Below are 72089 nucleotides of genomic sequence, written 5' to 3'. Positions count from 1 at the left end.
ACACACCAACTGCTCCTGAAATGTATGGCTTCCACAGTCTGTCTCCAGTGTCTTCTTCTCTATGTTTGTGCCAAAAAGGGGTTGGCAGTTGTGATGACGTTGGCGCTTACAGGCTACAGTGAACACATCACTGGATCTATCTGTGTACCAGCCCAGTGGCCAGGAGTACATGTTGGCATTGTATGCTTCTGCAAACCACGGACACGCTGATTGTCTACGTTTTTTGCATTTGGTGAGCAGAGCAAGTGACGTAGTTATTGAGAATTCAGATTGAGAATGACATGGTATGATAACGAATACAACCAGCACTAAGGACGGGTAGGAGAGCTGGTGGATGGGTCAAACAGGACTTTCACCCTGCAGACCGCTCTTCTTGTCCCGCGTGGAACCAAAATTAAACTTTACGCTTGTTACATAACGATGTTACGGTAGTTATGGTTGTTACGTTATTATTTGAACACAAACCATGATCTTTTTTCTAACCTTAACCAAGTTGCTTTGCTGCCTAAAGCTAACTAATCGTGTCCCAACATTAAGCATGTGGCAATGTGCGTCCACATGGAACGCAGCCTTGGGTTTGCGGAACATGTTTTCTGGCCACTGGCTTGTACATGACGCACAGAGATAAAACGTAGAGATCGATAGATTCGTCTTGTCATCTGACTGGGTAAGACTGCAATTATATTTAATTTATTGTGGTCTGTGTATAAAAAGAAAACCTTTTGAATGTTTATTATGCAAACCTAAAGGCACAGTGTAATACACGCCTTCACTTGTATGCAAATAGTTTATTTCTTTTGTTGTTATCTTCCTAGAGAATCTGAACCTGTGCATGCCTTTAACACTTTCTGTCAGTTTGAAACTTGTTGGGTTTAAAACGACTGTAAATAACTGTTTTGTAAGCGGTTGGTTGTCATACACTTGAGCTTCCTGCCAGGTTGGAGAACTAATAAAGGGCTTCCAGTGTTTACATCAGCTGCTCCTGCTGTCCTGCTTTATTTCAAAGTACGGGGGCTGAGTTGTGCCAGTAGAGGACAGTAGAGACACACCAGCGTCCTCACGCCTCACACCTCTACACATATAGAGTACACACCGCTTCACGACCAATCACAAGATCACACTCAAACTAATATGTAGGCTCTTTGTATATATATATATATATATATATATATATATTCTAGTAATAGTAACAAAAGCACATTTTACAGAACAGAGTAAAAGATCTGCTGAGCGTTTGCGTTGTAAAGTTTTGAACTATTGAAAGTATACAGGTAGAAAGTAGTGAAATCATGACGAGAATGATTTCCTGAAGAACAATATGTGTGTGAGGAAAACTCATCGAGTCACTGTATTGAGTTCAGGATGAAATGGGAGTACTACTAAAAGAGTAAGAATAGAAAAAGGTTACTAGACAAGAATTTAGGATGAATACAAAATAGGAAACGGCTAACTTGAGCCAAAAGTCTTTAATTAAATGAGATTTCTAGATATTATCAGGATCAGCCATTCTAACATGATGTACTGTTCCATCGAGCTTATAGGGGGTTGAAAAAGCCTTGTCCCCTGAAGATCAGGGTTCAGTTTGAGGATTGCAGAAACTGACTAATACAGTTTTATTTTTCAATTGTTTTACACAATAAAATTACACATAAAGAACACTTACTTATTTCTAAACACATTTTCTGCTTTGCACCTAATTTGCAATTTAGCATGGCACTTCTTGCAACACGCCACTCACGGTTCTTTACATCAGACACAGGAATCTGACACAAAGTCAACTGTTTGTCATTTTAAAACACTGCCATTCAAAATGCCACAGCCATGGACCTATTGGCCAAGACACATGCCGCCTGGCCAAACGCCTTATCGCTCAGGTTTTGACTTATCAATCAAGACGAATGCACTATAAAAAAAAAACCGGTACGAACCTGTTTACAACAGTGGAAGCCAACAAAGCAGCGAGAGGCCTGTTTGGAAAAAACATTTATTAGAAATTGAAAGTAACTGTAATTCATGCTTTATATTTTGTCTCCACAAATGTTTTTGCTGCGTTCAATTAGTAAATTATATTTAGAATATATTGTGTTCAATTTTCAGTGCAAAATGCAGCCTTTGGAAATGCATGGATGTATTGACTTATCTTATAATGTGAAGAGAAATTTTCATTCTCATGCAGCATGAGCACCTTTCAAAACAAAGGTATAAAGTGCTTCCTATGGTTGAAACAGGAATAAAAAGAAATGTCAGGACTGCAACTAAATATAATCAGACCATTACAGAAATATAATGTGTTTGCATTTTAAAAAAGCATTTTTAAAAAGGTACATTTTGTGAAGTGATTTAAAAGATGTTACTGATACTGCAAGTGTCAGTTCTTTGGGCAGGGAGGTCCGGAGCTGAGGGGTCCTGTCTGTCTGATCCTTTTCTTTACTTTATCAAGATGATCTGTCCACCCCATTACATATTCAATATGTCTCTTTACTACACTGTTGTGCAGTGTTATGTTATATATAGTGTTTAGTGTCATGTTTTATATAGTCTTGTGATATATATTATATATTGTGTATATTGTATATATGTTTTGTGTTATGTTATATAGTGCTGTGTTATGTTATGTTATATATAGGGTTGTGTTATGTTAATTATAGGGTTGTGTTGTGTCATGTTATATATAGTGCTGTGTTATGTTATGTTATATATAGGGTTGTGTTGTGTCATGTTATATATAGTGTTGTGTTATGTTAATTATAGGGTTGTGTTATATATAGGGTTGCATTATGTTATGTTAATTATAGGGTTGTGTTATGTTAATTATAGGGTTGTGTTATATATAGGGTTGCATTATGTTATGTTATATATAGGGTTGTGTTGTGGTATACTTGTGTTATTGTAAATTTATTCTGCAACGTGTGAGTTTGTTGATCGATAGCCGATGCTCCATAAACGCGGTTAATAATAATAATACAATTTATTTAACGCGTTGTCTGTGTTGTTGTTGTCGCATTGAATGAACACGTGCAATGCAATTCAGCGAACCAAAACATCAGCTTGTTCCATTACCCAACTTTAACAATGACAATTGAGTAAAGGAAGTCGAGAGTCGGAAACAAAGACAGCTTCCTTCAAAATAAAAGTTGCACGTTTTCAAACGTGTTTGCTCCAGCAATCAATTTAAGGAGAGCTAAATTAAAGAAATAAACAAATATGATAAATAATGAACAGAACATATAATTGAAATAAAGTCATATTTCTGCCACTTTCCCACAATTGAACAACGAACAAGTGAATAAACTGCCAATGGGCACAAACACTGAATTATTTGTATGTAATGATTTATTCAGTGGTGGGCCGTGCATTTTACACCTGGGCCTGAAGCTCAACACCTACAACTACACTACGAGCGCAGATACATGAATACCCGCATGACGGGATGCGGCGGCATTAACGAACTGTCACGAATTCCCCTTCATATTAGTTTGTTTTCATCCTGTCTGCTTGTTTTATTAACTCTCCTGTCATTTCAGATCCTACCATTCACACCCGATCACCTCTCATTCCCCTCACCTGGTCCTCCACACCCATCTCACCTGCAGCCCATCCCCTCATTAGCCCTCACTATTTAGGTCCCCTCACCTGCCAGATTGTCTTGTGCGTTATTAAGTTCTCCAGCGTAACTTTATATATTGTTCCTGATCTGCCCCTTATTGGATTTGTTCGCCTGTTTGACTGACCTCCCGGTTTTGACCCTGCCTGAACTCAAGTAAAAGAAACTTATATCTTGTCTCCGAGTTGTGCTTTTGGGTTCAAGTATCTGTAATCCTTACACGAACAATGCATAGAGTCACAATCAATTCAGCTAAAACACGCATTCCGCCACACACTCAAGAGCACGGGCCATTCAAATATCATTCATATCAGAGGGAACAATATTAACCATATCATGAAAACGACACCATAGACAAACTAACAGAGTAGTAACTCTCCTGTCACTCCCTCCAGGAAACACACGACTCCATAGTTCTTGTTACTGACGGATTTATTCGTCTGTCAACACCGAGAGGGAAAATGAGTCCACTTGAACACATGAATCTTTAAAGTAGATCACTTAAAAACTTAACTTTAACACTTTAACTTTAACACTTTGCGTGGAGTATATAGACCTCGCGTCTTCTTGTTGCTGTGCACCGGCATCTATTTATCTGGCCAATCTTCTGGTGTACGTCCGTTACCTTTTCGAAGGCACGATGCAGGAAGATTTTTTGTCTTTTTTATCTTGTAAACAAACGCCACGCGCGAGCAAACTGTTCTCTCATTGGTCCGATTTTTATGCAGCTATAAATAGGCTCTGTTGCTTTTTTCTTTTTTAAGGTGTGGGGGATTGGGTAGATTGATGTAGAAGGGGGTGCGTGGCCTAAAAAGTTTGGGAACCGCTGTCCTGGAGGATGGAGAGATGGAGCAGAGGGGGCTGGATGTCCTGGAGGATGGAGATCCAAACATGTGGAATGACAGGAGAGCCAGGAGTGTGTACACACATCTGATGCCTGCACTCTCCGTCCTGAAAGAGGGATCCCTCCCTCATCCTTCATTTGTTTTTCTTCTTCTGTGGTGTTAACGTCCAAAATAAATTCTAACTCTATCCCCGGCCAATACAGAAACAGAATGTCTCGTGAGTCTTGTTCACATTATGACTTTAGACCCACAGGACCATCTGTCCAGTCAGTGTTTTCTCTCTGAGTGTTATCTCAGACATCACCCGTTGTTTGCATACTGCAAAATGCGACCAGACGCAGTACATCCTGGTATTTGTGGCAAACTGTATTTGATATACTATGTATTAGGACATACTAGATGTTTTTCTGGCATATTAATATAATGGAGGTATGGTTATTGGAACACACATACATAAACCTTCACTAAACCACTGAACTGATCAGTGTTTAGGAAAAAAATTCAACGCAAATGAGCTTTTATGTTGGTGGTTTGGGAGTTGACCAACAAATCCACTAAAAGAGGAGATGATGGTTTCCACAACCAAGTATGTATTAGAATAAGCGGAGACGGGTTGTGGAATGTTTACAACTCATATCTGTACTGATGGTAATAGAGCACTGAAAGATAAAATAAAAATAACTAGTATAAATCAAATAAAAAACATATTGTATATAAGAGAACAGTGGCAGCTGGTGGAACATTTTCTTCGCATGTACTGCTTCCCTTTCCTGCTAGTCTGCTGTCTGATTGTGAGGTCAGGCTGATCTGGGATCAGCTCTTTGGCCTGAAGTTTGTCCGCCAAAGTTCTCGGCCAAATCCCAATGTCCCCCGTAAGCCCTCAAACCCTGAACCCTCAAGGACTTACTGACGTCACCTGGTAAGTAAGTGAGTGAGAGACTGTGAGGGCTTGAGATGGTGTAAATATGAACGGGACAGCACTTTGCTGCAACATATCACGTTACCATGAAAACGACAATACATATGATGTATAATAGTGGGTATTTATTTTATACTTTGTACTCCCTGATTTGAACGTCTTCCAGGCTCTTTCCTCACTAGATGAGAGGTGATTTCATATAATCTATTTACTTGTTTTTGTCAAAACAGCTTCAATGACAAAATCAAATATTTGATGAATAAATAAATAGATATCTTCTGATTTCATGTTTATTTTTTGTTCCATCTTTAACCCTTAACTTTAACCTGAGTACATTTATTATGACAGGCTGAACACACTGTCCTCTTTGTTTTCCTTTTTTTTTACGTCTCATGCGTCCACTGGTTACCCCGTGTTTAACGTCACATTGCAATGATTTGAGGGTAATTCCCTTAGGCTAAGTCAGCGTACCATGCTGACTTACGGAAAGGGTTCATAAAGGGCTCAAAATGTCTGCGAGAGAGCCTCAAACACTTGATGATTTGACAGTGGGACAGCCCTAAACCCTCACGGACCTCGCGGGAGCGCGCCTCAAAGTCCGTGAGTCCGTAAGGGGGGACATTGGGATTTGGCCCTCCTCTCAAACGGGTCTTGGAGGAGTAGGGCTCGCGCTGGCGCTCGCGCTCGCCTGTCGAGACTTCTCCTGACGAGAACGCGCAGCTTTGGGCCAAACGACTTTGGCCCCGAACTGAATCTATTTGAGAACGCTGATTGACTAAATTGTATGTCACTCATTTATGTCTTTAATCAGCATTTTGGCTAAACTGTTTCATAGACCCGCCTCTTTTGGCACCAAGCTGCGCGTTCTGAAACGTGCACACAGGCAGAGAGGACGAGCAGGAAAAGCGTATATTTTGCGCAGATATCATATTTTACACATATTACTGGGCACATTCCATCGTTCAAAAACACAAATATTGACAATTTGTATTATTTATTATTATTATTATTATTTGTGTGTGTGGCTCAAGGTGGGGCCAGGCCCCATGGCCCTCTATTGGCCAGCCGCCACTGGTAAGATACAATTATTAATATGTCTCTCTTTCTGTCTTGGCCACGCACTCACGCACACGTGCGTCAATAAATGCCATGGCAACAGACGCGACCGAGGTTACTTAAGGCCTCAGAACTTTGTGATCCTCACTCTGCACTTGGACCTGAGCGGAACACTTCTTGAGCGAACAACTCTTGAGCTGAACACCTCTTGGACATCCGTGGAGAGCTGACTCTTTGAGTTTTTAACTTCTTGAGAAAAGCTACTTGATACGAAACTTGTTGGAGAACTGAACTACTGGACAGAAGCGCCTGGAAAAGACCTTCAGCCGTCGGACGAGCGATGGGGGGCCTGCGGATGCCGGAGGGCTGGGCGTGGTTCGACGGGGACCAAGCAGGTAAGATACATTTTAGATTTATTTGAGCATTTTTCAGTTTGATATATCCCCTTACATCTTTAAAAGTGTTCTCAGTTTAGAAATCAGTGAAACTTTTTGAGTTTAAAGGTGAACAGTTGACACCATATTATCAGGCCTGTTGGAAAAACACAGATTTGGTGGAAACAGACACAATTAGTCGATCGTCGTGTAAAATGATTATTTAAAAACACTGTTATATTGGTTTGAATGCATCAAATCTTCCTATTTTAACATTAAAATGTCTATTTCTGAATATAGAACGTTTTCATAAAATGCTAAATAAATGCTGAAATTGGGCACCATGGTAACGTACGTCAAGACGTAACTTCGTAATCAAACGTCAAGACGTAACTACGTAATCAAACACGCTGCGACCCTGAGTGGGTTTATTTTCACTGTTGAAACATGAGTTATTGTAGAAAATACATCTGCTCCTTTTACTTCATCATATTACATCAACTATTTCTTTAACATTTAACATTGAGATGCGCTTTGCTCGTTGCTGTGGTATTTTATTTTGGAGGGACAAGAGAGCGATCTGTTAAGTAACTGTACGGGACTGCATCTGCGCGTGCTGCGTCCAGCACGACACCATCTGCACTATGTTTGATATTATTGTTAAAATATTAAAAGGCACAGCCTCTTGTGTGTTGGTGACACTTGTAGTGCAGTCATAGTTAGTTTATAGATGTCGTTTTTCTAATTTAATCTTTGATTATTGCTCAATGTAATCCAGAAATATTTCATGTTATGAGAAATCCTTACAGTTTTAATTTTTCCCTCTCAGCGCTTGTGAACGCTGTCGTGGAACCCCCTGCACCAGAACCGATCATCGGGATCTTCATGCTCTTCCCCATCGACGAGGGAGTGGAAGGTGAGTTTCAGGATGGTGATGATCAGCTCTTCCCTGCAGGTCAGTGGCCTTGGCACATTGCTGACGAGGAGGAGGGAGGCGTCAGGTATGTAGGAGAGGAAGAGGAAGAGGAAGAAGAAGAAGACGACCAAGAGGACGCAACACCCTCCACTTCAGGCCTCGGTCCCTCCACAAAGAAGAGGCGGAGAGATGACGACAGACAGTCTCCACCCTCCACTTCAGGCCTCGGTCCCTCCACAAAGAAGAGGCGGATAGATGACGACAGACAGTCTCCACCCTCCACTTCAGGCCTCGGTCCCTCCACAAAGAAGAGGCGGAGAGATGACGACAGACTGTCTCCACCCTCCACTTCAGGCCTCGGTCCCTCCACAAAGAAGAGGCGGAGAGATCACGACAGACAGTCTCCACCCTCCACTTCAGGCCTCGGCTCCTCATACACAAGATACCGGCAGTCGGCTGAAGACAGCAACTCGGATTGAGACCGACAGCCTGTTTGCTGCAGGATTGTAAAACCTTTGTGTCTGGTAGGACTGATAAAGCACCAGACAGCCTTCCCTTGCGTCTGGCGGGGTTGGCGATAGGTAGCATCCTGCAGCAGGGCTTTTAAATATCTCTTTTATGGATTTTCCTTTTGAGTAATAGTTGATGCTAGATGCAGAAACTACAGGTAAATTAACAGTGAATGCCTGTTATTCTGTTGTGTATTTTTATTTATAAAGTCTAGATGTCTTTACCAGACAAAGGTAAGTCAACACCTTAATAACAACATTAACACAGTTAATTAACAGTTATTCAAAGATTGTTCATTTTACTCACTCTCTTTTTTTTATAGTTAGGTGAAGGTGGCTGAACCAGACAGAGGTATGGTAAAAATTACTAACGTTGAGAAAAAGTCTTTTACTCAGGTATCGATGGCTGTAACACAGGACGCAACATCCAGGATCTCCTAGACAACAGAGAGGATGTGTTCACTCTGGACCAGAGGACCAGATCAGAAGGATGGAGGACCACAGGACCAGATGAGAAGGATGGAGGACCACAGGACCAGATGAGAAGGACGGAGGACTACAGGACCACCACAGGACCAGATGAGAAGGACGGAGGACTACAGGACCACCACAGGACCAGATGAGAAGGATGGAGGACTACAGGACCACCACAGGACCAGATGAGAAGGATGGAGGACCACAGGACCAGATAGAGAGCGGCGGTCTCCTTTCTTTCAGTGGGCTGAGTAAGTAATCCCTCACTAAGACTACAGAAGTATCAGTAATAAGATTCCATCATTGGAGGCCAGATTCAACACAACAATGTAAAGGTCGTATAGTTGAGTTTAAAGTATTCATCTCTTGTGTTTGTGTCTCACAGAGCAGGACTCCTCCGTGCTTTTGTCCCACTCCTGGAGCGGCTGAGAGTGGACGTCTTCCAAACCATCATCCCAGGAAGACCCAGACCCACCACAGACCACTGAACCACTCTCAGCACACCAGTGAGTCCGAGACCCAGTGAGTACAGTGACGTCCTCCCTGCCCCTCCACCCCGTCACCACCCGCTCCACCCACCAGCCGAGAGGACGAGGAGCGTCCCGTCCCCACCGGCACAGAGGACGTAGTTTGTCTCCGTCTGCTTCTTCTGTGCTGGTGGGTTGGGAAGCTCCTCACACACACAGGAAGCCGTCAGCAGCTCTTTGCATCTGCTCAGAAGTTAAGAAGGAGACAGACGCACAATACAAATAAATGTGTGACAAACTTTCTAAATGTCTTTGTATTGGAAACAATATAATATTTCTGGTGTAATTCAAAAATCTGACAATGTATGACAATTAATATACAATAAATATCATGCAAGTGATAATTTAATATCTTTTTGATTTTCATTTGACTCAAAGGCATTACTGTTTGTGCTGTTAAGTATTGATAATCATAATATTACATGTTGATATAAATAAAATGGTGAAAGCTTTAGATTACGGCCGGCAACGTGCGGCATTATTCTTCCCAATTTAATTCAAACTAAACCATAAATAATTGAAATCTTAATGATAACGTAAAACGTAATGATACATACTTGTAGCTGCAAGGGAACAAGATGTGACGTTAATGAATAAGGGGGAAACAATGTGGGAACTTAATGAATTATTATCATTATTATCACTTTTTATAACACTGCTGTAGTTTATTTCAAAATGATCAAATATAATTGACCAACACTGGTGAGCCACAGATGATAACAAAATAAGGAACTATATAGAAAATAACTTCAAGGTACATTTGTGTTTTTGCAACAAACAGAGATAGAGGGGAAAGAGTACTGTCAGGTCCATACTGTTGGCCTCAATAGATCATTGAAACATTTGAGTCATTGCACAATATAAAACATGATGATATGACACGGTCATCTTGTCATATCACAGTTACTGATAGGTCTGTCATTCAAATTTGTAGGCAGCCAAAAGAACACATTCCCCATTACTCAAATTCTGAGAGAGTTCAGTGACAAAATTGATAACCTCCACGTGAATCGTTGTGCTGTCCTCGATGGAGCAGTTAGGTTGTTCAGACGGCTCTCATGACCCAGATAAAAAGATGTCCATAAAAGTTTCCGATGACTTATATTTATCAAAAATAGCGTCTTTCACAAATTTTAATCAAACATCAAATACCAACATAACATGAAACAAATACGATAAAAATATATCTCTAAACCAAGTGTGTAATTTATCCTTTAACTGAAAATTAAATTACTGTAACGTAATCCAAAATACCCATCGTCAAGAAAACAGAATTTAACAACAAAATCACAAATAAAAAGACTAAAACAACTACAAAGAGACACAAAACCACAGAGAGATACGCAACGACTATATAGAGACATAATATATCAACAAAAAGAGGATAAACAACTATAAAGTCTGTGCGTCTTGCTCCTATGAAAGACATGTTAAATCATCAAAATGTAGCATTAAGGTTAGCCTCTTGCCGTGAGCAGCGTGTCCGGTTTAGTGGTCACTCTCTGTGGCGGATGAAATGCTTACTGCACAGCTCGGGTGCAGTTACTGAAGCTTTGCTTTCGTCCATTTGTTCCTCCAAACTTTTCACACTTTTCTCAGAAATTACACATTTCGGTGGGATATTCTTTCTCTGGTAAAAATGTCAGAAAGTCAGATCTTGGTCATAGTTTTTAACCATTGTGTGACTACTTCCCGCTTTGAAGAGCCGCTTGGGTTTCACTGATACACTTGACTTGTTGTGCCCAAATGTTGGCCAGAAACTCGCTTTAAGGACTTCTCAACATTTCCTTAATGAGACAAGATAAGTAAGAACACGCTCTGAACAACAACAAGGCTTTTAACGACGTATTAGACCAATACATTTTTTGAGGATCTAAAACTGGGCCAACAAGCTGGGTGAATGTAATTATAACTACTATTTCCTCGTGTGATTTGTGAAAATTGAACAGCACTGCAGAGCGGAAGGACATTTTGAAATATGAGATTTTTCATTTCTTAAAAGTAATGCAACATTCAACATCATTCTTTGGTACTTTGAAAAATACATTATCTTTCATCTTATCATGATATCGTCCTTTTCACAATCCTGATGGCTGATTGGCTCTCTAAGTACCTACTCGCCACAAGGAGGGAAAACAACCTTGACCAGGTGCCATCACACCTTCACCTGGCAGTAAATAATGTAACGCACAGAAAGAGTCCAAGGTCTGACTTTGCTGAAATGAATGGTGACAGAGGTATCTGTATTTATGAGAGGAAAATAACTAACAGGTCCTGCCAAACCTCAAACCTAAAGAATCTCTTAATAGCACACAATGACTCAACGCACAAGAGCTGTGCTGTTTGTCTGCAAGTACATAAGTGTGTTATTGATGAAACTGTATGGAAATATCTGAAATGAATATCAGGCTATGACAGTTTTAACAGGGTCCTGAATTCAATCTAATCAAATGGACAACTTCATTTTCTCTTTGATACTTTAAGAAAAATGATTAAATGATAAAATAGCTATAACTTTGTGATTCTGTTTAGGCCAGCAGAGGCCTTGCAGGCCCTGACGGCCCACCACTGGATTTATTATATTATCAATGTATTTATTTAAATAAAAGCTTCTTAAACTATTTGGGTGAATGTTTCAGGCTATATAGTGTTGTGAGTTGTGATGACTCTGACTGTAAAAAGAGTGGATTTACCCTGAACTTTGACTTTAATGTTGTTGTCATGACAGTAACGCCACTAAGCTATCCCATGTAAAATCCTTTGTTTATTTACTGTTTGCAATTTTAATAATTTTTACATTACAAGTATGTAGGAAACGTGTGAATTGTGAACACATTCAAATAATAGCACTGAGGAGCACTCCACGTAGATTCTCTCTGCTCTCTGCAAAATTGAAGCCTGCGAGGAGACAACCATGCTTTGAAGCGGAGGAGCTTCCCCTCGTGCACGACTTCTACCACTGCTCTTCTCTGGATCAGCCCGAAACACACTACACACAATTTTATGACATTTTCTCATCATACTATACCATAACCTTTCTTCAACACAATATACTATGACTTTAATTACCTTTTTCGACATAATTAAAATTCCTTTTTTATGCTATTACTTTTTTATCACTCTTTTCTACACACTATACTATGATGTTTTTCGCCATATTATACTATTACTTTTTTAGGACTTTTCGGACTTTTTTTGAAATACTCTACCATCTCTTTTTATGCATCATTTTTATGGCATACTACATTATGACTTTTTTTTATAACCTATGTTGGACATAGAATAAAGAAAACTGAAGGACTCACCAAATAAAAAACCCACAAAATAAGACATTTATTCAGTACGCACCAGTCAGTCAGTACAAACGTCTTCATTCCTCAGTAGCTCAAGTCCTGTTTGAACAGTAATCACAATCAGGAAAACTACTACTTCTTTGAAAGTCAAAACATTTTCAAGACTGCTCGTTTCAGCATCTTTACAGGCAGAACGCTGGAACTGCATCTCAATCAACGCCTGGTGAGTAAAAACCTTCAGTCATTTAGTGTGTGTCATACAAAACCTACCTCTACAGTGTAAAAACAAAAACATTTAAACAATATCAACAAAAACAAACATATATATACATGTTCCAATTTCATCAAAATTTGTAAGTGAACCTGCTAGATTGTCACACTGTGCTACCGTATAAATTAATAAAAAATCACATATTGATTTAAAATCTATTACTAACGCACGTATGTTAATGTTGACACTAATTGAATCATTTATTGCAAGCAGCAGGGCTAAAGTTCAGCAGAAAATCTGAAAGAATTGAGACATTCGATCTTTAATGTTGGATTATGGGATGCCAATTAGTGATGACAAAATGTAAACGAAACAAAGTTTTCTGCAGGGGGCACCATACTGCGTTTATGAATGAATCCTTCAATATTATCTGTGTCCTCTCTATGCAAGCTAAGATTCTTGGTAAACATGACTTGGTTCTTTTTTGTTTCATCTTGCGCTGCTAATGTCTTTAATAATCGTATCGTATCTGTAGCTTCAACAATTAAGAGAGAAGATCTTAGTGGTAAAATGTTTTTGGTAAAATCCAGCCAGTTCTTTTTTTGGCTTTTCAGTGGCCTGAAAAAAAAAATGGAGGAAACGTGAGTGATGCTGTGATTGGTTGACTTTGCTGGGAGCAAGTAATTTACATATAGCGTATTTACATCTAAGATATTACAAGAAGACGGATACCAATATCTGACATCAAAAGGGTCACTCAAATAAAAAGAACTATCTCATGACACGTACAGCATGTTTTTCAAATGGTTCAAATTGAGCTCATACTTTAAACGTAAGTCTGGTGATAGTCAATATTTCGTTGTTAACAAATATTTAAAGTCCAAATCCAACGCAATAAGTATTTTGTGTGTATCCAACGCCTGATATTCCTCTCTACCATAGAGCTCCGATATTTTCACTAACATATCAATGAGCACACTGTTGCTATGTTTGTCCGTTACAATGAACATGCACACTCTAGTTTATCTTGATGCTATCCCACAAACACCGTCCTGCTGCCATTAGAGCACCAATCGTGTATTAATCCACCACTGGAAAAGTCCCCAAACAAATGCACTATTTCTTCCTGTTTGCATGTAAAGTACAGTGCCCAGCTGCTTTAGGAAATTACTGAAATATTAATAAAGTATTCATTTGTGACTCGTTTTTTTTAAGATTTACGTCTTCAGTAGCAACCAATCGTGTTGGGGCTGAGAGCCGCAGACAGGCAAGGAGAGTTGGAAAGTATTAAGTGATGGACTAACACAGCGTTGGTTTTGATCTTAACATGGGGTTTGATGACAATATTAGAATGTAGAATTTTACCAAGAATGTTTTATTTATAGCATAATATCCTGAAAACTGTAAGTCTGTTCTGCAGTGAATATCGCATGTCTCTAGCTTAGATACGTAACACTTGGGTCTAAACTACAATACTGTTATCTTCTGAAATTAGGTCAAAATTCAGTGACATAGTCCTATTTACTACAAATCATAACTCGTCCTGTATACTTTACATCACAGCTAACCATTTTGCCGTTATACATTTCAATGTATGTTCTACTTCTCTAAACAGCCGGTGGTTTCCTTCCCCTATATGAAGAGGATTTGGCAGGTTTGTCCACAGTGTCATCAAGTCTCCATTACTTGTTTCAGAACGGGTTATTATTGTGAGGTAATGCAATTCACACTTAAAAAATCGTTATGCAACAGCAACATAAACACAGGAACAAAAACCTTTTAAAAAACTGTGGCTGAAAAAATGCGGATCATTTTGAAAATGATCAGCAAATATGTAAAGAATAACTACAGAAGCCCTGAGAGGCAAGTGAGACAACGTTGATCCATTTTATAAGTAGATCAGGAAAACGTTTATGACTTGACAGGTGAGAAAAATAATGTTTTGGCAGGATAATCGTTCTAAGATCCTTACGTCTGTAATAAAAGGTCGGGGAAAAGTGTTGGCAGGCGAAGAAAATAGTCAGGGTCATAAGTTGCTGTTGTAATATGCATTTTGGCCACAGGAAGCTGACGTGCACCACTACCCAATACTCTAAAAGGATTTCAAGCTTTCTTGTTTTCTTCAATTTTAACTTGCATTACTTTGCTAACACACAGTATATGTACCTTGTGTTTAGCGTGCATGGACATTATTTTTTCCCTCAGGCAAAACTTTTTTCCACCTTTTGAGAAAACTATTTGAATCACACTTAGGAACACTTTCGTCCTTACTTGTCTCTCAGGGCTTCTGTAGTTAAGGAGATCAAAGTTGCACTGGAGTTGTCTGTTGAGTCATTTCGCTGTACTCAGATCAGTGACAGTACCTGATATCCTGAGTCATCTTTCACTTCAACAACACATACAGTACACCCCCAATGTCCTGTGTGGTGATATGCTGTGCTGTCACATGATCATAGTGAATAAAAAATAAATGGACCTCTAGACTGGAACAAATGCGTGGCAGCATTATGCAGTGTTAGATTACACACTGGCACTAAAGATGAAACTATACAAAGTGAAAGGAACTCCAATGGGTGGGCACGTGTTCCTTTGTTCTGCGCTCGAGTGCAGACAACTGCTTTTGCTATATTAACGTGTGTATTTTATCTGCATGTATAAACAAAAGTGCCTTTTGTCTGTGTACTTGAATGTAATTTCCATGCAGCGACGTGTCCTCATGATGTGTGTATGTGCCTGCATGCGTTTCCCGTTTAAATGATGTATGTCAAATTTTCCACTCTGCACTTTCAGCACTCATGCTGTGTGTATGTGTGCGTGTGTGTGTGTGTGTTTGCGTGAGAACATGTGTGTGTTTCCTCTGTGTCCTCAGGTCCTCCTCTGATGGGTGTTCCCCACATACGTGTTCTCTATGCACAGCACTATGTAGTGGTTAGAGCAGGAGCGGGTGTGCTGTCCTAACAGACGTCCCGTCTGCAGCAGCGCAGCCTGGCCCGTCACCGCCATGTCAGCCGTCCTCCACGCCTCGCAGTAGTTAGTGGTCAGACGGATGCCCACCGTATTGGAGCCGTGCCATACCAGCTTCTCTGGCCTGGGGGTTAGAGGGAGAGAGGCATAGTGAGTGGAGGTTACATGGGAGTTCTTCTGTAAAGGCCTAAAACTGACACCAGAAGCCGACCCATATACCCATGTTATTAAAACCCCACTGAACCTCGCTGGTACGACCACATTTGAGATCGAAACCCAAGATCCGAAGCTACGTTATTCTGTATTTGAGTCGTGCGTTACTGACTGTTAGCTTGTCAGGCTAATGCAAAACATTAGCAACACCCTCTCTTTCCCTTTTCCTCAATCATGGGGCATCGTCTGCCTACTTACAACACATGACACGCATGGAGGCGGATGATTGGTACAGTCAGAGAGAGAAAGAGAGCATCATCTTACAAAATCACTACTAATGTAGTAGTTACTCAATAAAACAAAGGTTACAAATCCATTAATTAATCTAATTGCCAATTGCTGAAAATGACCAAACCTCAACCCGTCTGTCGGGACCTGTCGGGCTCAGATTGGACAGCAGAACTATTGTAAGTGTTTCATTTATATGTGTCTGATGTGTTTTTAGACTTGTGATAGACAATTGTTTTTACCCCGTCTGTCAACAAATGCATGCTGGGACGGGCTCCAGCCCCTGCAAGCCTGACCGGGAAAAGGTGAAGAATGTTTGCAGGTGCTGGTAAAAAGATTTATATCACCTACACACAGTCTCGCTGCAGTTTGTTATGTTATACAGTTTGCACGTCATCCCCCATGTCCCCCCCATTTCCTGTCCAATCTCCGTTGGCTCCTATCTGATGAAGGCAAATGCCCCAAAATATTTAAACTATTGTCAATATCATGACTGTGCATTTCAATGACAGCCGCTGTCCATTTGAACATGAGATCTATGGTGCGCTTGCAGAGAAATATTTCTTTTGTTTTCGGGGTCTCATGAAACCATCATTATGGATGATTGGCATACTCTCACATACTCTCACTCACCATGCTGAGTCAGACATCACATTGCGTCCGTCAAAGGAGTAGATGGGTGTGGATGGGTTGAATGTGCCTCCATTCCCAGAGAAGATGGACATCCAGCTACTGAACAAAACTTCACCCTGAGAGGAGAGGAGGAACAGGCATGGATAGTAAACAGTCAACACATCATCTGTGTTGATTGTTGAGTGTCACTTTAAACCTTAAGAACACAGTGGGTGACACGCCTTAAAGGTATAGTTCGGACTGACGGTCAGCACGCTCCCAGTGGGGGCTGAGCGATGAACCGCTGTGGACGAGGGGCAGCAGAAAAATATATTGTATCCACCTTAAAAAAAAGATTTTCACTGCTTTACCTTGCTGAGAAAACGCTTTCCGATGGGGAGCTGAAGCTGTTATCTGTGCTCTCTTCAAAGCCACAATACTCACAATAGAACATGGGAGTTGCTGGTCTACCACTGCCTCGATCGGTTAGTTTGATTGTATTGTACAAACAAACTAACCGATCATTTGTATCATTGTTCAAAACAACACAAAAGAAACGTGTTCAGCTCCCCGTTGAAAAGGTCTGTCTGACAGCAAGGTAAAGTAGTGAAAATATCATAAACATAGCATACTCTTAAAGTGCTATTGTGTTTTTAGGTGGCTGTAATACATTTTGCTGCTGACCCCCGTCCACAGCAGTACATCGCTTTACTTCTGTGCCGGTAGTCCAGCCTGCTACTACAAACTGGGGGCGTACCAGTGTGCAAAATACAGGGGGTCTGGGAGGGGTCCCAGACCCCCTGAAAGCCTTAATAGCTAAATTTCCTAGCAAAATCATAAGACAATTATGTGTCACTTGCAATTGTCTCTAAATTGTCTTTTAAAAGCTTATAATGCCCAGCTGTTTTCATTATTCAAACTGCAAAACATTTATTCACAAGTACGAATAGTGAGTGTGAGAGAGGATTTGAGGCGAGTGTTGCAGGGTATAGTTGTTGCATCGTGTTGTGTGACTGGCCTTATTGTAATCGATATAATCCTGGGGGGGGGGGGCGTACCAACCACCATCTACTACAGGTAATACACTGACTACATACTATACTATAATACTACATACAGTGTAGGAAATTAAATACATATATATTTGGGGGACAATGTTTTGCCCTCAATATCTTAACAATGGAGCATTTAAAAAAATGGGGGCTCCTTAAAAATGACTGCATAAACGTGGTATTTTTAATAAAGCCATTAAAAGACCAATAAATAATTTTTTTATGACTATACAAATACTTTTTTATGACATACTATGACTTATTTTTATAAAGAATCCAAACTATTCCTTTAACCATAGTTCATTAAACTATTAAAGGTGAACAGTGAACACTCATTAACCTGCCTTCATTCTTCATGGATCATCTATAAAATGAAATTGGAAATGTAAACAGAAATTTCTCCTCACCCTGAGGTTAACCACGGGCATGTCAGTGCGGTCCGCCTTCCTCACGATCGTTGCCAAGTCCTGGAGGTGAGAGGACAGGAAGGCCCTGTAGGTGGTGGTTAGCCCCATGGAGCGTGCTTGCTGGTAGCACTGGAAGTCTGCCCCCCGGATGCCACGCATGTCCCCTTTCAGCGGGGCGTTCAGCGCTACCAGGTGGAGCTGGGAAAGAGAGGAAAACAGATGAGGAAACAGAGGAGGAAACATACTGGGTCCAAATATGACACATCCCAGATCTGGCATCGTAGGGCATGGCGAGTTAGGCTGGTGTTGGGCCAAGAGATTTTACCTTGCTTGGTATTATGTATGTGTCGGTAGGTGTGTGTGTGTGTGTGTGTGTGTGTGCGTGTGTTTGTAACACTCACCCCAGGTACAGCGTTGAAGGTCTGTGGTAGTACGTTATAGGTGGGCTGATATCCTCTACTGCCCTCTTGAAGCTCCTATTCAACAAAAGCAGGAATCAAGAGGTTGTTTAAAAGTAGTTCTAAATGTAAAGATGTTCCTAAAAGAGTTTCCATTTATGTATGTATTACTACATACTGTATATATGGTGAAAAAAGAGAGAGCTACCTGAAAAATATGTGACGGCTAAATATAATACAACATCTGACAAAGCCCTGTGCTACGTGTTTAAATGAAGAGGAGATTCCACAAGGGTATGGTGTAGCCAGCTGGGGGGGGGGGGGGGGGGGGGGGGGAGAATGATGATTAAGAATGATTTGACCTTAACCCTAGAACACTAACGTAACAGAAGTAACACCAACGTCGGGTATATTTTACCCGATATAATATACCTGATACTTCTCATCAAAATATATTAAAGTACAACAATACATAGCAAATTGAAGTACTCTTCTTTTATTTTCCCCTGTTCAACATCTCATAAAACGAAAAAAAAGCATCATGGGGGCCCTATAAAAAGGCTCTACAATTTGTGAAAAATGAAGGGATCGTTAACGAAACATTCCTAAAACAATGTGAGCCTTGCCCTGTCAAGAAAACAGTCTCACTGTGTGTAATATCAACCCGAATTTAGTTTTACTCTCAATCACTAACGTCGGGTGAAGATCACCCAAACACGTGCCTGTTGAAAAGAACAGGGATGGGAGCAGGGAAACACGCCTACCTTCGATGACGTCAGTGAGCAGACTAAAAATCACCCGACGTTAGTGTTAGGTTCATGGAACCTCTAGACTGTGGGGAAACCGCATGTAATCCAGCCTCTTACACAAAGAGAACCGGTTTCAATTATAAACAAAGCATTTAATACCTCTCATGCTAAAACAATTGCATAGTGGAGTACATTATTTACAGTTACACCGAATATGACCTGCTCACCCCAAAAGTCGTTACCACCCACCCAGTGGTACAGGAGCAAGAGGCCGGAATTTCTTTATCCCCCGCCTTACATAGTTCAAAAAACCTCCCATAATGTCCGTAGTTCCTATTGGCTAAATCCAGTTGGCTCCTCCTCCTCGCAGGACCCTCGCACGGGTATGACCTGTAATTGCCTGTCTAGAAATCTATCTGTCCCTTACTCCCAACATACTATTCTTTACAGTTTAAAACATTCAATGACTGTCTTTTATGGCTTAACACTTCTATGGTAAACATTCTATATAAAGATAAAGATTTGCAACTTTTGGCAAAAACCTTCACAAGTTTCACAAGCAAATATAAAGGTGCTACTAAGATACACTTCTAACTACAAATCACTTGTAACTACAAATTCTAAAACACTTCTACAATTATGAATCTTCTAATTATGTATTCCAAGACACTTCTAATTATGATTTCTTATTTATGAATCATTAAACACTTCTATTATAATTTCCTAAAACATAGTTCTAAACCCAAATTTCCTACATTAGTGTTCTAGGGTTAATTATTATTAACTATTAACTATTTAGTGAAACCTTCACTGCAAGGTTTGTCAAGACATTCCACAATGACAGTTTGTTTTACAAGAAACATAAATGCATTCTTGGTAAACAACGTTATTGGCGGAACATGTTCAAATTACGTTATGTAAGTTGCTGCAACCGGGGTGTTTTGCGAAGTAGCCCGTCTAATGAGGACGTCTACTGTAATATTTGTCAAACATTGAAGACGATTCTCTGCTCTCTACTCGGCAGACACACAACCTGACAGCATGTGGGGGGGGGGGGGGGGGGACCCTGAATCTGGACGATTCACACAAGTCTCCAAAATTTATAAAAGCGTCATTCACTGAAAAAGCAAGTTGTTTGCATCCCGGACTACAGACAGTTCAAGAACGCAACTGGATCTGCTCTTTTGGTACTCAGTGTGCGTGTGTGTGTGTGTGTGTGTGTGTGTGTGTGTGTGTGTGTGTGTACCTACCTGGCTATGGCTCTGGCTCTGGCTCCTGTGCGTTTTGCTCCAGTCTCCAGGTCTGCTGAGGGACTGAGACGTGGCCGAGGTGGAAGGTCCAGATTGAATCAATTCTCCAAGCTGAAAGAGGGACAATTCAATTCAATTTATTTTGAACAGCCCAAAATCACAAATCACAAATTTGCCTCAGAGGGCTTTACGATCCGTACACATCCTCTGTCCCGGGACCCTCACATCGGGGAGAAAAGGGAAGAAACCTTAGGGAGCGCAACAGAGGAGGGATCCCTCTATCAAGATGAACAGAAGTGCAATAGATGTCATGTGTACAGAATATACAGAATATGGATAAGTGCACTTTTATTAGGTTAAATGGCCACACAATGAGTGCACACATAATACACACCTGGATCTTACGCCAGCCATTGCGTGCTCTGATGTACAGCTCTCCTCCCTTCTCAGACACATAGGCCAAGGTTCCCTCTGCAGCACGGTAAGTCTCTCTGCTCAGAGCGTGGTTTGTCTTATAGGTAGTCACCTGAAGCAGATCGTCATACTGCCATTATTTACCAGTAAAAGACATTTGTTCTCAATTTCTCTCCTCTACAGATACATTTTCACTGGACATTTCTCACAACAAGGTTCAATATTAAGGCAAATCATGAACTTATGGACATAATAAAATGTTACAATGTGCTGTGTATTTATTTAAGTCTACAAGACAGTCCCGGACAAGTCAAAGTACAGCAGATCAAGGGTAAAGTGCCTTGCTCAATGGTAGGTATCTTACAGGGTTGGCATTTCCTGAAGCTCCTGTTGGGCCGGGAGGACCAGGAGGGCCGGGGACACTGACACCTGATAACGACACATCAGAAACACATTCAGCAGATGCAATGAACGAGGTCCGTAAGATGTATTGATAGAAGCTGAGCTCCACATCTTCTCCCCCATCACATACCCGATCCATAAGCAGGTACAATTCCTGGGGGTCCAGCGGGGCCAGGGGGCCCTCGGGGACCAGGTCGTCCGAAGCCAGGGGCTCCAGGTTGACCCACAGGGCCGACAGGTCCCGAAGGGCCAATGACGGACTCACCTTTTGGACCCTACAGAAACATACGGACAGACTCATTCATTTTGGCAATTCCTCAATACATTTTGAAAGAGATATTTCATTTCAGCTGAACACTTTCACTATGTGGCACGTGCAACCTCAAAGATATTCAACAGCACCAAACTCACAACGGCAACATTGGGGAATCTGATGTAATCCGATGCATTGGATACAATTAATCATTTTAATACCTGAAGACTTACTAATTTGAATGGTATTTTAGTAGATCTTACCACAAGTCCTGACCTCCCAGGCAGTCCTGGAGAACCAGGCAGACCGCCGTCACCCGTTTCTCCCTTCTGACCTTGGTATCCCTGATCACCTCTGGCACCCTGAGGGATTGACAAAAACAAAGAAACAAGCCTACTGAAGACGTTGAGGAAGCTCATTTCATTGTCAATATTGACTCCTTGGTTTGATTTTTGTTCTCCTCTCAAACTATTTACTGTTTTGTTTGTGAATATCAATCCTTAATGTAGGACTGGACAGTGGCTCTGTTACCATGTCAGCGTTTGATCTATGGTGGATGATGATGAATCAGTACTTACCACAATTCCATCTGGAAAGCCGGATGCTGAGAAGAAAAATGACGAGGCGTAAATGATACACATTCCAGCAGTTATTTATCATTTATATATATATATATATATATATATTAGTGCTGGGCAACGATTACAATTTTTAAGCCCGATTAATCGTATTGTTATGCGCAAAGTTCAATAATGAATTCAAAAGTAGTGTATTGCGCACTTTTATTTTAAAAGTACTGCTATATGAACAAAAGTGCAATAACATTTGGTTTGCAAACACTTTAAACAAATAAGGTTCTTTTTAACAGCAGTATTCCCTTTACACAGTAGCAGTTAAAATACAGTTATGATTCTGATAATAGATATTCAGCCGGTGTTCAGAACTTTATCTTAATGTATAATAGATGCAATTTGAAATGTACACCTTGAAAACTGCAAACCTATCTACGTCATGCTTTTTTCCTTTTTTTATGTTTGACAAATTCTCAGTAGCGATAACTAAATAATATGCTTATTATACATATTACAAACACTTTAAAAACTCTAAAAAAAATAATTTAAATGAATCATTTCTTTTTTGCTTTTTTTGGTATTTAGGTCAGACACATATGCAACGCTGAGTACCGTAATATGTGTGGTATTTGTTATAAATGTACGTTGGTACATAGAGGGTGATAAGAAGCTGTACATGGAGGGACTGGGGGGGGGGGGGGGGGCAGCAGCAGGAAGTGACGCCACACAAACAAAAAAATAAAAAAACTGCGTTAACGCGCGATAAAATAATTCTCGGCGTTAATTAATGAATGCGTTAACGCGATAATAACGTGTTACCTTGCCCAGCACTAATATATATATATATATAATTTTTCACTTTTTTGTAAATCATTTTTTTCTAGCATCAACTTTTCCCCCCTCCATCACCTCTCCGGGGCTTCGTATAAACCGAATGGTGACCCAAGTGTTAGGTGAGACAGAAAGTCAATCAATGAGATGTCTGTTGTAAAGGACTTACCAGGTGTGCCTGGCTCTCCAGGTATTCCCACATCTCCTTTATCTCCTTTAGCTCGGACTGAATCTCCCCCTGTCACTGTGTCCTACACACACACACACACACACACACACACACACATTAACATTACATTGATACCAGCACATTGGCAATAGCTGGCACTTGTATGTGCACATGTAGACAATGGACAGACTGCTGAACACATAGCTTGAATTCATTTTTTCACAGCTGTAAAGAATGATAAAAAAAACAAGACAGATGACATAAAAAACACCTGTTAAATACAAGGGACGCATGCTTGAGACAGCAGCACGTACAACCCATCCTTGGCTCTGGTGGTTAAAGTACAAAAGCTTGGGGAACACAGGGTTAAATCAGGTGTTTTTATGAAACAGATCTGCATCACTAAATGGCGGTGTCAAAAACTGTTCCTGTTTTCATGGACAAATGTTTTTTACAGTACGTTACTATCAATGACTTCCTAGAGGCCCCCTGCCACAGCTTGGCCACCACTACTTTGAAGGATGCTATGCACCCAAACATCCCATTGATAGCTATTGCAAAGGACAATCGCATTAAAGCGACATTCCAATGGATGCAATCTACTGCATACAATCATAAGAAAAAGACCAGAGATAGCCCTCCACTCCCTTATCATCAGCATTATGTTTCCAATTAACATAAGTCAGAATTAATTCATCTTCCATTGTTGGCTTCAGATGAGTTGTTCATTAACAAATGATTTCCAAATCATAGACCCTATATATGAAGTTGTCGTGACGTCACCCGTTGGTTTGTGGACTGCGGTTTTGAAGTCTCCAGTTTTGTTTTCTGTGCCTGTTTGCTAAAAAAGAGTTGTGCTGTGTCTCGTAGTGGCTCTTCACATTGCCGCTTTTAATAATCGCCACGGTCTCTGAACATATGACACTGGTTTTGAACAATCCGTGGGGAGAATTCAAATTTAAGAGTCTGTCCATTCTTGGTTACAGGCTGTGGCCTCGCTGACCCCATTTCTCTATTTGGAGAACGCCATGTGAAATCATTTCGGACTCACGTATTATTCTCTCCGACTACTCGATCTCTCGCCCCGTTTCCCTAGTATGTGTAAATCTCACTCGACTCGTGAAGCTTATCGGAATACACGTATTTGATTGGCTGAGTAGCATCACATGATGTGATTTACGACGCATGTCAGTATATTTCCTGGACCGCTGAACGAATGCCGTAAAGGTTGAAATAGAAGCGCTCTGCAAAATGTAGTAATTCTCAATTATCTATCGTTTTAGGTCCAGGGTCTGGACTCAACAGCACCTGGGTGCGGATCCGGAGGTCTGCCTATTACTGACCTCTGGTGTAGAAGAACTATGGTGGCCAACACGAAAACGCGAATTGCCCTATCTCGACCCAGTGTTTGGTTTGCCCGTTATGTAACAACATGGCAGCCGGCTCCATAAAGAGGAACCGCTCCATATGTAGATATCAACGGCTCATTCTAAGGTAACAAAAACACAACAACTCTTATTTTCAGGTGATAATACACTGAACAAAACATACTTACTAATATTGTATTCAATTTTCGGCCGATAGATCCCCTTATATGCTACACAGAATGCCACAGAAGACGCTTCAAGCAGAAAGTTTCCAAAGCAGAACCCAAAAACCCAGCACCGTGAGAATAGACCGACATTTCTAATCTTGAGATTACAATATTTTTCTAGTTATTCTAAAGGTTTGTAGAAAAAATCCACATGTACACTTGAGGTTCAGTGATGTTCAATGGAAGTCAAACATGATATAATATAATGCATTTTCTCAATAAAAATAAGTTTCCAAGTTTCTGCCATTTAACTGCATTTTTTTAAAAGCTATGCCTAACTGTGAAGCAGCCTTTTCAAATATTGCAATGCAAAGTGTTCACTGTGCATCACATCATCGTCATGCCAGTCCACCAACTGAAAATGACGAATTAAGAGAAATAAAAAGCCACAGAAGGAAACTTACTTCTTTAAGCCCAATAACTCTTCCTGGATGTCCAGCTGGGCCTGGAGGACCAGGAGGTCCCTGAGAGAGTGAATATTATCACATTAGTGTCAGTGCCCTGTTACATTTCTCAGACAGTCAGATAGTTTCTAAGTGAAGTGAAAACTAACTTAAAGGGCAATCCGTTTTCCTGATGTTAAGAAAACAAGAAACTGGCCATTTCACCATTCAAATTCTAATCTGAAGATTGAAAGAGCACAAAGATCTGTCTTATTTGTTGGTATCTGAACATATCTGTCTTAACTGTTCCAATGCATTATTGATAAGGGCTTAACAACAAGGAGATCACAGATATTTTCCTCCCTTTCCTTTACTCCTTACCGGTAGGCCAACAGAATCTCCTCTGTCACCTTTCCTCCCAGCCATACCAGATCGTCCCTACAGGAAGAGAAAGAGTGAAACACATCAGTATTTGTAAAAGACAAAAAGGTGTGTACTGCAAAGCGTTCAGCGACACATGGTGCTCTATCCAGTGTTAGTAAAAGAACCTTCATTAAATGCTTTTAATCAGAATCAGCTTTATTGGCCATGTATGCACATATGCACTTTACAAAAAGGGTCAGAGTAGACTCTATCTGCTGAGGAGACTGAGGTCTTTTGGAGTGCGACTCTGTGGTGGCATCAGCCATCTTTTATGGAGTGGTCTGCTGGGGGCAGCAGCATCTCGACAGCCAACAGGAAGAGACTTAACAAACTTGTCAAGAAGGCCAGCACACCTCCTCCCACCTCCTGCGGGACGCCCTGGCAGCTCTTTGCAGCTCCTTCAGCCACCAGCTGATTCACCTCCGGTGTGTGAAGGAGAGGTACCGCAGGTCCTTCCTTCCTGCCGCTGTCAGGCTGCACAACCAGCTCTGCAGGAGGGGGACACACCGTCTGGGCCTGGGGCTTTGCTGATCTTCTGTCTGTGAAAGAGCCTCTTCGCAGATCCTCAGTGCCGGTGGGGGGTTGGTTGGGAGAGGTGAGGAGGTGGCAGGGGGTGTAGGTGCTTGTTTGATATCAGAGCAGTTGGGAAGTGTAAAAGTGGGCTTATCAAACCTGCAGTACAACACATTCAGGACGTCAGCCAGTTGGTGATTCTCCTCAGTGTGGGGGGATGGTCTCCTGTAGTTAGTGAGTACCTGCAGGCCTCTCCACACGTTTTCCAACTCTCCAGTGTAGCTCCTCTTTGCTACCTTGATCTCCTTTGTCAGTGTGTTTCTGGGCTGGTTGTACAGGATGCTGTGCCCACTTCTGTAGGCCTCCTCTTTAGCCCGACGAAGCTGCCCGAGTCTTGCAATAACCAGGGTTTATTGTTGTTGTATGTGCAGACGGTTTTAGTCGGCACACACATGTCCTCACAGAAACTGATGGAGGATGTCACAGTGTCAGTGAACTCATCCAGGTCTGTAGCAGCAGCCTCGAAAACACTCCAATGAGTGCAGACATCTAACTCCATAACTCCAGCTTTGCCTCATGTTAAAAAATATATATTGGGATCATGAATTTTTCACATTGAGTTTTTGGTACCAGTACCTAAGTAGACACATTTACAATGGGGATGTTCATTTCTAGACCAATATACAACAAATACAATGTACTCACTGCACGACCAGGGAAGCCATATTCTCCTTTTTGTCCATGTGGTCCTATCGGGCCCTGAAATAAACAGAAACACAGTGATGTACACATCAATTCTACAGCCGCAGATTTTCATTCCAGTTCATGACGACATGTGTTTGTGTAGAACTCCTAACTACAAAATGTGAGCTCATAGATATTTATGTTCTATTCAGCATTCAAACTCACCATACGTCCGTCAGGTCCAGGGAACCCACGGTCACCCTGCAAATTACAGCGCAGTGCAATAAAATGTGAGGCGAGAATATGAAGAGGACGCGGCATTAGACAGCTCATTTCTCTTTGGGTTTAAATGAGTTGTTTCTCTTGAAGAACTGAGGGAATATTGACAAAACCCCAGATTTGGTCCCAATTTAAGTCTCCAAGAAGCTCCATTGATTTTGATAGGGCTCAGTTTTTAGAGTGAGTTCGATTTTTGTTGTTTTGACCCTTGTGTCAACCTTGTTATTGTGTTACAATCAACAGAACTTGAATTAAATTAAGCTACATTACGAGGGAAAAAAAACAAACAGTTAATTATTACCCTAGCTTCTACGTGGCAGGAGGGGTGACAGTAGTTTAGAATATTTAAATTGAGCTGTGGAATTTTAAGGAATTACAGCAACCATATAAACAACAACACGTCCAGACATTTGCTGTACTGCTGATGCATCAACTTGGCAAGAAATATTGACATCCACTCTTCAAATTCTCCTCTAGGTAAGGGATCACTTGTCTGGTACCTTGATGCCTTTGGGCCCCTGGGGGCCCTTTGGCGCTGATAAGAGGGATCCGTCAGCAGCAATGGTCACCCCCGGCTCTCCCTTCTCACCCTGTTAGCGCAAAGAAAGCAACATTTATATATTTATTTATATTTTCCTGCATATATACTGGGGGCTCCTTGTCTCAATTGTTACATGTTTGAAAATGTTTTGTTGTGTTATAATCCACATTCTGTCCAGTTCTCACCTTGAACCCTTCTGGTCCCTGGATACCTGCAGGGCCTTTGTCACCCTTTGGTCCCCTGGGGCCCTGAGGAGTGATTCAAGGGTAATGAGTGAGTTGGGAGGTTCAGTGAGGGTAATAGCAACTTAAAAGTGAGGCAGTGGAGCTTTGTAAATTCTAGAGTTTATATATACTGTATATTAAAAAAAAGAAATCATAGGTCTTGGATTTATGAAGGGATAAGTACCTAAAATGAAAAACCACCATCTGAGGCAAAACCATACCTACGCTGTTTAGCCCAAAGACAGCAAAAGCAAAATTCGAAAAAAAAAAAAAAAAAAAATGTTACATTGCTTTCAAATAATTGTTGCATTTTCGCTCATGAACTGCAAAAATACTAATGTAGACATTCAGATTTTAGCAACAAAGTCAACAGGTGATGCAAATGCTCAGCATGAAGAAGTGTTACGAAATGCTCTTACAGGAAATCCATCTCTGCCAGGCAAGCCTTCAGGGCCCTGCAACACGCCGACAACACAAACACATCTACACATAAGCATGCATGCATGTGCAGACAAAAACAAAACACAGATGCAAGCTAAAGCTGTAGTGCTGGGTTAATGATCTCTTTTTCTGACGAAGCCAAAGAACGACATGCTCATACACCCCATCTTACATAGCTGCAGCCGAAGTACTTAAAAAATGCATAGCGCGTATTGGCTCCTTGTGTTGTAGTTCACATCTATGCAGTGGTGGGCCGTCAGGGCCAGCAAAGCCTTCTCTGCTGGCCTAAACAGAATCACAAAGTTATAGCTATTTTATAATTAAATTTTAAAAAAAATTCATAAATGTAAACATGTATTCCAAATATTTTTCCCATTAGCTTATTATCTCATTGCAACTGTCTTCCTCAGTTGCTCTGCTTCCAGCGCTGTTTCCAGCACAGCTTGTTTGAAGTAGAGCTTTTATCCAATCAGATTTCGCCCCAATGCTGTCTCTAGGTAAAAAAAAATCTGCTCAAGGCCTGCAGAATTACAAGTGAATCCATTTGCAGTTTAAGTGAATGGGGACGATGATTGTTGATTGTCATAGTCTTCAACCAATCAGATTATTAGTTTGACATGTTGGCCATATTCTTTGACGTGCCAGAGCTTCTATGTGGCCGAGTACGTCAGCATTAGCGTGCGGCTTGATTGGTCAGTGGGCTAGCATGACTGGTGTGAAGCTAGCTAGCAGAACTTTGTAGTAGTAAGAGTTTTTTTTACCCAGCTTTGTTTTTTTAACACTCAATGGCTGATCTGGTGGGAGATTTACTGGCAACGCCTTTCTCGAGAAGGACATTTCATGAAAAGCTGGACATCGTAACAAAGGCTCGGCCAACCCTACTACTGTGTTAATTCTTCTATCATGTCGTTTTTATGATATGGTTAATATTGTTCCCTCTGAAGTGAATACTATTTGAATGAACCGTGCTCTTCAGTGTGTGGCGGAATACGTGTTTTAGCACCGCAGTATTGCTGGAATGATTTGTGATGCTTTGTTGTCATATAAGTATGTGACTGGTTCTTGGTCATGCGTGTATTCATGTATCTGCACTCTGCAGTTAGTGTATTTGTAGGTGTTGAGCTTCATTTAACATTTTATTTCACTTGTCAAATGTTGAAGTGTTGTGTGAATATGTGTTTTTTACACGAAAAAATGATAACCTGTAGCTGTGGCGTCATAATGAGGTTATTAGGAGGTGGTTCAACTGTAGTAGGTCAGCACTGAAGGCCCAGGTATAAAATACACGGCCTGCCACTGCATCTATGTCCCTGTATCGGATGTGTATTTCTGTTCCTGTTGATGTCACAGATGTGAGTGGTGGTAATATATTCATCACATTTCTTCTGTCCTTATTATCAGCTGTTGTCTTTTCACAGTCAAACAATTGCAGAAGGAGGACGGTACCATCTTAAGAGACATTGTCATTAACAGCTTAGTGCTACGCACCCGGGGGCCCGGTGGTCCTCTGATCTCTGTGAAGTTGAAGATCCCATCTGTCACATTGAGCAGCAGCTGTAGACGTAATAGGCAATGTGTAAATGTGGCCATTTTCAGCAGTTTATATTTAGAGATTTGCACGATTCACTAAATAGGGAGGGCACACATACATCCGACAGATTAATGACAGGTCCAGGAGGTCCAGGGAGACCAGGTTGTCCCGGGATACTGAGTCCATCGACACCACAATCACCCTTCAGGACACAAAACAGAAAGTCTTTTATTGAAATTAAAATGTGAATAAAATGGTAGATCATCTAGAAGGCAGCAGCAAACAGGAATATGAACGTGATGACACAACCAACAGGGAAGTTTAAATAAATCTACAATAACTAAAAACTTTTGGCCACTTGGGAGCAGGGAACAGATGCGGAGAACTTGTTAACAAACTGTTCCATTCATTTACATCATTCATTTGGAGTTCAGTACTGGCCACCTGGCAATCTTTGGTCTCTACCAACTCCTGATGGAAATATCTGGCTTTTCAGCTGCTAAAATCTCCACTATGTTCACCAGCTAGTGGCGAGCTGTGTCCGTCTGCTGTTTGGTGTTGTAGGGTAGAGCTATAAATCACAGCTTCTAAACATCGAGCTTCATACAGCATCAAAAAAGGTGGAACAAACTGTGCAGACAGCGTAGGTATTACTTAATATCCACATATTATGGCAACCCTACCTTTGGTCCTTGATTGCCCTTTTCTCCTTTGGTCCCCTGTTTGTAGAGGAAAGGGAAATAAAAAGTTATTTATGTGTTGCTAACCATCATCTAGAAACCATATGCTTAAGGGTGATTTGACACATTATACCACTCAGACTGGAACTGATATATTCTTTGTGAGCAGTTCAGGTGTATGAGTTACCTACCAAACAAGAACCTAATGATTAGCTCCGAACAAGCTAGCTAATTACCTACTACTAGCACTTCAGCTAAATTCCTTGCTACATTCAAGACGTTTTGGGTATGTGGGTGTTAGCATGTTCCTGATTCTAATGACAAATGTGATAACTAAGCTAGTGTACTGTTCAACATGAGTAGTAATTATTCATCACACTCATTTAAGTCCTCGCTTTCCCCTGTGGTTTGACAAGCAGACACACACTTATGAAGGCAAATCCCTGTCAAAATCCATGTGCGCAAATGAGATTCACGCGCGTGCGCAAATCAAACAGCCGGGCGCGTATTTTACTTTCCGCGAGCAAAATTCACTCTTGCGTAAGAAACTTTTACCTGCTCGCTCGCGAGTAGTTTTTCTTTTTGCCAGTAAGTGGGCGGACCCAGTCTCCATTATATCTCTACATCTAACAGTTACAATCCTCGTCTTTGGATAGACCGGATATCACTCTGACGCAGACGTACATGTAGAGATACAATGGAGACTGGGTCCGCCCACTTACTGTCAAAGAGAAAAACTACTCGCGAGCGAGCAGGTTAAAGTTTCGCCAGCGGCTTTTGCTCGCACAACAGGGAATTTCGCTCGCGGAGTGATGTAAAAGCGCTCGTCAAAGTAAAATACGCGCACGGCTGTTTGATTTGCGCACGCGGATCTTGACAGTGATTTGCCTTCATACACACTACTTACTGAATATCAACAGCTAACATTAACAGTAAACCCTGTACAAAGTAGTCACATCCACTTGAATAGACTTTCCTGGTGCACATTTCGGGGAGGCTAGCGGTTCTGTTTCTAGTTTTCATGCTAAGTTAATGCTAAACACGTCCTGGACATCTTATCTGAATGCACAGAAATTAGACCCATGTCTTGCTGGAAAGACAGCGAAACAAGCTTATTTTTCAGAACGTTAGACAAACAGAGCATTATTTGGATTTGTTACATTTATGTAATTACACAATTTGACATCATAATCCCCTACATTGTTCATTACAAATGAAAAAAACAACACTCTTTTGTAGGTGCCACAACCACTGATTAATAATGTACACAGAAAAACTGTCATTCTAACCATGGGTTTATCCCCCGTGACATTTCCACATCAGTTTATTTGTATCTACTTACCCGAGCACCTGGTAGTGCAGCAGGACCTTGAAGACCCTCAGGTCCCGGGTCCCCTGGCTCACCCTACAATCACACACAGCATGGACAGAGGTAACACAAAGGTTACACAGAGCTTAAGGGATTTCACTGTTACATCTTTAACTGCCGTTGCATACATGATATGTAATTCATTTCTTCGTGAGGTTTAAATCCAACTACTATGTAATGATGAGAAATACTTCTAAAGGGTACGACTCACTGTTAAAGTATCGGTACACTAAAACCATAAAAAGTCTGAGGAAATAGCACTATTTCCATTGCCAGTGCCATTTAAGAATCATCTTACCTTGACAGAGAGCCCTGGAGCACCTGTGGCTCCATCCTCCCCCTACAGAAGACATGAGGGAGCATTTTGAACTATTGAGCAATACAGAGCAATAAACCACAGAGGAATCATACATTAAGTATTACTAGTTGTTAGAAATAGAATACTAGCTACTTTTTAATGCTTACATTTAACAGGTTTTCATAAATGTATTACCTTGGTACCCTGCGAGCCAGGTATGCCGGGGGAACCCTGGAAAAAGGAAGAAAAAACCACTCACTGTATATGAAACAATGTACACACTCTATATACAAACACACACACACTCGCACTGACCTGTGGGCCTCTGACTCCAGCTCCAATCAGCATGTCCGTCTTCCCAGATCCCTCCAAATCCTGCAAACAAAAACACAGTCTGGTGTTACACATTGAACTGACATCCTTATTAATTATAATACATTTGAAAAACAGCAGTGATATGTGTGCGTAGATCTTTGGTATGAAGTTGGGTCACCTCTACAAAGAATTTGGTTCCTGGAGGGCCAGGGGGTCCCGGGGGACCTGATGGGCCTCTCTTCCCTTGTGGACCACTTGGCCCTGGTGGCCCTGGAGACCCTGTTGTACCTCCAGACCCACATTCACCCTGCAGAGATCAAAAGAAAAAGCTGCCGGGTTAACAGCGATTTGTCCCTCAAACATGTTTGTTTTGGTGATGAAATAGAAACGCACACGAGCACATGGTGGGCAGCAGATTTATTTTGGCTTATTCTATGTTGATGTATATTACCTTTGGGCCAGGTGTCCCAGGTAACCTTTGGTTACCCTTAGGTTATTCAGAAGTTATAAAGGAAGAAGTATCACAACAGGCAAACAAAGGGATGACTACGACTACGTCACTTTAATATCGTCCACTGAGCTCAAACCATCTTAGGGATCATACCTTCTCTCCCCCAGCTCCTGGTAGACCTGAATCCCCACCTTTTCCTGCTGGACCCTGGACACGCAAACACAGACAGACACGAGTAGAGGCAGACAAATAGATGAGTCACAGAAAATATGCTGACATAGAAAAAAATGTAATGCTTAGCTGTGCATTGACCCTTTAGCCATTCCAAAAGGTGAAAGCATGTCAGGAATACCGGTCAGGAATACCGGTCATAAATCAGTTTCCTTAAGTGATAAGATCATCCGTGCCAAACATTTGTCTGAGTCACTATAAGATCGTCAACCTTAGTACATAATACTCGCACAGTGTTGAACGATTGTTAAATTGTTCCGAGTCAAGGTCTCATAAGACCAACTCCAATGTCATATACTCATTTTATTTGAACAGATTAAAGTTAAGATTATCTCCTGTTCAGCTCCTGTAACATGAAGCAGTGGAGTCAGCAAACGTAAAGGCACGGATGATGTTTTCGTCTGTTTTCTCACCACCTAACAGGAAAGTAGAAGTTATTCCTTTGACGAAGCAGCATCAGACCAAAGTACAACAATGTCTCTGTACATTTTGTTGTACAAAAATGACAACATAATGTACCAGAGGCCTCAGACTTTTTCAGTCAAACACTAAATTCAATGGCACACTGACTTATTGACTGCTAAAAGTCTAAATTTATACCCAACCACTGGATTAGTAGTGTTTGGATGACAAAGCCTTCTACCGGTTTGCTGTATTCTCTGAAATCTGGTTTGCTGTATGCCTGATTCAGGATGAACGTTATGATTTGGGGTGACCCTACGACCTCCCTTCTTTATTCGACCATCAGTTTGGAAAAAAAGAGGGACACTAACAGCTTTATGTGCTTTCTTCTAGAGTGACTTTTAGGACTGTTAAGTTTTGTTAAGGCTCTTAAAATAACCAAATTGTCATTGTGTTATTTGCTTCATCCAACACTTCCATAACATGATTCAGCCTGTCTGGTCCTTGTAGTCTTGTTGTCACTTAAAATGAAGCAAAGTGTCTGTAAAAAAGAATGTTTGAGTGATAAAATGTACCAACTGGGTTTTAGGTCTTGAGTGAAATCTGAGCATATCAGTGTACCGTGAAAAGTGAAAACAGCCAATATATATATAGCAATGTGCAAAAAGAGAAAAATAAAAAACAGATCCTGAAAAAGGCAGATTCCTTCCTTTACCATGTCGTATGAAAAAAAGCAAAGTGGCAGCTCAAGCCGAGGTTACGCAGCAAGTTTGAGTTCAGTTCTCTTCAGTTCATTCACCATGAAAAGTCGAGCTTAACGCTGAAATGTTTCATTTGGCAATGACAACGTTTGAACTGGAAGTAAGTGAACCAAAGCTTATTCTTGACAAAGCAGCTCATTCAGTGCGTAAGCATCAACAGTGGCTGCCAGGGGGGGATTATAAAGGGGCAAAGAAAGCAGTGACACACACATATCCACACACACACACACACACACACACACACACACATACACACACACACACACACACACACACACACACACACACACACACACACAAATAGAAAAACCAGCTGTGGCAGCCAGCCAGAAAATAAGACAACATGGTTGGAGATAATGTACAGTCATTATCCTGAGTATTAGGGAAGTGAGCTAGAGTTTTAGACAAATTATAATACAGATTATTGTCTCAGAGTGTTGCTTCCTCAATACTCAGGCGTTTGACTGCAACGCTGCCTTTTATTGGTTGCTGGAAAATATACCTCGCCCGAACCCCAAGCAGACCCAAAGTCAAGTCCAGAACCAGAGGCAAAGCTGATTTTGGGACTGAACCCGGAGCTGAAACCAGAGCCGAGGTCATAGGAGAGCCCCGAGCTCAAACCTGACCCATCAGGCCCAGAACCACTAAACCAATCCCCATCAAACATCTGAAATAGAGTGGAGAGGAGGAGGAGGAGATGGGAGGAGTGGAGCAGAGGGTGAAGAAGAACAATGAAGAATAAAGATTTGGTAGAGGAGATGAAGGAAGAAGAAATGGAGGGTGAGAATACAGGGGGGGTGACGGGAACAGAGGTAGAGGGAGAATGAAAGACGGCCATGACACACACAAATATTGATCACTACAATATGATTTGAGAAGAAACAAACTGAAGGTGAATTTGAATTGGAGGGGAAGGTGGAGAAGAAGAACGACGGACAATACACAGTGAAAATACAGACAGGAATACAGCAACACCCCAAGTTAAAGGTAAAGGCAACGTGTTCACATATAAATAATGTAATGGAAAAGATAACACATCTTAACATATTTGAGAGCACAGCTTTTCTTTATGCTTCAATGGCATTTCCATGTCTTCAGTCTGTATTTAAATTGTAATCATAACACCGCTCAGCTTCATAATAGCATGGAAGTCTCTGAGCTGGATTCTGCTCTTACATTTGGGAAAATTAGAAATATATGTGCGTCCTAGTGAGGTCAATTCACCGTTTGTGGCACCTGATAGAAGCTCAAAACAGAAAGACTGAAGATATTTACAGCCAACACTGGGAATATAATGTAATATTCATTACCATGTATTCATTAGTGTCTCTGCATGACTCTAGATGAAGGAATAATTCATGAGACAATACTTCGGGGCCGTTACATAGCTAATTATTTGCAATGAAGACAAACCCACCAGTCTGCAGGTCCTATGTTTATCTGTAACAAAATGAACTGAAAGTTGAATGCTGTAGGTCTTTCAACCGGGTAATTTACCGGTATTCCAGGTTTGCCTGGGAGTCCGTCTCTGCCGGGGGCACCGGGTGGTCCAGCATGCCCTGGAGAGAGGCCTTCAGCTGTGTCAGATGATGACAGGGGTCCCGGGGGACCAGGAGGTCCTGGAGGCCCCGGTGGACCAGGGTGACCCTGGTGGAAATAGAATCTTGGATTATTTCCACTGTGCAAATTAAGCTCAACTCAACTATCCCGTCGATCCTCTGCTGCCCTTTCTCTTACCCCGATGAGATCAGTTTCGCTGTCCAGGTCTTCAAACCCAGAACCCAGGGCATCTGCTCCGTACTGTAACATATAAACACACAGTCCCACACATGCTGATGATGCTACACACATTTTACTTTCACTCAGGTTGCCAACTAGGCTTAACTCTCGTCTACATTTACTACATGTCGATTTCATCTTTGAAAAATGCAGGATGATAATAGTGCTTGTGATTTGATCACAAGTAAAACCATAAAAGGTGACACTCACAGGTACACTGCGTGATCTGGGGGGTCCAGGAGTCCCAGGGAGGCCAGGGGGACCAGGCAGACCAACTCCTGTGTCTCCCTGTAGAGAGGGAATGCAAGAGTCTGTTTTTTAAAGTGCATTTGGTGACATACGATTAAAGTGATTTTGAATTAGGAGTCTACTTGTAATAAGTTATGCAACATGTGAGCTCTACCTTATCTCCTTTAGTTCCAGCTTCTCCATCTAAACCTGATAATCCCTGAGATCCTCCCTGACCCTGGATGGAAAAACACATTTGAGTTATTGCATGTGATATGTAAAGCATTGCAAATAAGACAGAAGAAGAGATACATTACATACTGGATCTCCTGTATCACCCTTGCTTCCCTGTGAAGAGAGAGAGAGAAAGAGAGAGAGAGGGGGGATTTAAGATCAGTACTGAATCTTAAGAACTACGCCTCTATCTTGTTTGCATACAAACACAGACACACCCGCTGTCCGTCTCTCCCTGACAGTCCTGGGGATCCAGGGGTTCCCGGTGGTCCTTGTGTCCCTCTTGGACCAGGCTGAGCTTGCCCGGGTAGAGGGCTGGAACCTGGGCGACCGGGTGGGCCAGGTAGGCCTCTGGATCCAGGCTGTCCACGCTCTCCCTTTGATCCATGTCTGATATGACCCTGGACATTCAATTAAAATATTATTTGCATGTGTAAAAGATCAAAGACTGTAATAAAAAAAAAAAAAAAAATGCTTTTGTGCAGAATATTTCAAATATCCCATGAGGTTTTAAAACAACATTGACAACAATATGAGAAAGTTGAAAGATTGGTGAGAAAGTCCATATCTGAACTCACATCTCCTGACCTCTCCCCCGGCTCCTCCTTCTGGTGCGGCCCTGTGCACAGCATGTGACATCATCAACACGGGCCATACTGTAACTAGCCACTTGTCAAGCATGACGTGGACATGTGTGCACTGCAGCAGCACAGACTGATGAATAAATGCTTTTGGTCACAATCATAGAGCCAAGCTGAAAAAGTGTATATGTTGTACTTTACATTATATTTCTTGTTTATCTACACAATTTTTTCTTCTGCAACTGTTGCTGCCTTAACACATTTTCTCATCTGCTCCTATCAAACAGGACTAAGTATACACAGTATATAGTCCTACAGATTCACTGAACAAGTATGCTCTCCTTTCCAGGTTTGGCCTTACTCACACATTCACATTCATTTTAATACCATAGTACAATTAGTAGCAGTACATTGGAGCTGTAATGTGCCATCCTCAAAAGGGGTTAAGAAGGAGGACAAAGTGCTACTCTTTCATCTCCCCAGCCCACGTTTGTCACGCCAGTCCTGGGATCAAACGCCTGCTTCTCTCCGCTTTGACCCAGTTGAGGCGGCTAATGATAGCATTGGAAATTATTCTTTGCATTGAGGTTGACCTCGAAGAACAAATTCTTACTAAAAAATATCAAATGCTCCAGAAAGTGACAGTGTGTTTCGTGTACTTTAGTCATCAAGGTTATTTCTGACCTCTGATCAGCATTTCTCCATTGGCCTCTGTTGGGGTCTGGTGACCGGAGTACTCATCAAGCTCCACCTCCGGAGCCTCAGTTGGCGGAGCTCTTACTGGAACGCTGTCTTCCTCCTCAAGGAAACCAAGAAGACGAGTATACTCAAGAGCCCACCCACATCAAAAACGATTCTTCCCTGCAGCGTGCACACTCTCACAGTTAGACATTGTTGTACCACATTAGTCAAGGAGCACATTCTGTACAAGTCAAACTGACAATTCTAATTTAAGTAAACTATTAGTCGGCACTGCTTGCTGATGGAGGTCTGCGGACATCTACCAAGATGTATCTGGTAACAGTCATTCAGCTTCTGAAGGACTGTTTCCTTTGAAGCTTCAAAGGCAATGCTGATTATGGGATGTTTTGGGTCAGGCTGACTTCCTTGGCCGAGGGAGAATGAAAGTTGGTACCGGAACAAAGAAGAAACACACACACACACATTCACACAAATACGGAGGAGTGATGTTTTAGGGTCCTGATGATAAGAAGTGGGGTAGTGCGTCACACACAGCAGACGCCACGACATGAGACACACACACACACACACACACACACACACACACACACACACACACACACACACACACACACACACACACACACACACACACACACACACACACACACACACACACACAAACAAACAGACTACATGCACATTTTCAATGATCAGCATATTTTGGCAACTGGCATTACTGCATTTTGCCTTTCCTGCGGCCTTTGGGTGCTTCGAGCATCTCAAGAAACCACAACTTCTACTTGCAGTTGTTGTTCAAACCTGTAGTACATTGTTTTACACTCATGTGGCGCGCAAACGTTCAAAAGATATGACGTACGTGGAAGGCATCTAGTATGTTTCCATTTGATGTAATGATGCAACCAACCTTGTACTTGTTCCCAGCACTTCATCCAGCCAGCTTACCTGTGCTGTGCCATGTTTTCTCTCATGTGTGTTCTTCATCATCTCCTCCTCTGTTTCTCTGTCATCCAGAGCATCATCTCCACTGGTGTATCCCGAGGCCTTTGACAAACAATGAAAATCTACATTTTTATGAAAAACAAGCTTATAGCAACAAAAGAAGAAGATCTCAACCGATGATGATGCAGTCAAACACGTTTTGCCAGTTATACACATTGTTACAAATGAAAGAATTAATGAAATAATGAGAGAAGGAAAGGACATTCAACTGAAAACATTCCATTTCGGAAAAACGTTATCAGAATACAGCTAAAGTGTACTCATTTGATCATTCAGTTAGGTAAGAGGACCAATCCCCAGCAACTAGGACTGTGGTCGAAATGTCCAGAAATGACCTCCTAACATCTATTGCTAACCATTTTTCCTTGACCTCTATGGAAAACTTTATTGGGTCAAGGAAAATTGTGATGGAGAATTCATGAGGAGTTAGGAAAAGACAACCGTGGTGTTTAGAGACTCCGTCGACACTTTCACTCAGCTACGTGAGTGTGATCATGATGGCGAAACTACAACAAAGGAGGACTACAAAAGGCGCAACTAAAACATGAGCCCATGAAATCTATTCTTCTGTTGCATGCAGGCTTTATAAAGAGCTTCACTGGTGGTGTGTGAAGGAGAGAAACCAGAGCTCCTTCCTTACCGCTGCTGTTACACTTAACAATCAACACTGCTTCAGTAGAAACGGACAATTCACTTGCGCAATATTAACCAAACTGTTTAAACTCTATATTTCCTGCAATAATGTAGATTCAACCGTTCTATTATATTTAGCTTTTTAACAGTTTAATAATCTATCATAGGCCTAGCTTCTTCTTTTTTTTACTGATGCTTCTTGTTATTGACAATGTGCTATATTTACTGTACATTTTAATTCATATTCTTGTTTTTGTTTTTATTTGTTACATGTTCGAAGTAAATAAATACATATAAAATGAAGTGGTTGTCACTGTCTGTTCATATTCATCAACATGAATCCCATTAGTTCATGACTGTGTGAGTATAATTGTTAAACATGGTGACCACTTAAGATACTTCCGGGTCATTTCACTCAGGAACAAAAAGGACTTTTCGACTGCGGCCTCGATTTCGGTTTTCTTGTTCAGTGAAGTCCTTTGACCACTAGAGGGTGCTGTTGAATAATGTGTCTGATATTTGTACAGAATGTTAACTATCACCAGAAGAAACTCCTGTTTTTAACCCACATAGTGAGCTCCTGCGTGTCAGCCACCTCTAACCGTGTTTGTGTGTGTGTGTTCCTCACATAAGGATCATCGTCTTCACACTGCTCCTCAGCTGCTCTGGGATCATCTTTTATCACCAGCTGCTGAATGGATCCCTGGATGAAAGAGAGAGGATTAGAAAACACTGAAATATATAACTGTAATCTAAACACCGTAGCTGGATTATACAGGTATAGTAACTCAGGTAACATAACTGGGTAAAGATCGGTTAAAGCACCATAGAAACAAATATTCTGATCACATATTACTGACACAAGCTTCAAGCAGCTTGAAGAAAATGTATTTTCTGCCACAAAGTAACAACTGATCAATTAATAAAAAATAACTGTCATGAGGGACGTATCTCTGAGGCTAACTTGCCAACAGAGGAGCACACGACAACACACACACGATGAAGTACAGTCCACTTGTTGATATGGCAGCATGGTGGTAATAGTACCGTTACTGTAATACAGCTGGTTTATTTATATAGCTGCATGGGAGCATGGAGAGGGAAGTTTCCAACACACAAGCACATGCTGATTAAAAAGGGCCCCATGCCTCGACATGCAGCCCAAGTCAACAAAACCAAGGACACACACACACACACACTCACACACACACACACACACACAGCATGACCCAGATATTTCAGACTGTATGTGACTGCTGCTGAGGCTGAGCACGCACATATCCTGTCGTCATGCTTCAGATAACCCGTTCAGGCTGCACTGAACAAAGCAGAATAAAGTGGGGACATCCGCACTCACCATGGCAACAAATGACCAGCAGCTTGTGTTTGTCTTTTGTGAGCGTCGATGAGTGGAGAACGGGCCGAAAAGCAATTCCAGTAATAATGTCAGTGTGAAGAGAGTTGTAGGAGTTGAATCTTTGAGTTTTTAATCTCTTTGGAATGTATACAGTATTCTGTCAATCGTACTGAAACACAGCCTCATACTTGACATGGCGGCGGCAGACTCCAAGGCCCGAGTCAAGCCCTTGATCTGACCACAACTAAGCCTTGTTGACATCTCGGACTTCCTCATCCACTTACTCCCCCCGTCTTCATTGTTCACAGGTTCATTGACATTTGTAGGAGAATTGGTAGCAAAATGCACGGAAAATGTGGGTGATTAGGCTCATGACATTTATGCTGCATCATCAAATCATTTCTGTTCATTACATGTACTGGTCTGGCATTTCAAAACCCACAACCCCGTACATCTGAACAAGGTAATGGTGAAAACATTCACATGTAGCTTTTTTTAGCAGTTTCCCTTTTTTGTTTTCGGCTCTTTGCATAATGCGACAAGACACTGAAAGTAAAAGGAAAATTGTATTTTGCGCAAGCATTTTATCAAAACATAATTTGTTGCTGGGAAGCTTTCAGAAGAGACGGACAGAGGGCAGACTGTTACATGGTAATGAGAGGCCAGAACACACACACACACCTCTACACACACACACACACACACACACATGCACAAAAACAAATGTAATCCTGAGGCCAACCTCACACACTGATATTGACACAGGCAGCCGGTCTCATTCTTTCTCCTTCCCCTTGCCCTCTCTGCAGAGTAAAAGTCATTGTCCTCCAACAGACACCCACAACTACATTTAGAGGATTTCTTCACTTTACCACAAACTTGTCGAGCCCCGTGCTTCCTGCATTGGCTACGAAAACGCCTGAATTGTGCGAGAAGTTGAGTCTTTCGGGCCTCCGATGGAAAGAGGTCCTCTCGGCCTCTCCGCAGTCCATGTAGAGACGCACCTCTTCATGCTCCACCACCACCTGACAGACGCATCACATACAGTTATCTGATGTATCGTTTCCTCATGGAGTTTCTCATGGTTGTCAATAAAATAGATTTTTGTCCCTGTATTTTTGAATGTCTGTATCAGCTGAATATCTCTCTCAGATCCTAGAATTGGTCAACATGTACAGGATGTAGTCCTCACCGTGAATCGTGTCCACTGGTCGGTCATATCCGGGACACTAAAGGACGCAGCTTTGTGGCTGTGGGAGGCTTGCTCCCTGTCAGTGTAGTACAGTAGGATGCTCTGGAGGCCCCCACGCACCGGAGTGAGGGCCAAACCCAGCTCCACCATCTTCTGACGGGCGTCCGTGATGGCGAAGAGCACGCCTCCTCTCTGAGTGGTCGGACGCACCTGGAGCGAAGGCAGAAGACATCAAAGGTCACTGAAGGGTAGTGCTTTGGCATCTTGCTCCCATTATATGAATATTACAGTCATACCATGAGGCAATATTAACACATTAATAAAACAACACCGAGAGCCACAGAAGTTCTGGGGGCATTTGGAATGGGTATCACAGAATGCATTGACAGATCTAAAGGGTTAATAATAATATTTGATCATGCAAGTTAAGGAAAGACAAATAAAAATAAAATCAGAGAACAGAGAAAATATAGTTCCTTGATATGGATTCTTGCTTTATCATCAAAATTCCACAAGGTATATACATGATGTTAACTAACCATAAAGATTGTTCTTTAGCATAGAATAAAAGTCATGCAGTGTATGTATGTTATTATTTATTATACTGTATGAGAGAGAGGAGGAACACAAGCCAGTGTCGGAGAGGTGCTGACCACGGTGAAAAAAGTGGGAATAAAACAAAGTCATGTTGAAACGTTGGTTAAACAAATTTGCACAAATAAATGTTTACCTGCTGTACTGTATATGTATTCTGCTCTTGCTTTGTGTAGGAAAGCTTAGCAGATAGCCAACAGTAGATCCTTGAAATAAAGACCCAGGCATCCGTCGAAGAGTTTCAGGGCTTTAGTTAGAATCTCTTAATTTTGTAAAACTGTGGAAACACAATATGAAATATGGCCTTACAAACTGTCCATATACACATACATGAACACATAACAACAATCCAGCATATAGCCAACATGTAGGAATGTTCGACTAGCTAGCTTCTAAGCTAATATTAACATTACCGTTAATGGAGAAATGCTAACCGCGATTAGCATTTAATACAACGCAAATGCTATATATTAAAGAGCAAATAGAATAGAATATATCTTCTCATGCTTCATAAAGAAATACGTCCAGTCTGTTGGCCCAAGTTATGTTTACTGTGGCACCAAGATGGCATAGTATTGAGTGAATTAGACATAGAACAATTATGGCAACAAAGTGACAATCAATATTATTGAATAGATTTGCTACAATGTGAATTGATATATTTTATTTAGTGAATCCGACTCAATTTAACCCAGATATCTAACCCGGGGAACAGCCATTTCCCGGACAAAAAGGTCCTCAAAATGGCCGTTTTTGAATTATAAGGGAACTCATCTTCCTTTATAACTGGAAAACTACCATTTCCACTACATTTGATTGGGATTTCATTTTGTTCAAAAGTCCCGACCCAAATGGCAGTAATTGTCCGAGTTTCCCCAATGCCTTTTGGGACAATTGCTGCCATTTTCATTTAATACCTTATTTGTGTGAATAAGCAGGAGGACAGTGATTGATGGTAGCAAAATATATATTTATTTTACTCTCAAATGATCAAACATAACAATCAGAACAATGTGTGTGTGTGAGTAAAATAACAATCAAACATTATAGAACATTGAACAATAGAACAATCAAAAAAATGTATGGTGTGTGTGTGTAGAGTAAAATAACAATCAAACATTATAGAACATTGAACAAACAAAAAAATGTATGAAGTGTGTGTGTGTATTTTTGTTTGTGTGGGTATGCTCTTCATTGGTCCTTTTTCACAAGGTGAACCATCGCTGCCCTCGCCACTCGCGACCTTATCACCTGCTCCCTCGCCCTCAAAGCAGCTTCCTTTGCGGACTTTTGTAGCGGGCTGAGTGTCACCATTGGAGAAAGTCTCCTTGGGGCCACCTTCTTTGGAGTCTGTTGAGGAAGCACAAACAAAAAGGCAAAAAGGCAGGGCCGTCCTTCAATCAGAGGGTCGGCGGTTTGATCCCCGGCTCCGGCTAGTCGCATGTCGATGTGTCCTTGAGCAAGACACTTAACCCCAAAATTGCTCCCGTAGCTGAGCCTACGGTGTAGAAATGTGATAGAATCTGAATTGTAAGTCGCTTTGGATAAAAGCGTCTGCTAAATGACTGTAATGTAATGTAACATAAATGGTAACATATCTTTCAACATTTATAATAGCGCACAAACATTTTTTTTTGCCTTAAATAAATTAGATTTACCTGTCCCAACAGGTCGTGATGACCTCTGTCTGCCACTGCCAGCGGACACCACAGTTAAAAGACTTGGTATCAAATGGATACTGGCCTGGGACAATTGATTTCCACACAGTGTTTGCCATCGATGTATTTCTCACCTATGAATATCTGAAAATCAGTGCACCTGGTCTGAGTAGACACGCCATTCGAATGCTGGAAAGTCGCTCAGTTCGTGCTGGCAGGCTAATGCACATTATAGATCAATTATAACAAATATGTATTTGATATTTGGCAGATGGAGTGCATTTGTGCCATAACTTGCAAAAGGACTTTTAAATAATATACTTAATCTCCTACTTTATCTCCCATAAGTTATGCAATTGATGCATGTTAACACAGGATCATTGACATCTATCTTGCCATTCATTATGCATTCATATTTACTAGGTTGGCATAACATCTGCTGAGAATTTCCAAAGAGGTTTCTTGGAGTGGACGTATTGCCGGCAGGAGATTGACAAACTTTTGGAGATGACCATTTCTGATGTCCTGCCTGTGGAGATAACATGGTCGCAGTGTCTCTTGACGGCAACAGAAAAATGTATCGCTTCAATCGTAGGGGGTAAGTTGCAAGAAAGCAACACGGACATTTTCTTTATATACTATATACATTCATTAACTGCTTTTTTCTTCGGACGGATGAATGCCCATATTTTTAAGGGACTTTCATTGCCAAAGACAAAGATGTAGAAGAATTTGTGAAAGGGGTTAGAAACAAAGTCAAATCGGTGAGTTTTACCGTGATATATGTCATGTAACATTCTCTTTATGTGGAAAAGTGGTGGGATGTAAAATGCATAAGATGTAATTACGCTTTTGTAATGACTATTGTATTGCTTGTTACATTAGGCACCTGGACGCCCATCCTGTGGTAAATCTAACTTCAAAGCAGGGAGGGAGGCTACCAGAAAGTCAGAGCCCAGGCTGGATGAAGAGGGCATGATGACATCAGTCTGCAGACACTGCATTTTATTTAGTGGTAAGAAAATATATGTTGTAGTTCATTTTTATTTGTATTTTAAACCTATTTACATCTAGTGGGTACTTAGAAAAACGGCATACTAAAATGGTCTTCAGACATTTCAGTAGCAGCTATGACTCATAAATAATTATGTGCTTTTGAAAAAGTACTTAAGATTGTTTGTATATTTTAGAGTAAACAATAATATAGCGATGAAATAAACCCCTTTCAAAGAAATCATTTTTGTTTAGGATGCAGGTCTCCACATGTTTCGCGGGGAAATATTTGCCTCCCCACTCTTCCTACAGCACGATCTTGGAAAATAACACAAGATTGAGTTAATTTGCACTGATGTCATGTGTAAATACTACCTGTATGTACAGAGGGTATTTGAGTCTTTTCCAGAGCTGCAGTATGTCCTGCAAATGCATCCATTTCTATCAGTGATGCCTGCGAAAGGTCACTCAACAAAATGTGAGGTATAAATGAAAATTGTATGTTTATGATGTTTTTTGGCTAACAGTGTAGTTTTATGTCTCAATTGACTTAATTACATAGCAGATTTAAAGGTCTTCAGAGAGGCTGCGCCAGCAGACTGAAAATGCCAAATTGGAGATGGAGCAGTTTAGACTGTCATTAAGGAAGGCAAGCTGTCAGCTGTTGGTGAGGTTAGTAGGAAGTCGTCCTCTTTTTCAGAGCAGTCTGGGGATGGTTTTGATGTCTTGGGTAACTTAAGGCTCTTGCCAAAGTTTTCGGAAAAAGATCCGGAGTTTTGACATGGTGGAAGGTGCGTAACATTAAACAATCAACACAGTGCAAAATAAAAGACATGATTCAAGAATAGAAACATATTGAAACTTACAAGAGTATATTAAAACAGGTATATTATTAAAGTGTATATTAATAGGGAAAGGATTGCAAGGGTGTTTGAGAAGAAATTGGTTACGTTCCGCTGATCGTAGTAGAGCCGAGCGCGCCTCCTTCCACACCCTGCGAGAATGGGGAAGATGGGCTTGGACTGAGGGTACTGCAATCTCTTCCTCGTGGACTGGGAACAGAGGTGGCTGATACCCCAAAGAACATTGTCAGTGACATACATCTTCAAGAGAATGGTGATGCCACTGCGCAAGAAGGTGGAAAGACACATGACAGACCTGCTGTCTATCGCCACTCTCCAAATACTTCTGCAACAGACGCTGTGGAGATAAATATTTCCGATGTCAAATTTATATTCTCTGTTCATGGTCAAATAACAATTTAGTCTACTTTGGCTTTTTGTTTTATTTATCCAATGTTCTAAATATCTAAAGATCTTTGGACTGATTCATAACTTATTTCATTCTGTTGTGATTTGAATCCATGCTGATGTGAGCCTGGTTAATTAGCCCGGTTAGTTAGCTTCCCCATCAGCTGACTGAGAGGACTGTTGCCCAGAACATCATTGGTGAGAAGAGCTCAAAAGATATTAAAAAATAAAACCCAACCAGCTACAACCTGTTCACCCTGCTTCCATCTGGAAATAGATACAGAAGAATCAGCCGATGGTCTTTCCTCTACCTCCGCTCTGCCCGCGCTCAACTCAACTTTTTTTTTTTTATACTCAAACATCTCCGTGACTTATTGAGTGGCGTAATAATCGCGCGACACAAGTCGATAATGAAATTCGTTGACAACTCTTTTAATAATCAAATTTTATCGATTCGTTGTGGCAGAACCATGTCTGCATTCTTTATTGTGGAATGGTACAAGCAGCTGTGCATTCACTTTCAGAAATGAAAACATATTTTCCTTTTGAGCAAGCAGCTACCTCATGACTGTTTTTGATATTATTTTTTTAACTCAAATTTTATTTAGTTTTCAACAACATAACGACATGCATTTTCAGACAGTTACTTTCTTCGTCCATTTTTCAGCTGTATGTAGTCTTGGTGCACATGGTATTCAGGTACAGTGTACAACGCACAGAAGGAACAACAAACATCAGATGGTGCTCACTCCAAGAGAAAAAGAGGGAGAAAACAATAAGAATAGATAATTGATTACATGGATTCAAATAAAATAAAAACAAGGGATGAAGAAATAACAATTGTCCACTCCTGAATGTAGTATTGTAGGTGCTATATATGGTTTTCAGAGAGGATGGTGTATAATGTGTGTGTGTATAGAGAGAGTTAACAGGTATCAGTTCAACCAGATCGAACAACATATAGTAGAGCGTGTCACCCCTCAATCGGAAGACCGGCTCCTCGGTACATGTCGTGGACGTACAGGGAATTAATGAGTCCTGCATCATCCGCTACTTGTACCAGTGGCACTGCCAACGCTCTGTGACCTGTACTGGTCACAGTGGCTCCATGGCCTCCAGTTTGTCAAAAGTAGATATCTCTGCAACACAATACATAGATGTCTTTGAATGTTAACGCTGTAACCTCTTCACATTCTGGTGATATTACTTAATTTTTTAATGTTTAAAATTTAAATTCTGGCCACATGTTACGCATTGACCATAATGACCATGTCATTTGTAAAGAGCTACAGTCAACTAACTTGATCTATCAGAAAAGGACTATGTGGTCCCAGTCTTTTATGTCTGTCCAAACCATTTTTGTGCTTCCACCCACTCACATTGCCACAACATACAGCCACTGTCCTGGGATCCACACTGGTATTTTATGAGGCAATATCTATCAGAAACAAATAATATATTTTTCACTTAATTCAGTTTTTCAGGGAGAAGTGTGGGAAAGCGGGAGAGTGATGCAAACAGGAGCAACATGGTGGCAGAGAGTATCCGTCATAAAGTGCCCTCGGCATGACTCTCCACGGACTTTAGAGGAGAGACAGGGCGTGTTCAGCCCAATGCGCTCAGGCAATGTGAAGATGACTAATTTTAAAACAGCTCAGACCACTGATAAGTGCTAAGGGTTAATACTGTCATCAACAGTGTATGGAGGTGGATGTCCTATAACCTAGAAAAATAAAATGGCAATGAAAAGTGAAAAGATGAATTCAATCCATACCTCTGGGGAGAGGATGAAGAAAGATCTTGGGATTTGCACCCATGTGGTATCTACACTAACCACTTGTTAAACAGCTAATTGACATATTGAACCTCTTACAAAAATGTTTGTCCAATAATTGCAAACCAATCCATATGCATTTTATTTTTTAAGAAATATTATGCATCCACACACTTGAGCTCAGACTAATGTACAGCCCCATTCAGAAAAGATCCTTGCTATTTTAAGTTTTACAGCAACATGTCTTATTTCTACACGGCATACAGGATATTATAATGTGTAATGTTGTTGTAGAGCATTAATTGGCTGATCATGAAGAAGGCTAGTCTATCAGCGAGAAGATTGATTAATGCCACCGGGTTGGATCAACGCTATATCAGATGAAATCATAAAGGTAGGTTTATTCCAATAGTGAGACAGAATATATATAAAGAATCTAGAAAATCACATCATATAAAAGTTATACATTGATTGTGGGAAATAAGTATTTGATGCCCTAATAAAACATGACTCAGTACTTGGAGAAACCGTTGTTGGCAAGCACAGAGGTCAGACGTTTCTTGTCACCAGGTTTGTGCACATCTCAGGAGGGATTTTGATCCACTCCTCTATGCAGATCCTCTTTAAATCCTGAAGGATTCGAGGCTGTCGCTTGGCAACTCGAAGCTTCAGCTACCTCCACAGATTTTCGATGGGATTAAGGTCTGGAGACTGGCTAATGCCACTCCATGACCTTAATGTGCTTCTTCTTGAGAAGCACATTGTTGCCTTGGCCGTATGTTTTGGGTCATTGTCGTGCTGGAAGACCCATCCACGGCCCATTTTCAGTGTCCTGGCTGAGGAAAGGAGGTTGTCGCCCAAGATTTCACGGTACATGGCCCCGTCCATCCTGCCCTCGATTTGGTGAAGTCATCCTGTCCCCTGAGCAGAGAAACACCCCCAAAGCACAATGTTTCCACCTCCATGCTTGACGGTGGGGATGGTGTTCTTGGGGTTATAGTCAGCATTTCTCTTCCTCCAAACACGGCGAGTCGATGCCAAAGAGCTCGATTTTGGTCTCATCTGAACACATCACCTTCTCCCAAGCCTTCTCTGAATCATTCAGGTGTTCATTGGCAAACTTCGTACGGGCCTGTACATGTGCCTTCTTGAGCAGGGGGACCTTGTGAGTGCTGCAGGATTTTAATCCATTACGGCATAGTGTGTTACCAATGGTTTTCTTGGTGACTGTGGTCCCAGTGGTCTTGAGATCATTAACGAGTTCCTCCCGTGTAGTTCTGGGCTGATCCCTCACCTTTCTCACGATCAACGATACCCCACGAGGTGAGATCTTGCGTGGAGCCCCAGGCCAAGGGCGATTGATGGTCATTATGTGTTTCTTCCATTTCCGAAGAATCGCACCAACAGTTGTCTCCTTCTCACCAAGCTGCTTGCCAATTTTCTTGTTGCCCATTCCAGCCTTGTGCAGGTCTACAATCTTGTCCCCGACATCCTTAGACAGCTCTTTGGTCTTGCCCATGGTGGAGAGGTTGGACACTGATTCTGTGGACAGGTGTCTTTTATACAGGTAACGAGTTGAGAGAGGTGACTTTTCTACACTTAACGAGTTGAGACAGGTGTCTTTTATACAGGTAACGAGTTGACATTCGGAGTACTTTCTTAAAGCGAGAGGACTAATCTAACCAGTCTGTGGGAGCCAGAATTCTTGCAAATTTAACTTTTATATGATGTGATTTTCTGCATTTTGTTTTTTATATATTCTGTGTCTCACAGTTAAAATAAACCTACAATTATATACCGTTCATTTCTTTGTCAGTGGGCAAACTTACTAAATCAGCAAGGGATCAAATAATTATTTCCTCCACTGTATATACAATAAATTACAACATGAGTCATATAGTTTAGTCAGAGACACTGATGTGAAGGAATTAACCATGTGTAGCAGATGGCTATTAAAGTGATGTTGGCGTGATAAATGGTCACGCTGTCCACCTGCACAGATATGATTGGATGCTGCTTGTCAGATGATCACCAAAAAGAGGGTGAATAAGCCTGTGATTGTAAATCCTGAATGAAACAGTTGATGCCAATCGAACGATGCTTGTGAGACTTCAGTACTCTGACAGAACAAACACTGAGCTCCATGGATAATGAGATAATTCATTTCCTCTCACCTGTGTCTTCAGTCAAAACTAAAATGTTAAAACATGTTTAACACCTTGTGATGCCCTGTGGACACTACAATGTACAAATAATCAAAACTGCAATATTTGTTTTGCATGACCCAGGTGCTCTGCTGCACAAGATTCAGTTTCTTTCTGATGTTTCAGCCCAAAGCCCGAAATGACAGATAATCAGGAGTATTTTGGGAAATGTGTATGTGCATCACACAGGGGCGAGGATTAGGATAAAGAGTAGCTTCAGTGATTGAAGTGTGTCTGCCGATGTCACACCAGACTGCAGCTCTGCTAAATAACACACAGCTCCAGTCCCAGAATAGCTCAAGGCCTCTAGCGTTTACTGAGTTGATGCTTGTGACCTTTTTGTGGTCTGCCAGAGACAATCTGCAATATGTTGTACTCCCTTCAGCACAGAAAAAAAAACATGTTTTAGCTTCTCCTCTAAACCTGAATATTGTTTTTTGTTTTTAAATTCAATATGCAAATGCATCACTACCACGCAGGGATTTGAGTTGTCATGATTTTGTTCAAGCTGATTTGGAACAGGGTGATTTCTTGCATAGCTACACAGCCTAAATTCATCCTTCGGATTAAAGAGAACAGACGTGACATGTTACTGTACTACATTCAGAGCAGAATAAGTATCTCCACAAATGGAATCAAGAACATTAAGACACCAGGCGTTCAAAACAGTTCATTTGCTTTGGAATAAATGTAATATATTGTCACATTTCCTTAGGAGAAGTTAAGGATATTGGTGCTTTAACTCAGGTTAAACTGTTTTTACAACTCAGCAGAACTCTGCTTTCCCTGAAGGGAAGGCACAGCAAACTGTAATCTACCTGAGAATATAGTTCCAGCTCTTTGTTCATTAAAAAGTTTCTCGTGAAAGGACAAGTTCTTTTTTTCCCCAGAGGGGACAGCGAGAGCCCCCAGATCTATGTGACACTACAGCTCATTAAAAACGCTGACAGTCCCACTGCCGTTTTATTACCGGCCTTTTTCTGTCTCCGATTGCACCAGTCTGACATGTTTAAATAATGAGGATGTGTGTACATGCAAGTGTGTGAGAGTCATGAGGGATGGTGGAGGGGGAGAACAGTGAGAGGTACAGATATGGTCAAATAGAGCCTTTGTGAGCTCTGATTAATTCAACCTTAGCTTCATTTGTTACCGGTTCAGAACTCGACTGCCCTTAAAAAAAGTGAACCCAAAGGCAAAGAGCCCCACCCTCATGGGATTCATTTGAACAAGAAAGGAACCCTTTTCACCTGAAATTACATCATATTTTTCAAGTTGGCATTTTTTTTAAAAGGACAATTTCGTTTCAGTGATTAATTGTTTCTGTGGTTCTATCATCTTCACTGTTCTTGCACAGTCAGCCCTATCTCCACAAACTGATTTCAATGTTTTCAGGTGAAACATTTCACAACAATTTCAATTTCCATAAATTAAAATGATGCCTATTTCAAAAAGTGGGTGCTTAGAAAGATAAGAAAAGCTGTTTGAGATTAGCTCCCCAAAAGGGCCGGCTGGTCAGCCTCCATGGCCATCTTTGGTAATTTACGAGTGGCTCTGAAATATTTGTAGCATTTAAAATGATACAATATTCCTTTTTCAACATAAGCATTGGCTGATATAAATAAACATACCAGTGGGGATTACAGGCAGACAGCTGTGTTAAATTGTAAATGTGCCCAGCTGAGTTTTGATGATATCATCACAATTGTAATTAATGTTATTCCAGTAGCAAACTGAGCATCTTCATGTCTTGCAAGTTTGGCCTTGAATGTTCCAAGTTAAAATTAAAAGCCAGTTCAACACAAGTGCAATCTTTGCAATTTCTAACTTAGAAAGATAAGTGGCCAGATGCATAGAAATGTGCATATGCATTCTTTTCATCAGACGAGGTTCTCCAACGACACAAAAGGTTGGTATCAGTTATTAGTCTTTAGGTGCATGTATGGGTGTGTGTAGCAGCAAATGGCAATAACAGAAATATCAATCTAAAGAACAGTGTAAATGCTGGTGACTGACAAGATCTTCTCTCTTAGAGCGAGAGCTGCCAACTGAAGAGGGTATTTAAGGCAGAGCCATACCGGCTCAGGTGTGGCTCATTCAGCTGACGACCAATCAGCACCTGCAACCGATAATCAAACCCAACCGCAGCACCTGGTGTATGGGAGGAGGGGGGTTGTCACACTATGAGTTTACATCTATCACCTTATATTTCATATCCTTATATTACCTGCACTGACGTATGCATGTATCCCATTCAAATCACTGGAGCAGGCTGATCAGAGTGGCAGCCACTGTTATATGTAACGTTGCAGTTGCACCCGTTAAACTTATGACAAGTTGCAAACTCACGAAGTTGAGGATTTGCAGTAGCGACTAAAACGAGCACTGAAGTACTAACTTTATGAAGCGAGCCGGAGTAAATGAGTAACATTTAATGCAACTTAATGCTTCATCCACACACTCACAGCATTAAAAAGAACATTGCTATCACCAGATGAGTGACAGCTGTGTTCGGCTGATTTTCTGTAACAATGTGTAGCACTGAAGCATGGTGAAATTAACAAGTTAGCTAGTTAACTAGTGCTTGCTAATTCCGCCATGTGGCAGGATTCACAGATGTATTTCGTGTTTTTTATATAAATGACTAAACTAAAATATTTTTCAATGCACAAAAAAATAGTATTGTATATAAAAGTTTAATTTTTTATCTGTCAACAGGTTGACAATTTTGGGAAACATCTGTTGTATGGATTGACGTGAATTTAGGTAAAGACATTTTGCCTAAAGATGAATAATAACAACTTCATGTTTCTAACATTTCATAATCAGGTCAAAATTTGTATGTGTCCAATACTTTGGTTTATGACCAAATACCTTCAAAACTAATGAGCCATCAGCTTCAGCTATACTTTGTTTGAACTGTTAGTTAGAAAAGGCCAGTTAAATTAAAATGATGAGCAAGGTTAAATGACTTTGCATCATCGCCAGGACCTAGTGTATGACCCGCAGAGAACCACAGATGTCTTAAAAACATTTCCACGTTTTTTAGATGTCTAGTGAGTTGTGCATATCTTTTAATTAAACTCTAGTCCTTAATTTGGTTGGATGTAAGTAGTAAACAGTGCACACACCATTTGCTTGATTTTCGGCTTCCAAGATGCTTGAGAAGTGGGATACAGCATTCAAGCCCAAGGTTATCAAAGAGGCCAAACACCTGACTCAGTCAACTTTGCTGTGCCGACTTATGACAGCTGCTGAGAACCTGGCAGAGAACGATCACACCAGTAAGCTACATGATATTGGTTTATTTTTCAAATGGCTGGTGCTATTAACTTTGTGCATTCCAAGTACATCGAATGACTTGTTTTGCCTCATTTACTCCTGGTAGACTGGGACAGTGACATGGCTTCTCTGCTGCTCCTTCTCCATCTCTTGCCACCCATAGCTGGACGGAAGAGGATCAAAATAAGTCGCAGTGGGCAAAAAGTTGCACTTTCACAAGGTATGTATGCCTCATCTGTTTAAATCACACAAGCCAGTTATTCAGTTATATTGACTCAATTAAAAAGAGATTTAAGTTTGCAAAAAAAAAAGGACTAATCTGAACATCTCAATGTTGCAAACTTTACAACAATTCCTCAACAGCGAGGACTTTTTGGACACACAGTAGCAGCTCAGCTTTTCTTTTGTCTAACAGACCCAAGTATGCAGTGAGCAGTCGAAAACTTGCTAACTCTTCCTTTTCCTACGCTGCATTAAAGTGATAATTCCGATGCTTACGCACACTTCACTGGGAGTGTGTTCCTTTTTAAAAAATGAACTGGGACTTCATTTGTGAGGAACACACTCCCAGTGAAGCTTCCAATTTTTCAATCCGGGGCACTCTGATGGTTCCCTCTGGAGCGGGTGGTATGGGGATGGAAGGCTGGGTCGCCGTTAATATATCACAAATATATATATTTTATATACATGTGTGTATATATAACTGACTGATAAGACCCTTCAAAAGAACAGGCCCACTCCCTAGGGTCTGGGAGCTGTTTCTTTAAAAAAAAAAAAAAAAGGGGGCTCAAACCTGAACTGGGCTAGCCCCCTCCTCGAACGGTCTGGGGGCGACCCAAAGCTGGACCGATCAGTCTTTAAACAAAAAAATACAAACAGCAATGAATTAAATAACTAAATAATATCTAACTCGGTTGACCCGGCCTGACTGATCCTACTGTCCTGTTCTGTAGCTCCCCGACGGTACCCTGGTCGTGGTTTGCTGCCAGTGGACGGGGCGATACTGCCCCTGACTTTGTTTACGTTAAAAGCATTTTCTTTTTCCGGACGTTATTGTTTCATAATTTATGTAATTTGCCCTCATTTATGTACTTTTGTATGTTTTTTTTCTTTCATCTCAAAAGGCTCAGGCACGTGCACGCACACACCGTTCTCCCATACACTGATTGGGTGCTTTTGATGAACTGTTTAAATCCCACTACGTGTTCAACCTGTCTTATAATGAAACCCTGGTCCAGCTCTTCACTTTCATGCAGACAACAGTATACAACATCGATGTTACAACAACAGATGAGTCTCCAAGAGTCTGTGAGTTCTGGGCAAAAGTCTTACACGTCGTTTAAAAAATGCTAAAGTGTTTCATTTGTCAAGTTATACATGTGGCCTGCCAGGACTTGATAACCCATTTAAGAATTGACCACAATTTCTATCCTGGCACCAGGTTTAAGTTGGTTTGTGCTCAGGATCGTTGTCAGTTTTCAACATATTCTGGTTTAAAAAAACATTTAATTAAGAGTTCATGAGAGGAATATTTGTCAAAGTGGTGATGCTGCAAACTCGGAGTCATTTCAAGCAAATTTTCCACAGTCAACAAGATACGACAGAAGCAGAATGCCATGCAGAGCCCAGAGGCTGGGTGTTCAGGATGATGCATCAGGTCTTTACAGAGAAAATACAAAAAATATTTGCGAGTCAATTATTGCTAAACTCCAAGGAAGCGGTATGGCAAATAGTGTGGTGATTTGGAAGAACTTGCTACTGGACTGCACTCCCAACTTAAGCATGATATGCTCCTGATCTACATTAGAAGAAGGTCGTGAGAATTTCAAAAACCCATTTGTTAACTTTAATACTGAAACGAAAAGAATGAAATATTTCAATGAGAAATGGGGGGTTGTGGAGCCAGTAGAAGTAATGTTAGGAGTTCAATTTGATACCAGGCGAAATAAACAAACCGGTACTTATGACCAAGTCCCAGTGAAAGACTTTTGTTTACATTCCAATTTTGGAAACAATCAAATTTATGTGCCGCAATTCTGATATTTGCAAACTGCTTGGGGAACCATGTGTATCAAAAAGTGATGGATATGAAGACTTCTGCGATGAAAATTACTTCAAGACATATCCATTGTTCTCTAAACAACACATTTCTTTACTTCTTTGCAGAGAAGATTTGGCACATTTTTCATGGGCGCAACCCACATACTCAGCTCTGCTGCTCATCCCACAAATGCATGTTCCTTACAAATGTGGCACCATTTAAAAGGGAAATAAACAGGCTTTCCAACGGTATGAGATTTATTGCCAAGAAGCATCGTTACGACAAAGAAATAATCTACCAAACACAAATTTCCTTACTTTTTGTGCTATGTTTATGTGGAGCATGAGATTTGAAGCGAAACAGAAGGCTTTTAAAAACACTCCAAAAAACTTCAAGAACATCACTAAATCTCTTGCAAAAAAAACATCAAATGTCCATAGGATATCATTGGGGAACATCACCTTTGAACCACATTGAGTATGGACCCTTGAAGTCCTATAATGTGGACAATAGTGACATATTTGCCCGAGTTCTGCATGCTGCTGTCCCGAAAGACATCTTCTCTACCAACTGGGTTAAAATCAGTGGGACAGACTACAGGGCAGGACTAATCATTTGCAGTGAGATTGATCATGATATGCCTGGGTTTTGCAGAGTAAAGAAGATACTTTTAGTCGACAGTGTTATCTACTTTTGAAGTGAACAATCTTGTGGTTGACCATTTCAGTGAGCATTTCCATGCCTACCAAGTATGTGAAAATGATGAGAAAGATGTAATAAAAGCAGACAGTCTTGTTATTTATAAGCCCTTTGACTTACAATGTGCTTATGGTGAAGATGAAAGCCTATATATTGTACCACTATTTTCTTTGTAAATGTGCATATGTAGTTAAGTTGTGTCCATGGTGCTTGGAAGATATTTTCTGAATAAAAATAATATTTTTTTGTATGAATGATATATTGTAGTTCAAAACATTTAAACCTATGTAAACATAGATACATAATTTGGTGTTAAAAATACGCTTTCACGGTTCTTTCCGGTTGTAGATGTAGCGAACGGATGCACGAGAGAAGGCTCCCAGTCTACTTTTTGCTATTCTCTAGTTTAACCAAGCTTCCTTTCCAGAACTTTAACAAAAATATCACTGTAAGAATTAACTTAAAGTCCCCGTCTAAAAATGAGTAACTCTTAAGAGTACTAAACAAGGTGACGGTGCACAAACTGTAGCTACACGTGCTGCCACGAGCGCAGCGGGTAAGCTAGCAGCGTTTTCAGCTAACAGCCCCCAGACAGTAAAAATACCCGGAGAAATGTAACCTCTGCTCTCATCTCGATGGATCAACTGTCTGCACAATTTGAAAAGCAGAGAACTACACTTAGGGATGACATCTCCCTCCTGATTCAAGAATCTACCAAGCCACTTCAAGCCTCACTAGATTCACTGCAGACAACAGTAAAGACTTTCCAGACGCGCCTTTCCTCAGTGGAGTCCGTGGCTGGCGATAACTTTGAACGTTTAGCCGTAACGGAGTCCACAATTAAAACACTCCATACCCAAAACCAATCACTTATGGATCGGCTCGGGGACCTCGAAAACCGAGCGCGGAGAGCTAATGTCCGTGTACTAAACATACCAGTAGGCAGCGAGGACGGTAAGGACCCGGTCAAGTTTATGTCGGAGCTGCTGCTGCTGCAGGTGATGGGTCCCGATGTCTTCCCTGTGCCGCCTGAGCTGGAGAGAGCCCGACGGTCCCCAACCTTCAGATCTGGCCAAGGAAAATCCCCTCGCACATTCCTTGTTTGTTTTTCTAGATTACAGCAGAAGGAAGCTGCGTTGCGCTGGGTGAGGAACCACGAGCTGCTGTACCAAGGAGCCGCCATAAAGATGTACCAAGATCACAGCGTAGCACTCGCTAAAAAGCGGGCTGCATTTAACGGGATTAAACAAGCCCTTTACAACAAAAACATCCGGTTCCACCTGATCTACCCCGCCCGACTACGCGTGATACACGGGGACGACGTGCTCACCTTTGATTCACCTGATGAAGCCCAGAAGTTTTACGATCAGAGGATTGATAAAGACTAAAATACGAATACGTTTGCCTTGTTCTGTATCGCTTGGAGATGGAAAATTACATATACTGACTTTAAAACGTGAATTATTGCCTTTGAAACCATCCTGTATGGTTACTCTCTCTAATGTTATTGCTGGGCTACTCCTTGTAAAGAAAGTGTTTTTTTTTCTTTGTTTTTTTATTAGCCCTGTATTATTATTTTATCTTGAAGGTGTTAAGCTTGTTATATTCTATGAATCACTGGGAGCCTTCTTGGCTAGAAGTATCAAGAGGATGTACTACCAGAAGTCTTTAGAAATAGTGTTCAGCCTGCAGCTTGCCTCAGAGAGAGGAACAAGTATAGGTTTAGTGTTAGTTTTGTTTGTGAGTGGGATAGGGTTATGGGATGGTACACCCCTAGCTTTTTGCAGCTTGTATCTGTTTTTGCTCTCGTTATGCCGTGTTCACACCGTATTCACGCCGCCGGTCTTGCCGGGGACTATTTGTGTTCATTTGCGTGAATCGCGCTGGATGCGCCAGAGAGGGGGCGTGGCTTATCACCGTGAATATATCCGGGAAACTAAATGCCGTCATGTCTGGGTTCACAACATTGTCCAGAGGAGCTCCGTGGATTTTATCGAGGTGTATTCACTATCTAGCAAGCCACACGTCGCTGTTTACTACAGCTGTATGAACACAAAATAAACTGATTTGGCTGTGATTTAACGGCAATAAACCAACAAAAAGGGACTCCGAAATAACTACGTAATGATGCCGATTTGTACTTGTCTTCTCAATGGAGCTCGGATCGATCGGTGCTAGGCTATGCTAACATTGTAGCAGCTCCACCAACACTCAGAATAACGTCATATAGACGTAAATACGGCAGCGTCTATTCATTGTTTGTACCATGTACTCGCAATGTACTCTGCCGAAGCCTCCCTCCGCTGTTTGTTTGGGTGATTTGCTTGTATCAACGGTGTGTATTGCATTTAAGTGATACTTCAGACTCGAAGTACTCCGGTGATACGAAAATTTGCCTTTGCAGTGGATACAAATAACTTTCGTTCTATCAACTCCGCCGTCTGGAAGAGATTTATAATGAAAATGTCCATGTAAGAGTTCGGTACCTTTCTCCATGTTTCTGTCCGCGCCAGTTATTTTCTGTTCCCGGTTCATGTGAGCGCTGCAGCAGTCTTAGGCCCACCCCAAATGCTCTCATTGGTTGAGACGCATGATGATGCCCATCCCAAGCCAATACTGATCAACATCCCACCCCTCCTGTGACACATGGTCTGTCTGTATGTGTATTCAGAGCCAGTGAGCAACGGACTTTCAAAATAATAATAAAAAAAAAACCAACTGCGTTAACGCGATAATAATGCGTTAACTTGCCCAGACCAAACCCTAAATTTGTCCCACAGGCTGTTCTTGCGGTGTATGAATGGGTATGAATGATTAGTTAGTTGCGATGTGCAGGCGGCACCTTGCCTGGTAGCCCCTGCCATCCATCAGTGTATGAATGAGCGTGAATGGGTGAATGTAGTGTTAAAGCGCTTTAAGTGGTCGGAATACTAGAAAAGCGCTATTCAAGTACAGTCCATTTACCATAAACAGTATTTCTTGTGAGATGAATTTACCAGGTCCCAATCTTCTCCCCCTCTCTGAAGAACATCCTCATCCACACCACTTGGAGACACAAAAGCACATGCTGTTATACCCATTTGCCATCTTATCCTGCTATATGGCACCAGGCACTTTACCCCACCTTTGGGTGGTCATTCTAAACGGGTATTATTATGATAAGTCCTACAGCTGTTAACTCGCTGTCTTACAGAGCATCAAGCAGCACAGTTTGGTGGAAATAGAAACATAGCATTTTGTTAACTCCTTCTGTACACATTTACTCGTCCAGTCTGGACCCCCCCCCTCCTTCAAGCCACCAACCAACAGAGCAGGTGCCAATGCTGGTGTCTTCCTCACAATGCATACATGTCTCTCCATTCTGAGTGCTCAGTGGACGTTGCAGTCCTTAGTTTGGAGCTCAGATAATGATGCATCTCCCTCTTCATCTTTGTCTCCCTGTCTTTCTATCTGTGTTATTACATCAGTCAGATTTTCTCAAGCCACAGCATTCGCGTCACAAAATAACCAGAAACAAAGTGCAGTGTCTTGGAAGCAGTTACGGGTTCATGGAAGCAGAAAACAGCTCGGCATGATGGAAGTTAATGAGCTGTCGCACTGTTCTCTGCAGCGCTCCAGGACAGGGATTAATAGAGTCCTGCACTTCTTTCTCTCCGTCAGTCTTTAGAATGTTCTCCAGCTCTTTCCGTGCACGTTCCAATTTTATACGCCATTCTTAACACTGCTCTCCTCTTTGGTTGTCTCTCTCCTCCCTTTGAGTTAAGCGCTCAAGCTTTCCTGCTCTTTCCCTCTGGCCTTATCCCGCCGCCCTCAGAATCAACTCATGTAGTTTGATGTGGATTGGAAAGTGGATCTTGATAGAAAGCAGCTGGGGATCCGTGTCAAGACTCACCTCTCAAAGTGGAGCACTACCAAAACTCTGCTTTTTACCTCCCAAGGATAAAGGGACATATGCTGTAGGTGACTCCACGCCATCAGTCTGGACTTTACATGTGACTCCTTTACTCATGTGTAGAGATGTTCTTTCAGCCTGAGAGTCTGGCTGTAATGGCTGCCAGTTGGCTCACACATGGGCACATGAAGTTACTAAACAAGACAAAGATGCACCAATCACTACGTTACTATTAAAATCAGGTCAATTAACTATGTGTGATGTAAAAGATGTCACTACTATCATCACTAACTCTACAGTTCTCCTTTTGGCATCTCATCTTTCTGCTCGTTAGCCTGTTTGGTAAAGTCTTTCCCCTCTAATGCATCTAGTTTAAAAAGGGGGAAAAAGGCTCTAATGAACCGACTGCTACTCGGCACCAAACGGCAGACGGACAAAGTGAACATAGTAGAGCATTTAGCAGCTGGAGACATATTTGTAGCTCCAGGCTCAGGCACCTTCCAGCACTGGGATCCATCTCCTTTGCCAGGACCCATGGTGCAAAATCATTTGTTTGTCATGCTTCCATATCAATACAAATGTTCACATGCCACTGAATTATAGCGTGCAGTTTAAGGTTTTAACAAGCTTACTGCTAATAAATAAAGTAGTCTACTGAGTGTATAGGTCCAGCTAAGGCTATTCCAACACTGGAAGTCCGTTCAGATGCTGTGGGTCACTGGCCAGTGGTTGAAAGTGGGCGGCAACGCTGCAAACTCCCAAATTGCAAGGGCCAGACTGTGTTCAGATGTTCAAAGTGCAATGTTCACCTGTGCCTCAACAAGAACAACAACTGCTTTCTTCTTGCGAACAAGGGGATACCAGCCCTTGGGACTGTGCAGCAAAGTGATTTAGCAGTATTACGCTGTATTTGAAATACTGTGATGATGGAACAGCAATGATTGTACAGAAACATATGTTGTTATTCAATTTCGAAGCCCTGTTTCAGCAATAGCAGCATCAATAAAATAATCTACATACCTGAGACTGGAAAATTGGTTTAATTACTATTGTGCCTAATTATGCCTAATGTCGCTAATTTGCCTCATACCTAAATGTATATCTATTGTATGTGCTATATTGAAATTAACAATCTCCACTTAATGTAGCATCTGCATGACAGCCAAAAACACAAATAATTAATTTTTTATATAATTGTAAATAAATTCAGACAAGGGTTAATTGTATCAATTCCATTCAGTGATGGAATTAAACTAAGTACATTTACTCAAGTACTGTACTTAAGTACAATTTAGACATACTGAGTATTTCCAATTTATGCTTTACACTTCTACTCAACTACATTCATTTCACCCTTAAAGTTACTAGTTACTTTTTAAGAGGCAATCTCCTATGATGAACATCAATTTGCCGTGTCATTCTCTGCTCCACCATGTGAGGGCAGTGTTGAGCTGAAGGCATCACATTGAATTCATTTCATCACCTATCTGACTCCCTTGACTCTGACCTGCACACACCCAACACCCACACACAGCCGCTGGTGCCAACGTGTCCAGCCTCTGGTCATCAGAGAAGTGCCTTCCATCTCTACTCGAAAACAGGGTCGTGTCTGTCTAATGGCTTAATGGGCTTTCTGTCCTACATCTTCTCCAGATTCAGCACACCAACGCACTCACAGAGCAATCAGCACATCAGAGCCAAGTGAGATAGCAGGGATAGACTAAGAAAAACAAAACCTCTCAAGACTTTGAATTCAGACATACACCACCAGCTTTCCAACCTTAAAGGGCAAGTGTCTAGAATTTTAGTGGAACCTTCAGCAGACATCGAATATAATATTCATAACTGTTTTAATTTGTCTATAATGACCTGAAACTAAGTATCGTGTTTTCATTAGCTAAAAATGAATCCTTCATACTGACAAAGGGAGTTGGTCCTCTTCAAAGTCCATCATGTTGCATCGCCGTGTTTCAACAGCAGCCCAGAAATTGGTTTAATTCAATTTTCAATTCAAATCAACTTATTTGCATAGCCCAATACCACAAACCACAAATTCGCCACAGAGGGCTTTACAATCTGTACAACATACGGCATCCTCTGTCCCAGGATCCTTACACTAGGAACCCCCCCCCCCCCTAAAAAACACATAACAGTAGAAAAAAGGGAGAAACCTCAGGAGTACTGGGAGTTATGAGCAGGGCTCCAGGAGGCCGCGGAATGTTAAGCAAAGCTAACCGGTTGCTGAATGAATCTTCATATTTAAACAGACACAAGAGTGGCTCTTTTGTATTTCCTTTGTTATCCTTGTGTGAGACTAGATACATTAAGGTCACTTTGCGGCTGACACCAACAACTCTAAACGCAATAACCAGTTATTACAACGCTTTTTGATGCTTCAGTTTTAATTTCTTTTCAGACCCTCCTACTTTTTTTGGCTTATTTTCATGTTTAGCGAGTCAATCAACTGCTAGGCCAATGATGAAGTAAAAGATGCTTCCACAGAAACCATTGCTGTGGATTAACCTTCCTGGACAAAAACACAATGCAATCAAAATATATATAACCAACAAAATGTTCTAGATTTCCAGTAATCAAAAAAAAGTTGTCTCTATTGTGTCCTCCTTCCTGTTTTATTCCAAACCTCCTGATTTTTTTCTGACTCAGATCAGGAAACAGACAGCTTCCTGGGAGCCTCTGTGTCCAAATTGTCCTTGAAGCCGACGCTGGGACAGCCAGAACAGGAAGTGAAAAGGCAGTGATGTCACACGTGGGGCAGACCAGTTTTTAGTTTACAGGTGTGGCTTTAATTTAAATCTATCATCACCACCAGCTGCCGACTGTGATGGAAGCTCTTCCTGTGGGATTGGCTGGCATCACATGCCATCCTGTTTGTCAGATGGGTAGACAATAAAATGAACTATTTGCCTTTGACCATGGTAAAATCTTTCCTTTCTTAAAAAAGAAGAACGAAGCAACAAGTAAAGTATCATTTAAACCATAGAGGACAGTGAATTTGATTACTTTTTTTCCCCCATCTGGTTTTCAGGGTTGTGTGCAGTTTGAAAGAAAGTCTGCTTATCAAGCTCTGAAACCTTTTATAATCGTTTTCACTTTTCAGACTGTTGTAATGAAACCTTGACATTTCAGAAATCCACCCATGCATTCTCTGAACTACTTATCGTATTCAGGGTTGAGGAGTTGCTGGAGCCAGCCCAACATGCAGTGGGTGAGAGCTGGAGAACAGCCTGAAAAGGTCACTGGTCTACTACACAGTGAACACATATAGACAGAAAGTCGAGCACCTCTCTTCTTAAAACGTGTGCAGCATTTTGTCAACTGAGACACTTGGTTGCGTCTGGTTTCTATGATACGGAATAGAGATGGGAGGTTCAACTTATTTTATTTCAAGTTTGTATCAGTCTCTCACTAAAGAGGGTTTTCAAGTCACTTGATTCACAAAGGCAGTCACCCAAGGCCTAACGTTAGCGGAGAATTCAACTCCAGCAGTAACAAACAAAACATACTGACCAACACACAATGCAACATCAAAACAAGTTCAACCAACTCTGAGGTAAAGAATAACTCAAATTAAAGCTACCTTTGCGCACGTCAAGGGTACTGGCAGGACGCTGGTTGATGTGGCCGTGCATTTCTGTGACCATCAGACACTGCGTGCATGAGTTTGACAGTATTTCCTGTGTGGACCAGCGGTGTAGCCAGGTCATTTTGCCAGGTCTTAAGCCTTGAATGTATCTCCGAATACCATCATAAATGTAAGCCTTTAAAGATCAACAAAAAACTGAATGCGTGTAAATGCGCTTTAGTGTTTGTAACATGACAAACTGTCAAAGTAAATGCAGGTCTTTGTTAAGCGGGAAGAGTCAAGGAGAAATGGCAGAATGTATAGATCCATGTGGAAAACAAACATCTTTTTGTAGAGAAATAAATGTAGGCTAAGAGGTGAGCCCATGTAGTATAATCTATAATATGAATTTGGCTGGGTGCAGTTTGATTTTATTAAACAAACTTCACATTGCATTAAATTACTTTACATTATGACTTGGCTCCAAAACGAACAAAAACAATTCAATTTACTATTAATGAAAACTCCAAGCGCGATTTGAAAACCTTTGTTATCCAGTTTTTGCTCTCCAAACATCTTACTTTGCACATATTTAGATCAGAGAAGTCTTTTTTTCTGGTGGTGTGCCCACAAACTCTTTTAATAAGTTCAGAGTTTGGACATCTGTATTTATAGAATCCTGCTTACGTCCGTGGTTGCCAGTAGGTGGCGCTATGACTGAGTTAATATTGGCATGCAGAAGTCCTTAAGCCATAACTCTCATCAAGCATGTCAAGTTTGGGACAGTTTTGACAAAGTACAGTCAAGTTACAACAGATTGATGTATAATGGCGAACCATGTAAAATGGCCACCACGTCCACGAAACCTCAAGCTTTTGATAATTTTTAATCACTAAGGTCTTGAGTTTGTACTGACCAAATTTGAAGTTGATCTAATTAATTCTCTAGGAGGAGTTTCAGTGCAGTGCCTGGAAATGGCAAATAAAACACCAGAAATTTGTACAAAATTCAAAATGGACGACTTCTGGTTGGGTTTAGAGCATGGTTCCAAGATACTTTTTTAAAGTCTCCATGTGATATATGTGCCTAGCAAATTTAGTACATCTGGGTCGAACATTTTACGAGGGCTGCTTCGTCGGATTTTTGTAGGGGGCGCTATCGAGCCGACTTGCTAATCTGAAGCATTAAAATCATATCATATACAGTGGGTACGGAAAGTATTCAGACCCTTTTAAATTTTTCACTCTGTTTCATTGCAGCCATTTGCTAAAATCAAAAAAGTTAATTTTATTTCTCATTAATGTACACTCAGCACCCCATCTTGACAGAAAAAAACAGAAATGTAGAAATTTTTGCAAATTTATTAAAAAAGAAAAACTGAAATATCACATGGTCATAAGTATTCAGACCCTTTGCTGTGACACTCATATTTAACTCACATGCTGTCCATTTCTTCTGATCCTCCTTGAGATGGTTCTACTCCTTCATTGGAGTCCAGCTGTGTTTAAATGGAAGAAGTTTGGGACGACCAGAACTCTTCCTAGACCTGGCCATCCAGCCAAACTGAGCAATCGTGGAAGAAGAGCCTTGGTGAGAGAGGTAGAGAAGAACCCAAAGATCACTGTGGCTGAGCTCCAGAGATGCAGTAGGGAGAAAGTTCCACAAAGTCAACTATCACTGCAGCCCTCCACCAGTCGGGGCTTTATGGCAGAGTGGCCCGACGGAAGCCTCTCCTCAGTGCAAGACATATGAAAGCCCGCATAGAGTTTGCCAAAAAACACATGGACTCCCAGAAATAAGATTCTCTGGTCTGATGAGACCAAGATTGAACTTTTTGGTGTTAATTCTAAGCGGTATGTGTGGAGAAAACCAGGCACTGCTCATCACCTGCCCAATACAATCCCAACAGTGAAACATGGTGGTGGCAGCATCATGCTATGGGGGTGTTTTTCAGCTGCAGTGACAGGACGACTGGTTGCAATTGAAGGAAAGATGAATGCGGCCAAGTACAGAGATATCCTGGAAGAAAACCTCTTCCAGAGTGCTCTGGGCCAAAGGTTCACCTTCCAACAAGACAATGACCCTAAGCACACAGCTAAAATAACAAAGGAGTGGCTTCGGAACAACTCTGTGACCATTCTTGACTGGCCCAGCCAGAGCCCTGACCTAAACCCAATTGAGCATCTCTGGAGAGACCTGAAAATGGCTGTCCACCAACGTTCACCATCCAACCTGACGGAACTGGAGAGGATCTGCAAGGAAGAATGGCCGAGGATCCCCAAATCCAGGTGTGAAAAACTTGTTGCATCATTCCCAAGAAGACTCATGGCTGTACTAGCTCAAAAGGGTGCTTCTACTCAATCACATGACCATGTGATATTTCAGTTTTTCTTTTTTAATAAATTTGCAAGAATTTCTACATTTCTGTTTTTTTCTGTCAAGATGGGGTGCTGAGTGTACATTAATGAGAAATAAAATGAACTTTTTTGATTTTAGCAAATAGCTGCAATGAAACAAAGAGTGTCTCTGAGCTCCTTGGGCAGTTCCTTCGACCTCATGATTCTCATTTGCTCTGACATGCACTGTGAGCTGTAAGGTCTTATATAGACAGGTGTGTGTGCCTTTCCTAATCAAGTCCAATCAGTTTAATTAAACACAGCTGGACTCCAATGAAGGAGTAGAACCATCAAGGAGGATCAGAAGAAATGGACAGCATGTGAGTTAAATATGAGTGTCACAGCAAAGGGTCTGAATACTTATGACCATGTGATATTTCAGTTTTTCTTTTTTAATAAATTTGCAAGAATTTCTACATTTCTGTTTTTTTCTGTCAAGATGGGGTGCTGCTTTATTAATGAGAAAATAAAATGAACTTTTTTGATTTTAGCAAATGGCTGCAATGAAACAGAGTGAAAAATTTAAAGGGGTCTGAATACTTTCCGTACCCACTGTAACTACATTTTGGACTTAAAATGTGTGTGCCAAGTTTGGTTATGTTTTGGGCATTTTTAATCCCTCAAAAGCACCTGCATTTTTTATGGCGAAGAGTGCGTCACCAAGGATCAAAATTCCGCGAACCACCACGTCGCCGCCCTTAAACAAATTCTTACAATCTTTCTATTTTCTCCGCGCTCCTCTTCTCCTTGAGATGCACTCAAGGGATTGTAAGATCCTCCATGATGGTGGGGATTGAACAATTTCCGGGTTAAGCAAGAAGAAAGGACGCGAGGAATCACAAGTTGGCGTAATGAAAAGCACTCTCTGTCTCCTGAAAACCAAATCAACATAATATTATGCTAATATTTCTCTAAAGGTAACCCAAGTGGCTCACTGTGGGGCAAAACGTTTGTAGTTATTTATTTCATTTAAAGGGCCAGTGTGTAGCATTTAAGGGGATCTGTTAGCAGAAATTGAATATAATATTCCTAACTGTTTTCATTCGTGTATAATCACCTGAAACTAAGAATCATTGTGTTTTCACACTGTCCCTCATATGAAAAATAATAACAAATTTAAATTAATTCAAACTAATCATATTTCCAATGGCTGTTATGTTTAGTCACATGTCTGAACTATTTTATTTGATTACTTTGCAAGAATTTACATTTAATGTTTCATCTTTGTATTAAGTTAAGTTAGCAAATTATGTCACCCCTTCACACGTATTATTGTGTCAATGTTCTGTGTGAGATCCTGTTCAGATCCAGCTGGTACAACGAACTGAACTGACCTGAACGTGTTTTTTTTGTGTGTGAGTGTGTTTGAGGTTAAATGAAAGAAAAGTTATAGAGTGAGAGACTGTGCAGGTCTGTTTGAGGAAAAGGAACGATGTGTGTTTGAAGTTCAGTATTTTTGACCAGGTATGTGCATCTGGGTCAGGAAATACCTGACAGCCTCTCTTTGTAGTAAGGACTGCATGTGCATATGTTTTGTATTTGTGTTGTCGGTGTGTATGGTGTGTCTCTGAATATGTGTGTGCATCTGGCTTATCTCCCTTCCTTACATTGTTTCTGTCTGGACAAAATCATCCAGAGAAATTTGTCTGACTTTGCCATGCCTAATTTCTTCTAATCCACAGACACACACAAACTGTCTCTCTGTCCTACACACACAAACCCAAATAGCATCGAGATAGAGTTGTATCAAGGAGCAGCATGCATCGCAGAGAGACGGAGCAGAACAAGTTAATTTGTACAGTGTCAAGAAACACTAATTCCTTGTAGCGTTTGTTAATTTGCATCATGGGAGCAGAGGCGGCTCTTCTGAGAATAACAGCTCCGAGCTCAGACAGGCTGCCAGCAGTGCATGTGTCCGTGTTTATATTTGTGAGTTTATTTGCTGCTGTAGTTCCAAAGATAATACATAATGAATAAATACAATATAAAAATACTCAACTGCACAAGATGACTTCAGAGGTGTGTTTTGCATGCGCGATTGAAGCGATTATTCCGACACTTTTAAAGTGATACATCTAATTAGGCACAACAATTAAGCTGCTGTTGCCTATTAAAAACAGACAGACACACATGTATCCCTATGAACTTTTAATATGACATGCACTTGCACACCGGTATCACACATGAACATCAACACAGTCACACCCCTCTTAACTGCTCCAAACCAGTAGTAGTAGTAGTAGTAGTAGTAGTACCTACTTACTCACTTCATAATATTGTTGTCATTATCACCATCTTTGTAAATGTTGTCACTGTTTGTGGTATTATTATTATTATTATTATTATTACCACCATTATTTATTTTTTGTGCTCTGTGCATGTTCATTTTCCTCTTGATAATGTTTATGATATTGTTGGTATTATTATTATCATTAGTGCTTTTCAATTATTGTCATCATCACTGTCACTTTAACCACTATCATTGTTGCTGTTATTCTTATCATTGTGTTATGCGGGCGTGGCTGTGGCAGTTTGATCTCCGGCTCCATCAGTCTATGTCGAAGTGTCTTTGAGATACTAAACCCTAACTTGTTGCCGGTGGCTGTGCCATCTGTGTGTGTGTGTGTGTGAATGTTAATCGCTCCTGAAGAGCAGGTGACAGCTTGTATGGCAGCCTCTGCGACCAGCGTATGACTGAGGTGGAGATGGAGCTTTAGAAGTGCTAATTGAACATCAGTAGCAGTAAGTGACAGCATAGCTTTCAGGTGAGAGGTGCGACAGCAGGCATACAGCAAAATATTAAGCAGAGCAATGAGGCCTGAAGTGATCAAAAAGGTGCATGGCTGCCTGAATTAGCTTGCAAGCTTTACTTCATTTTGTTGTGCAGATAGAACTTGTCAGATTTTTGCATTGTTGTTTCTTTCAAAGTAAATGGCTTATTTTTATAGTAGTATTAATATGTGGATTACCCCACTGGAAATGTATCTGTAGGTGAATCTGTCTTTTAGGTCTCAGTTGTAAGTCACTCTTGAAGACTCTGTGTCAGACATCTGTACAGCCCATTATGGTCACATTGAGAAAAATGATAGGGACATGACTTTAATTCACTGTTCAAGTGTTGCTGTCTGTGTCAATGACAGATAACGGTTTGATCACTCACTGTATTCAATGAGGAAACTGCATTGTCTTTATTTTGCACATTCAGACCGTTATGGATGCGTGTGTGTGTGTGTTATCTGGTTTCATTAAGTTGAATTATACCGTGGCTCTTTTCAAGTGCACTCCTATACAGGAGTGCACTACCAGATGAACAAACAATAAACGGTGCCTCTTCATAGAATCTCATTATAACAGCAGAAACATTTAGATCACACTTTTAATGTTTCTGTATTCATTTGACTGATAAACATAACATTGAAGGCTATCACAGTTGTCTTTTTCCTTGGAGTTCTGCTGCATTAGTTTCTGGAGCAGCACACCCTGGACATTTTAATAATTGCGTTATGGTTATGCATAAGCTCAGTGTGTGACTGCACACCATGGACCAGACAGTCCAAGCATTTACATCAGTTTGCATCAGATGTTCATCCCTGGATTATTACTATTACTACAATGGACACCTACGTAACATTGTAAAATAAGGCACATCCTGTCTCAACAGATGCAGAAAAATGAGTTCATGCATTTGTTACATCCACTGGGTTCAGCACAAGGTGCAACGAAAAGCTGCGAGATGAAGTGGTGCAGTAGTCATGTTGTGTCTGAAAGGGCCTTCACTGTCTGGCGTTCACGTCCAGACTGCACTGGTGTCAGAGAACTGGTACCCCCCATCCACCACATCCATGCAATGTTTTTTTTAATGAATGAAGCTCTACACTGAGGGACCACACCAGACACAACATTATGTTCTCTTTAGTAATATTGAAATGTTTTTGGAAGGACATTTCATCTATTGTCTTCTATTGGTGTGAGAACATGTGATGATAGAACAAATAAACAAGGATCACATTGTCATAGCTGACATGTTTTTTGACCATCAGCTGTGTTTTAAAGCTTTTACAATACTCTGTGTGAACCCAAGCTAAACAAAAACCTTTGTCCACGTTCACAGCTACACCTGCCTTTATACCTGTGTGTATCTCAGGCTTTGAAGCTCTGCTGCCATTATGGAAATCACACTACACATTAGCCTTCTATTAGCCATCATGACCCGCTGCACTCAAAATCCATTTTCTGTCACACACTGACATTTCTAGACCTCCTTTTTGTTCCCAACAGTACAATACACTCACAATGCAGTCACTCCTGTGCAACAAAACCCGGCTTACTTTTACTTAAGTACAACACTATGCAATAAAAGGTCCTGCCTGTAATGAGTCCAAATAAGGGCCATTATATAACAGCACTCTTGAGTGGACTCTCACTGGCTGAGCTGTGAGCAACGTCTCTCTAAAGCCATTCATTCAAGAGCACTGACAGAGTGTGGAAAACGCAGCCCACAGCTAATGAGCTCACTTGCATTACTTATAGGATACATCATTGTGAGCACATCTCTCTTAATTCCTCATCTTGCTAGAATAAATTGAGTCTGTCCTTGTTCCTCTTCTCAATCACTGGGTATCTCTCATTGTATGTTTCCACCGCCTTGTTTCCTCCCTCTCCCTCCCCACTTCTCTCTCTCTCTCTGAAATCAATGCTTAAAAAGCCTTGCTTTACCTCGTGCATCCTGAAGAGCTCACCACTCCAGTCTGAAGTGTCAATAAAAGTGAATTAAAAATAATTACAGCGCTGTCTGAGCTATTGAGGAGCAAACTCAATGTTTCAATGTTCTGTTCTCCTCCTTTTGATGTGTTGTACCTTTCAGTTCTCTCCTTTGCACAATCTTGCAGTGCTCCATTACATCTCTCACTCACTAATGAGTCTTATTTAGTGTGATCTAGGTTTGTTATCAGTGAGCTACTTCATAGTGAAACCTGCAAAGAGAGTGGATGTATGTGAATTTGTTTAGTAGAAGATGACCATGAAAGGTACTGCCACACATTGCTTTGTGCTGTTAAGAATATAAAGTTGAGAATATTTTATGTGAGAACTTTTATGTGCATCTAAAAACTACTGGGAAAACGCAACACACGGCACATTATAGAATCATTTTTTCCTGTTGAATGATTATTAAAATGGAAAGGACCAATAATTAAAGAGCCTCCCTGCCAGAGCCACTGCTAGTGGTGTACAATGCACCCATGGAGCAAAGCTGCAGCAGAGCAGTTGTGCAGAAAACTATATAGTCTGCAAGTCTGTTTGTAAAGCATCACACATACTTTGAACTCTCAACCTCCTTGAGCCTTTAGAGTCTCGGGGAGACAAATGAAGGGTGCATACATCCACAATGCCACACATTAAGAGGAGCACAGGGAACATGCTGGTTCAGTGTGTTGTAGACTGCTGACTGAGGGACTGGAGGCCTCAGTGTGACTTTCTGCAGGGCTGTCATCTGTCACTCTGTCTTCTCTTTCCCTCACACACATACCTTGAGGTCAAATGTCAAAGCACATCAGTAGGTTATTGCAGACATGTGGACTAACTAGCGTTTGCTTCTCTACACACGGACGGCTGAATACAACAGGAGCTCTACAGACATCAGCCTGGTTTTCATGCA

At 41.2% G+C, this 72089-nt stretch overlaps 1 protein-coding gene across 1 annotated transcript; it reads right to left on the bottom strand.

The window, feature by feature from the left end:
* Positions 1 to 15593: 15593 nt before the first annotated feature.
* On the bottom strand, positions 15594 to 49227 carry LOC142934153 (uncharacterized). Its single transcript, XM_076078579.1, has 45 exons — positions 49108 to 49227; positions 48907 to 49011; positions 46266 to 46383; positions 43908 to 44014; positions 42071 to 42280; positions 41751 to 41903; positions 40150 to 40224; positions 38832 to 38930; positions 37869 to 37983; positions 37182 to 37222; positions 36822 to 37004; positions 36691 to 36717; positions 36545 to 36607; positions 36352 to 36429; positions 36100 to 36162; positions 35860 to 36009; positions 34865 to 35029; positions 33122 to 33175; positions 32969 to 33004; positions 32696 to 32824; positions 32518 to 32577; positions 32398 to 32433; positions 32203 to 32244; positions 31878 to 31940; positions 30539 to 30574; positions 29974 to 30057; positions 29813 to 29878; positions 28303 to 28338; positions 27845 to 27907; positions 27619 to 27708; positions 27065 to 27100; positions 26861 to 26914; positions 25601 to 25657; positions 25241 to 25300; positions 23243 to 23324; positions 22249 to 22274; positions 21934 to 22032; positions 21548 to 21692; positions 21380 to 21444; positions 20996 to 21127; positions 20602 to 20712; positions 18606 to 18680; positions 18205 to 18402; positions 16767 to 16882; positions 15594 to 15816 (listed from the first exon to the last, which is right to left on the bottom strand). The coding sequence occupies exons 1-45, from the start codon at positions 49225 to 49227 to the stop codon at positions 15594 to 15596; spliced, it is 4146 nt and encodes a 1381-aa protein (XP_075934694.1).
* Between the last annotated feature and the right edge of the window lie 22862 nt (positions 49228 to 72089).

This window comes from Anarhichas minor, unplaced genomic scaffold (assembly GCF_050575085.1).
Source record: "Anarhichas minor isolate MPS153535 unplaced genomic scaffold, ASM5057508v1 ptg000006l, whole genome shotgun sequence".
Lineage (NCBI taxonomy): Eukaryota > Metazoa > Chordata > Actinopteri > Perciformes > Anarhichadidae > Anarhichas > Anarhichas minor.
Note: the sequence above shows the minus strand (reverse complement) of the source record. Positions and strands in the feature narration are given on the sequence as shown.

What these genes read in the sequence shown, in the direction of transcription:
- LOC142934153 (XM_076078579.1), bottom strand. Translation starts at nt 49,227, where the DNA reads ATGGACGGGGCCATGTACCGTGAAATCTTGGGCGACAACCTCCTTTCC. An exon ending in CGGGGGAGAGGTCAGGAGAT is followed by an intron (nt 37,005 to 37,181) that starts GTGAGTTCAGAT and finishes TTGAATGTCCAG; the next exon opens with GGTCATATCAGACATGGATC. An exon ending in ATGGCTTCCCTGGTCGTGCA is followed by an intron (nt 25,658 to 26,860) that starts GTGAGTACATTG and finishes CTCTTCCTGTAG; the next exon opens with GGACGATCTGGTATGGCTGG.